The sequence below is a fragment of the Mustela nivalis genome (assembly GCF_964662115.1).
Source record: "Mustela nivalis genome assembly, chromosome: 13".
Lineage (NCBI taxonomy): Eukaryota > Metazoa > Chordata > Mammalia > Carnivora > Mustelidae > Mustela > Mustela nivalis.
In genome coordinates, this window is record NC_139032.1 from 39,320,166 (window position 1) to 39,392,254 (window position 72,089).

The 72,089-nt window shown below is 36.4% G+C and overlaps 1 protein-coding gene across 1 annotated transcript; it reads left to right on the top strand.

The window, feature by feature from the left end:
• Positions 1-2,779: 2,779 nt before the first annotated feature.
• Positions 2,780-54,257, top strand: LURAP1L (leucine rich adaptor protein 1 like). Its single transcript, XM_082695302.1, has 2 exons — positions 2,780-4,102; positions 52,582-54,257. The coding sequence occupies exons 1-2, from the start codon at positions 3,803-3,805 to the stop codon at positions 52,954-52,956; spliced, it is 675 nt and encodes a 224-aa protein (XP_082551428.1). The 5' UTR covers positions 2,780-3,802; the 3' UTR covers positions 52,957-54,257.
• Positions 54,258-72,089: the final 17,832 nt, after the last annotated feature.

Below are 72,089 nucleotides of genomic sequence, written 5' to 3' on the forward strand. Positions count from 1 at the left end.
CAATCCAGCTGGGAAGGAAAGTCAGTCTCTTACTCTCTATCCTTTAACACTCATTCTTAGATCTCTTAGGCATTCTAAGTAGAAAAATAAAGGGCGAATCCAGTTCACAGTAATAAAGTCGTCTAGATCTAAAAATGTATAGCACAAGCAAATAATATAAGAACTATTTTTATAATTTAACTTTTCAGTATGTTAGGCTTAGGGAAACAGGAGGTGATTGGAGATGGACAAGAAGGGTAGAGCAGGGAGCAAATGCTGTTAAGAATGAGACCTGGGGGGGCACCTGGGTGGCTCAGTGGGTTAAGCCACTGCCTTCCGCTCAGGTCACGATCTCAGGGTCCTGGGATCGAGTCCCGCATTGGGCTCTCTGCTCAGCATGGGGCCCGTTTCCTCCTCTCTCTCTGCCTGCCTCTCTGCCTACTTGTAATCTGTCTGTCAAACAAATAAATAAAATTTAAAAAAAAAAAAAAAAAAGAATGAGACCTGGAAAAATATCCAGAAGATTTTCCCCTTATTTATCTCTGTTCTTTCTCTTTCTTATTTGTGATGACCTCACCCTCTCCCCAGACCCCCATCTTAGACCCATTACTGCAAGTTCTTGACAGCAAATTTCCCAAATCAAGATGTGTAATTAACATAAAAGGCTAACATACAAGGTTAGCAAGTGGTTAAACCTCTCACACTTTTTTTTTTTTTTTTTAATGATAAGAGAAATATTCTCAGGACCCAAAGCTAAAAAAACAAAATAAGACTTAATTTTTTTAACATTTTGAGACAAGACAATATAAAGCATTAATGACGCAGTTAAGACAATCTATAAGAAATTTAACATTTTGGCATTCAAAGTGTCTCTACTTTACTTGTTAAAATTAATTAATTAATTTATTTATTTGAGAGAGAGGGAGAAATACCATGAGAAGGTGGGGGGTGGGGGTGGGGAGGTGGGCAGGCTCAATCCCAAGACCCTGAGCTCATGACCTGAGTCAAAGGCAGAAGCTTAACCTACAGAGCCACACAGGTGTCCCCAAATGTCTCTACTTTAAAATGACATAAGCCATTGAGGAATTCTGAAAGGCTCAGCATAGCTGAGCTGTTAGCATTCCTAACAGCTTTTCTTAAAATTTTTGCATTTGTTTTATATTGCACTGGCACAAAGTGTTAACTTCACATACAGGTCTTTTTCTTATTGAAACCAGATTTATTTTGTAAGCAAGAATCAAAAAACAGGGCGACTATGGAAAGAAATTTCATGTTTCTTAAACTATTTATGTTTCATAAATCATGAGAAAACTCTAGCATACCTTTGTGAGTTATCAGATTCTGGCCCTGTTCTTCATCCTTGAGGGTTTTTATCTATTTGTGAACTGGATCTTGCTGACTGTCATAGTTTGTCAGTCCTTACCAAAGTCTCAGTTCTTCTAGTTCCTCCAGTATCTGGCTCTAACTCTCCAAATTAATGTCTTCAATTTTCCTCCCACCCTCCTGTCTTGGAGCTACTGAGAACAAAAAGCTGACCACCCAGATCCTTAAGGGCATGCTAGGTTATCTTGAATCTAACAAAGCCATGTAAGCTGACTCTAACGCCTTCGGGCCGTATTTTTATCTTATGAGGAGTTTTCTCTGTAGACATTCAAAATGAAAAACAAAACAAAACAAAACAAAAAACAAACAAAAAACTTTTATTTTTGATTCATCATCTTCTGTATCAAGTACTAATTTTACTGTCTGTGACTCACAGTAAAATAGGTATTCCCTTTTTGGACATTAATACTACTAATTTGACAATACACTCTTGTGTTTGTGAGCTCACCTTCTCAGCCAGCCCGGTGCTGAACTTCATAAGGGTTAAACACACACACACACACACACACACACACACACACACACACACAACCTGCTCTTGACTGAAACGCAAGACTTTCATGATTTTATGCCACAGTGCAATTCTTATCCAATGAGTTTGTGGTTTTCCAAATTTAAGACAAAACATGTTTTATCAGTGAGTGGAGATTTAACATTATTCTCCTTTGATTCTATAAATGGTTCTTCCAACTTTAAAATGACCCACTTCATTTACAACTGTTTTCTTCATTGAGTTCTAAGAATGAGAAATAACACAAATTTCTGGCATGTTGATAATGAAACTTTAACAATTTTCTCCCGGACATGAACTATTTCATTCTGAAGGCCTATGTTCCCTATTCTTGTAATTCCTAAATGAGGCTATACTACGAATAGACTCTGAGATGTATTTGTCTATGTGCTGAGTATAAAAGCTGAGTGATGTATGGGAAAGGAGTCCAGGAAGATCAACAAAAATATTTATTTGTCCCTAAAATAGAGGAGCCCATATTTTCAAACATTCCAATGGAACCCCAAAATTAGAGTTCACTGAATTGAAAACAATATCCTCTACTTGAAGGTTATTAACCCAAACTCAGTGTTGAGTTAAATCTATAATCCATGTAGGGCCTAGTAACTTACTTGGTAGAAGTATCTCAGAAATAGATTTTACGCCTTAACTATCTTCTAAATAGTTAACAATATATTGATAAATCATCAAAGACAACTTTTTTACTAGCTGGCTCTGTTCAATATTTTTTTCCCATTATTGAAAGTAGCTTAGCAATTTTCCCACTTTATAATCCACTCCTACCTCAGTCATATAAATTATTCTGGCCATATAATTCTTCACTTCTTGCAGTGAACTACTGAAACATTTGGTAAGAATTCATTCTGTAGATTCCTACTGAACTTCCTGTGAAATAGTTTCATTTTTCACTAGTGTAGAAGTAGGAAAAGCTTCTAAGGCTAGACTTCTGCTGTATAGGAAGATAGGCGGTGGGGAATGAGACTACCTTTAAAGTCAATCTTCTTCCAACTTTTGTTAACTGTTTTAAAGGTTGTGGCTATCACCGGGCAATTTAGCCAGCAAAACTGAAACTCCTAACACCAGTATTAGGTACCTCCAACTAAAGCAGTTCCTGAAACAGCTGCTGGCAACAGGGTGGGGAAATTGCTGCTGCTCTTATTTCCTGTGAAATACGGTACAAGGGTTGGCCCTGGTTTGGTCCACCTGCCAGCGGAGTTTAAAGTTTCCAGGGCTCGGAGGAACACAATGACTTGGATCAAACTGCCTAAATGAAAAGAAGGGCATTTCTGCTACAACAAGGAAGCCGTTAAACTCCTGCTAAGCTAACCATCTCTTTTATGCGTCCATGCACACGACCGACCTCCTCTATCACTGACCAGGGATTATTTCTGACAATCCAGGATATTCCGAAAGCTTGGAGACATATGGCTGGAAAATGAAACGACCCTGGAGTGTGGCCACATCATTACTTTGTGTCGCGTGGTACCAGATGGGCAATCAGTGAATGATGCAGAGATGTGAACGGACAGTTTTATAATGTGAATTTTCCCCCCCATAAAGCCAAAACAGACTTCATTTCCCCCTCTTTTGGCTTATAACACTTGGATTTTCTCCTCTCTGCAATATCAATTAACTCAGTTTGGCGGAGGGGTAGCCAAAAAGGAAGAGGATGAAGCGATCTCTAAAATCTTAGTAAGTGTCGGAGGAGCCATTGCCCCCAGGAAACTGCGGCTGCGACCCGCTTCGTCCTGCGCGGATTTCAGGGTTGAGAACACGCACAGCGGTTATGGAGCGGCCGGTGCACTCCATCCGCCGAGGATAGAGACCCAGGCGCCGGGAGGGGTCCGCTCATTTCGCCGCAGCCTTGGAGGCCGCTGCTGCCTCTCGTCGGCTGCGTTTCATTACCATTATCCTCGTTCTTGAAAAGTCATGGAAGACGGCCCGCTGCCAGACCTCAGAGACATAGAGCTGAAGCTGGGGCGCAAAGTACCCGAGAGCCTAGTGCGCTCGCTCCGTGGGGAGGAGCCGGTTCCCCTGGAAAGGGACCGGGACCCCTGCGGGGGGAGCGGCGGCGGCGGCGGCTGCAGTAGTAGCAACAGCAGCTGCAGCTTCCCTCCCTCCTTGTCGTCCTCCTCTTCGTCCTCTCCAACCTCTGGCTCCCCCCGTCGTAGCCACTGCAGCGCCCTGGAGAGGCTGGAAACCAAGATGCACTTCCTCAGGCAAGAGATGGTGAGTGTGGTGCGCCAGCTGTGGGAATGAGGGCCCGGCCGAAAGGTGGGGCGATGGGCAGATGGGCCCGCAGAGAGAGGGCGGCTGAGGCTGCAGAGCTGAGTGCAGGGCGCGTGGGAAATGCGGAGTAGGGAAGCGCGCAGGGGGCGCGCGTCTGGAGGCTTGTTTACCCCGGACTTTGCTCGGTCAGGGTTTGCCAAGATAGCAGAGCCTGTTTTGCTCTGTGTACTTTCGATAGCGCCGACTCGGTGCTTCAGACTCTGACCATTTAGCTGCCAGTCCGCAGCCTTCCGGGCAGCCTGCCCACCGAGGGTTTGCAGTCACCAAGCCTGTCTGGGGCCTGCTGTGTGCCGTTCTCACTTTCGGTTCAAAAGGTGGCTCGGTCCTTTGCACTTAAGCAGAAATACTTCCTGGTTTGCCAAGGGCTGGCGAGGCGGGGTCTCTGCCAAGGATCCTTCCTAGCTCACTCTTCCACCACTACCGCCCCCGCCCCTTGGTGCCGCAGCCGCAGCTGTTCCAAGGCCACTGTTAAGCTGATTCTCCACAGCTGGTTCTGAAAACAATGGCCCACTGGTCCTTAGGAATAGCTTGTTTTACTCTTGATCCCAGCGAGCAGGTGATCCCTTGGCCCAGAGATTTGCTAATGACCACTTCCTACCCTTCCCCCTCTCAGTCCTCACTCTGCAATTGTTTTCTGTGTCGCTGGTAAACATTACCTTAAGAGTGGGACAATGAGACTAATACAAGGTCTGAGACTCCTTCTTATTCCGGATGTACTTAAACGGAAAAACTTATTTACTGGCCATGAGTTCTGGGGCAAGTCACTTGGCCTCTGTGAACCTCAGTTTATTTGTACAATGAACTGGTGGGAGGAAGTAATTCCTTCCTAAATCCTTTGAAGAAACTAACCACAAAGCAACAGCATTTTCCACTGGCCTGGAGTGGAGAAAAGTTGCAACAGTGGTCTCAGTCAACCCAGAGGACGGCAAGGATTTTCTACATGAAAGATTCTGCCTACTAGGGCTTTGCACTAAAAAGAAATAACGAGAGGTGTTTCCCTAGTTCCTCTGCATTTGGAACACTCAGGAGGTAGTAAATTCCACAGCATAAAGTAATCTTTTACACTTATATAAAAAGCCAGTCTTCAGAGATCACGCCCTGTGTTCAGAATTTTTAGTATTATCTACATAAAGGTCCCAGAATATCACTCTAAGAAACATATCTCAAGATCTTTAAAGTTGGTCTACCTAAGGACTTTGGTTTTCTATTTCAAGGATATATTTTCTTCCTACTTGGAATGTTCAGACATTGAAAGCAAATTACACACACACACATACACATCTCTATACCTGTAGGTCTGTATATGTGTACGCACATGTGCATTTGTATGTGTATTCATGCACCATATATAATGCAAATTATTTTATTGTATTCATGTTTCACTGTCTAAATGCACACAAGTTATATATTATTAAAAAATGTACTCATTAAGCATTTACTACGGGTGCTGAAAATACAAAATTAAAAAGGCAAGGAGTTTGTTTAAGGCTCTCAAATCTCTTGCACTCATTTGCCTTTTATTATTGGTAGTACATGAAGCCAAGTGTGTTGAAGAACTCCATGGGGGGGGAATCTGGTTATTTTCAACTAAGGACACTTTCCAGACTTATCTGTTTTTCTTTTTTTTTTTTTTTAAAGATTTTATTTATTTATTTGACAGAGAGAGATCAGAAGCAGGCAGAGAGGCAGGCAGAGAGAGAGAGAGAAGGAAGCAGGCTCCCTGCTGAGCAGAGAGCCCGATGCAGGGCTCGATCCCAGAACCCTGAGATCATGACCCGAGCCAAAGGCAGTGGCTCAACCCACTGAGCCACTCAGGCACCCCAGACTTATCTGTTTTTCTTAATGAAAATATCATAGACTGTCTCCCTCAGTCCATTCTTGCTGTTTGTGATTAAGGTATATTAATAAAGGTATATTAAGGTGTGTGATTAAGATATATTAATAAATACATTTTTAAACAGCAAACAGAAACCCCAACAACAGCAGCAGCAAACTGCTAAATTGACTGTTATATCTTCTACGTGAGACATCAGTAGCTACAGGAGAGTTTATGCCAGGACAGATGTTTTGTGTTACAACTTTGTGCTTCACTGAAGGTCTCCAGGAAGAAAGTAAGAACATTAGCCATGGGACTTTAGAAAAGAGATTGAGACAGGTATATTCCAACTCTTCCCCAACTCTTTTGGGTGCTAAAACCCCCAGCTTCAGCGTAACTGGGAAGCAACAGATTTGTTTTTATGTAGACTTGGCAGTTTTCTTATAAACACTGAACAGAGGCAGTTCTGCAGTTCTTCCTGTCTCCTTAGTTCCCCATGTAGAGAAGTTAGAGAACCAGAGTGGAATAGGACTTCATTGTGATTTTTGTGTTCTTTTCTGCCCTGTACTGTGGGCACTGAGTTAACCTCCTCTGTATTATGCATGACCCCACATTTCATGTTTATTACTCTTAGTTGTTCACAGATTATTCTTCTAGATTGTCTGGAATTCCCAAGCTTTGGGCCTGCCCTAGGAACTCCTTCCCAAGAAACACCTGAGCCAGGCACAAACCTTTCTAGAGACTTGCAGGAATTAAGCCTCCCTTCTTTTCCTGTGAGATGGATGTGTATATCATTGACACAACATTGCATAGACCTGCTGGGAGACAGTCTTAACACTGATTTCTTTACATACACATGATTTCATCATTGTCTCTCATCTCCATTTATATATTCATGAAGAATTCCCTTCACTCTTATTTGTGATATTATAATCGCTGCTCTTAGAGGTCTGAGAGATGCAGTTGTAAAAACAACTTGAAAGAGATTGAAGAGGGGGGAGAAACAGTTTCTGTTGCCAGACCCCCTTATTAACAGCATAAATAGCACCATAGTAAAGTTTGTGGGAGAGAAAATATTAGAAAAGAAAATTTGCAGGCATGCATTTGGTACAGGAGGTCAATTTAAGGTAATGATCAGAATGTTTGGAGGAGGAGGCAGATTTTCCCAGTATGTAAGCAATTTTGTTTTGAATTTAGAGATAAGGAAATTTGATGATATGATAAACAAACACAGAGATATACATAGGAAGTTTATAATGAAATTGGAAAGAGATGTCAGGCCTCTTGTGCAAAGTCTGTCCAATATGTGTTCACTAATTTTCTGTTCAGAGTGTTTTAATAATTGTCATCATTCGAGTCTAAAGTCATACTGGGAAAGGGAAATATTTTCATACATGTTTTGCAAAGGAGATCATTGTGGCTTATAAGGCCAAGCTCACACAGCTAATTAGTGAACAGAATCACAACTTGAACTCTTATCTGACTCCATGTACGTACTTTCCCCCTCATTCCAGTCTGCATATAGATCTATGATAGCTCAGAACCCCCTCAAGTACTAACGGATGAAGAAAAGAAGTCCTCAGGATGCATCCGAGGGGTTTGTTTTAGATAGAAGTTCATTCATTAATCAGAGGTTTATTGCATGCCTGCTATGTGCCAGATCTATCTCCAGACCTTGGTAATATACTACAAAATGACTACTTTAAAAAGTCAGTCTTTTTATTCCATGTTCCTAATAGTTTTCATCCATGCAAAGTCTCCTTTTACAAATATTCTTAAAAATAGGACTTTCACCATTGCTTGTGAAATCCTACTCTAAGTTTCCTAATATCTCATGATATCCAAAATATTTTTTCTAATAAATATAAATAATCTGTCAAAACCTGGCTTTTACTGTTTAGTAATAATTTTATATTACAGTTTTATAAAATATTCAAAAAGTTTTACTGTTAGTACATCTGTGAAAATTCTTTTCATCAATTTTTCTTTGAAAGAATTTTCAAATTTGCCTAAGACAGAGGCAATCACTAAAGAATCAAAATCTGGAATTGAAGGGTCTAATGCACCCTCTCCAGTTTGCCTTCCCGGATAATCACTGTTGAAAATATCAAAGAGTAGTTTCACAGGAAGTATACACTACCTGTTGATGCCACATTCTGGTTCCAGTCAGTTATGTATAATGTCAGATTACTAATCTTTAGGTAATACAGTGCCATTATGAAAACTACTATGGAATACTATGTTCTGATTTCCATGTTTTGGCAATTGTTTGCACAGCAGCTGTGTAATATATCTAATAAAATAAACAATCTCAAGCTAGTTACTCATCCTTTCTTACTCACTTACTTATTAAAACATTCAAATACTCCACCCAGTTCCTCAACTCTTGCTTTAAAAAAGTTTTCTAGCCAATTCCCAGGACAAGACACAAATACACATTCCCTCAGATGAATATGTATATAATACTAGCAGAATGTCACAGTTTTTATGAGTGGTAGATTTATACTTGGTTTTTGGTTCTTTGTTTTACTGTTATTTTCTATATTTTGCCCCCATATGAAATGGCTCGCTGACTTTGTAATAAAAATAAAAGTTATTTTAAGTTCTCTCAAAAAATAATTTCATTAAATTAACTTCACAATTGCTTTGGATATATTTTAGAATAAGCTAGGAGATTTCTATCACTTGTTCTATAAATCAGTCATTTTTTCATAATTATATAGTTTCAATAATATTTTTACTGTTTTATCACTTAACGATTTTTTTTTTAAAGTTAGACAAAAATCTAAGAAAAACCCTTAGGTATATAATTGAGAAACTGTAAAGTAGAAAGTACCTTCCTTGATAAGTTCACGAGATAGTGGAAAAGAGAAAATGGGAATATAATTTGGCCAAAGAAAGATTACAAACTAACATGTCAGCAGGTCCGCAATACCACAGCAGAGATCAGACATCCCAGTGGTGAGATAAACAGGTATAGCTGAGGAAATTTTTGACAGCGCCCTAGACAAGGACTTAAAAGTGCTGATAATGATGGGCTTAATATTAGGGATAAAGACATCAAGGAGATGAGGAAACTGACTCCTAATAATGGTTTCTTTTGTTATTACACACACTTATGCTTATTAAATCTGACAAAAATCTTGTTGAAACAGGTTTCCTTACACCGTGGCTCAAGAATCGGCAGCAGTGCACACAAAGGTAGTAATGTCATTTTGCTAGGAACAGAGACACAGTTCAGAGAATTTATATCTAACTCGAAATCAGTGACCTTTCCAAAAGCTGATGAACTCCCGCCCTGTACCTAGGAATGTATGTTGAATTATTGGTACATACTTGAAGAACACTTCCTCACCAGAAAGAATTCCCTCCCATTCCAGTCAAGTTGCACAACCATGCTGCCTGACCTTGAGAGCCCACGAATCTTATGAGATTTTTTTAAGACTGATTATGTTCCTTTCCATGATAGCACAAAAGACCATATGTTTAACCTTCTATTTTGTAGTTAATAACCTTACATTTAAACGGATTTGTCACATGTTAAGACTTTAAGGGGTTTTTGTTTGTTTTTTAATATTAATTCTGAATGGCTAGAGTCTCTGGGGTCCCTGAAAATGTGTTACTTTTTTGTTGTTGTTTTTTTTGGAAGGATATTCCTTTTGTTCTTCTTTAAAGGTTATTCCTCAGCTATACCTGTTTATCTCACCACTGGGATGTCTGATCTCTGCTATGGTATTGTGGACCTGCAGGCTTCTGGTCTGGTGGAGCCTTCATGGGTTTGAAGCTACACGGAGAGGTCCCAGTCAAGTCTAGAGCGAGTCAAGATACAATCCATCAGGGCCCAGCAGGTTGCCAAGTCCCTGTACCCCTTCCCTATGGAGACTCTTAGCCCACCTTCCCTGACGGGAGACCTGCCTGGCTTTCAGTGTCCCTCTTTCTTCACTCCCCACGGTCTGGCATTGAGGACATTATATAACCACTGTAGGACTCAGCTTTCTTGTCAATATAGGGATAAAAGCAACTCTATTAAGGCATTGTAGAAGTTTAGTGAAATTATATAAGAAAATCAACCATTACGTGGGCATTCAGAAATAGTAAGGACAATGGCAAAAGGGGTATTATGTCAATGACATGGTGTTCTGTGGCTCCTACACAATTAGCCACAGATGGGCAGTGTGGTTTTGGGACTGATTGAAACTTAAGCATTTCCTCTACTTGGTTATCATGGCACCTCCCATGTCATTAGCTGTTCCACAGAAACCATGTTTCTATATAAAAGTAAAAAAAAAAGAAAAAAAAATCATGGGCTTTGCCTAGCTTCATTACAACTGGAAATCTTGATTTCGAATTTAGATTTTGCATTTATGAAGCAGATACTATGGGCTGAGCATTCTGCAGTGTATAGGAGCCTAGATTAAAGATCTGTGGAACCAAATTTTTGGTTGAGCCTAAAATGTCTGCAAACTGAGACTAGTATTTAGCTTCTTACAATGAAAGCTTTTTATGGGAAAAACGCTATGTTAGTTAAACACTTATGTGCATTATCCCACTAAAACCTTATAATACTCTCAACTAAATATAATTGTAATATCTCCTTTATAGATAAAGCATTGTAGACTATCATTAATGCTCAAACTACCTACACAATAAGGGGGATGAGCAAGGTTGAAGTCAAATCTGAGCTCCAGATCATGATTGTATGATTACTTCTTACGCTTTAGATATCTTGATGCACATATTGACACCCAAGATTAAATGTATTTATCCGCTCTTCCAGATTTTCAAAATGTTAAACATGTTAAATTGTATGTTTATTTACTATTTTGGGGAGGAAAAGGACCTAAAGACAATCTCTGCCTTAGGAACACTTAAGATGTGGATGAACAGGGGAGCCTGAGTGGTTCAGTGGGTTAAAGCCTCTGCCTTTGGCTCAGATCATGATCCCAGGCTCCTGGGATCGAGCCCCCCATATTGGGCTTTCTGCTCAGCAGGGAGCCTGCTTCCCTTCCTCTTTCTCTGCCTGCTTGTGATCGCTGTCTGTCAAATCAATAAATAAAATCTTAAAAAAAAAAAAAGATATGGATGAACATATCCAAAAGTCACTTGGTCCCCAGCAACTGTACCCTTTGTTTTTTGCCACTGTCTTCAAGATCTTCGTAAATATTTCTTCCCACTCCACAAAAGCTGCTGGTGAAGGATTCTCTGCCCAGACCAGCTCAAGGCTGAGATCACAGTAGTGAAGCTCAATAGTGTTCATGATCCCGAGTTTTACAGGCTTGCAACTAGTAGCATTTTGTTCCCTGAGAAATTCTGTTCTGGATAAGCTTGGATCTTAGATAACTCATAGAACTAGGACACTGGGAATCTGACACCATCTTGTATCCATTTGAACAACACCTTCAAGTTGCTGTTCTTCTAACAGGAGCTCTATTATTCTGTTTTTCAGTAGTGATATCAGTTGTACAGCACTAGGCTGGGATTTCCCTGATTATGTGGTTGAAACACAAATTGAGCCCAATATAAATTGTATTCATAGAATTCACAAAAAAGGTTAAATTTTCAAACATATGTTTCAAATATCTCAGTCTAAGCATTAAAAATAAAATCTGAATAACTCACTTTTAAAGCACTTAAACATTGAGCTAGATTTTTATACATAGCTATTATTTTCTTCATTTTACAGATAAGAAAACTGACTTATAGGGGTTAGATAATTTGACTAATTCGCTATAAGTGCTTTCCCAAACATTCATTCAAACAACTTCCCTGAGCCTGGCTGTATATGTTGGATCCAATTCACCCCCAAACTATCCTATATGGACATACCATGGAGCATGCCCAGTTATTATGAATAAACATTTTTACAGTAATTTCATCACACGTACCAATGGATCTTTTGGTATTCTTTTAAAAACATTATTTTCTTTATTAAATATATGATTTCTTACTGTAAAACTTCCAGAAATGTAGACCTATTATACAAAGAAAAACAGAAGTCCCCCTTCATCTACCCTTGACATCTCACCTGCTCCACATTACCTCAAAGGAATCATTTGCTGACAGTTTGGTGTGAATCCTGTCAGGTCTTTTGCTGAATCTTTGCAGCATCTTTGCTGGCCTATATATGGTACATACACATTTATGTAAATTTAGCACGTTTGGATTTTAATTTCCTTATTTTATTTTATTATTTTTTTTAACATTTTTTAAAAGATTTTATTTATTTACTTGACAGAGAGAGATCACAAGTAGGCAGAGAGGTAGGCAGAGAGAGAGAGGAGGAAGCAGGCTCCCTGCTGAGCAGAGAGCCCGATGCGGGACTTGATCCCAGGACCCTGAGATCATGACCTGAGCCGAAGGCAGCGGCTTAACCCACTGAGCCACCCAGACGCCCAAATTTCCTTATTTTACATAATAGTATTTTATTTGTTACCTGACAATTGCTGAATGTCTACAGTATGCCAGTTAGTATTCTGAATAGTTTTCATGTATTATTTCTTTCTCCCTCTTCACCAACACATGATGTAGGCACTACAAGATGTTGGGTCATATAAATAGACTCCTGATATACCTTGAGAAATGTTTACCTTGTCAATTTTTATCTTATTCTGTCACATCTAATGTATGCAGCCTAATCAGTTACAAATTAAAAAGAAAAGGTGATTATTTCACTTTTCATAATAAGAGACTGTCCAACTTTAAACGGTTCTTTTAGAAAGTAAATTCTGTTTGTAGAAATCGGACTTAATCAGACCATTTTTCAATTTGAGAAATTACTGAGTCTTCAAATTGGAATGTGCTCATTCTCAGCCACATGCCACTTTAACATAATCTTCTAATTGAAGGGTTTTCTCCTGATAAGAATATAAATAAAAATTCTAAAAGTTAGACCAAAAGGCTAACATGGTACAACGTGACCCATGCCCCATGGAGAAGGCAGAACGGCATCTCACAGATTTAGTGTGCCGTCAGTCTTCATGGCTCAAAAACATCGTAGATTTTCTTTTTCAGATTTTGGAATGCTCGTGACAACAAAACAGCTTCTATTCCTCGAGATTAGGCATAATCAGAACATGTGAGCTTTCTTTTTTTTTTTTTTTTTTAAGATTTTATTTATTTATTTTACAGAGAGAGATCACAAGCAGGCAGAGAGGCAGGCAGAGAGAGAGGAGGAAGCAGGCTCCCTGCTGAGCAGAGAGGCCGATGCGGGGCTCGATCCCAGGACCCTGAGATCATGACCTGAACCGAAGGCAGTGACTTAACCCACTGAGCCACCCAGGCGCCCCGTGAGCTTTCAATTAAAGAAATATTCAATATCTTTCAAGTCAACTCTTATAAGAAAGTGATGTATAAAACTAAACCTATAATATATCTCAGTAATAAACCCTCTGTCTGCGAATCCATGCAGTAGGAAGCTAGAAGATTGGGGAAACAAGGAATCAGGGCAGGACTGAGATGAGAATTTGAGTGTGTCCTGGCTCTGCTGGACCCAGCACTTTGGGACGGCGCCCTCTTTTAATTTCGTTGGTTGGGTCGACCAGCATGGCCATTGCATCAGCCTATATTCTGATACATTTTATTATTAAAGATGTTAATCCTTTCAATCAGGAGATAGTTATATTGGACTGTTTTTAGGGGTGAGTTCTCAACCTGATCTCTGAGGTCTTATGATTGATTTCAGATTTTCAGAGGATAATCATTTCCTTCATTTTGGAGTTCTAGGTGACACAGCACATTCCCAGGCATGTCCTGACCCCTCTACTATCAGCATAGCATTGCTTTCTTAGAAAAAATTTTAATTAAAAATTTTTTCCTAGATAATATGGCTTGTCATGTGTGAACTAAAAAATTATTAGCATTATCTACTTGTAATTAAAATTATGGATGTTCTTTTTTTCCCTTTGTATTTTAAATTAGGGCACCTGAAGTGGACTAGAATTAAGTCTTTGACTTTCCATGTATTTGATGAGCAGAATAAAATTATTGTTGTATTAATACTCACCATTAGCAAATTCATAAAAATGTTTTAATGCCAACATCCCGAAGAGTGAGCTATGTCTGTTACAACACTGATTTCTGGCATGGGCTGTTATTCGAACACGTTCCCTGATTTTTTTCTGTTGCAAAACTTGTCTACATCATTGTTGTTTTAGTGTCAACAAAACAAAGCTTGAGATCAAAGTTGAGAAGGAAATTTCTTTCCTCATGGTGATGAAGTACAACTTTCAAGCTGCTAAATTCAGAGATCTACCTCTCTTTTGCCAATTTTCACTTCCTAAAGATAACTACTATGAATAATATTTTATATATCCCCCCAAATTTCTGAACATATGTGAGCATACCTATAGTTTCTTTTATGCCTTTAGCTATAATTATAGACATAAATTTGGAAAGGTATATGTATGTGTAATTTTAAAATTGAGACTTAGGAGCTCATGTTGCTGCTAGTTTTCTAGATATAGCATTGATATATAAACATGCATATATACATATATGTATATATATATTAAATGTGATATATATTTATACAATATATATGATATGCACACTGTTTCAAAGCATAATTTACAGTGCTGTTACTTTAGACAGATTGCTGGCAAAGACAGAAGTCAGAGTCACTCTACTTATATAAAAAGATGGCTGTAGGTGAGGTAGAGACAAAGTCAGTAATCTCTAGAAATAGAAGAGAGCATCACAGAATCCTAGGATGGAAAGGAACTTCAGAGATCATTTAGACCAATACCACATGTCTTCCTAGCTAGTTGATCATGCATTCTTCACTTAAATTTCCTCAGTAGTGCATCCTTCACTGGATCCCAAGACAGACCATTCTGTTTTCAGGCACATCTATTCATTTATATTTGTTAACTGGCAATTCTGGTTGTTCATCAGAAGGCACACTCTATAGTCATTCACCATGGGGAGAGGTGCTCCAGCATGTGTGCCTACAAGCCATGGATTTATAATTTAAAAGATGAAAGCTCCATCAGGTATGAAGTACAGCAGAAGGCCGGTGGATTTCTCATAGGTCTGTATGTATGTAGCTAAAATAAATGACTTCCTTGCCTTCCTCACAAAATGAAAAAAGAACAGCAATGCAGAGCATTGGTGAGGTTGGAGAGAAAGGGATGTTGAAGGAAACTTTAGAGAGGTAAACTTGATGGCACCTTAAAAGAAGACGAAGAAAAAAGGTTCTTCTTGGCATAGCAGTTCTGTTGCCAGTAATACTTCGGTTAAATAGAGACATCTACCCCAAGGAAACAATAATGAATTTGTATAAAAATATAATTTAAGTTTATATATTTGGCATTATGTATGACTGAAAAAACTGGAATAATCTGAATGACAAATAATGGTAGGTTATTTATATTCAAATGATAGAACTTTATGTAGCTTTAAAATTATATTGCAAAAATATTTATGAAAGAGAGAAAATGTTTATGGATATATTCACATACAGAACAAAAGGCTGAAATAAAAGGCCCTACAGTGTTAACAGTGGTATCATATAATGGTACAGTATGATTGGCTTTTTCTCTTTCTCTGTCAAGATCTTTGATTTTATCCAGTTTCTCTGCACAAAGTATATATTGTATGTTGATAAGAAAAATTATAGGTAGATAGAACTTTTTAAAAACTAAAAGTCAATGAGTATGGGCTTTGGAATAAGGTAAAGCTGAATTCAAGGAATCAAAGATCTTCCTTTTACGAGCTATGTGTCTTTAAGCACATAATGAATTTAATATATGTAAACTAGTTGGGATTCTGCCTGCTAAATAGTAGGGACTTATTAAACATTGATTTTTTTGTGTCCTTCCATTTGATTAATGACTTAGTTCTTTGATGCTTTTAGGAAATGATGAGACTAGAATTTTTCCTGCTACTCATTTTTTTTCTTCCTTTTATTCTATTTCATAGAAGGGACATGGCAATAGTAAAATACCTTATCTTGCATATCTGAGTTGCTAAATTTGGCATTAGTCATCTCCGCACAGAAATAACACACAGAATGATCAGTGCCCATGTAAGAACGGGCCACTTCAAATTCTGGAACATCCTCTCTGCAGAGTAAGGTGAATTAGTAACCAGCTGACTCCTCAGGATTTGGCTCATAGTGGCTGATGTTAATTATGGGCAACTCCACGTTAAGAAGGTAATGGATTCTGGTACACTGAAAAGAAATTAAAAAAATAAAAAATTGAATTTAAAAAAAAAAGAAGGTAATGGAATTGACAGCCCCTTTCAGTTATATTTGCAAAGAATTCCGCAGTCTCTTCATAAGAGCTTACAGGAATTTTATGCTTCTTGCCAGAAACAGGTGGGTAGAATATATTAGCACTCAGATAGATGTTCACATAGGTTTTGAGAGAGCAAATTAGTCCTTGCCCAGAATGCAGAAAAGGATGAGGAAAAATTGATTACAGACAAAGACCCTTTTAAGATTTCACAGGAACCACAAGCAAGAACCTGAAACCATACTCTAGTCTTCTACCATTTAAAAATCTGATGATAAAATTGTGAGGAAATAATATGCAGGGAGCTATCAAGTAGAACATAATTAATCACTTACATCAGTGATTTTAGGTACACTATAAAACTTAATGATTTAATGGTAGACTAAACATTGTGCATTGACAAAAAATTTTCTGTAACAAAAAAGCACTATTATTTAAAATAAAGCTATAAAAAATACTTGTAAGTCTCTGGGACTAAAGATTTCCAAGGCTGAAAGTCTTGACAAAATTCTATATATATGACTGTCACTTTCCTAACCAAGTATAACTTGTTAATAAAGTATAAATTTGGTTATAACCAAGTATAACTTGGTTAATACTATTGTTCACTGTCATCCCCCCCCCCCACAGTAATCACCATGGAACAGAGGCTCTGACAAATCAATGCTTGTATTTCCCTAATGCCCAGCCAATTATTTAGAAACTCCGTTTGTTAAATGTGTGAATTAAAGTACACTTTAGGCCTGCTTCTAATTTTTGTGTTTGGAATGCACTAGCAACATTTCATTTTTGGACTGGAACATAGAACCTCAGTCCCTCCTCTGCACCCCACCCGCCAAACCCAGCCACATGGAATGTAGGTTCTTAGTTAAAAAAAAAAAAAAAGCTAAAATACTTTTCTCCAGTATGTTATTGTGACTCCTGACCAAAAAAAAAAAAAACTTTCTGTTTGCTTAGAGGTGGGACAGCAAAATTTCTTGGTTGCAGGACCCATTCTGTCTTTAGGTATCAGTCTCAGGAAACCTTGTTCCCAGAAGTGCCAGCAGAACATAAAAATAAAAAGAGAAAAAGAGTTGTTTTTCTTCTCTGATAAGTTAACAAAGAAAATACATATTTTAGGTTTTGTCATCCTCTTTTCCTGCTCTGGAATGAGATTTTGAAGTTTCAGAGTGGAAAGGAAAAACTTAAAAGAAAAAAAAATTGTAACATTGTAGTATAGTATTGTATGCATACTGTATTGATATATTTCACAGGAACCATATTGGTTCTATACCATATTGAAAATAATTTATTTATAATTGAAAATAATAATCACTGAATTTGGCAGCCTAATATAGTACATGGATAGCATTAATCACAAGGGCATTAACTTTCTATTTTGCCACAGCCCTTCATATAGACTTGAAAACTTATGAGTACAATGTGACTGGTATCTGAGCTGTTTAAGATAGTTATCCCAATTGGTACTGTCCATATGGATAAAATGGATGAACAGGATGAAGAAGACTAGGTTTCTTAAGTATCCTTACAAGATTCTAGAATTATAAGGAATTTCAAGGAACCAACCCATTTTTCTGTTTTTAATTTGGTACTAGAATTGGGATGCCTGAGTGGCTCAGTGGGTTAAGGCCTCTGCCTTCAGCTCAGGTCATGATCCCAGGGTCCTGGGATCAATCCCCATATTGGGCTCTCTGCTCAGCGGAGAGCCTGCTTCCCCCGTTTTCTCTGCCTGTCTCTCTGCCTATTTGCGATCTCTTTCTTTGTGTCAAATAAATAAATAAAATCTTTAAAATGGCCGCCAAATATTCTGGCATTGCTACTAAATAAGCAACTGGATGGGTTTCCTTCTGGATTGTTGTGTTCATACAATAACTTTTTTTTTTTTTAAGATTTTATTTATTTGACAGATCACAAGTAGGCAAAGAGGCAGGCAGAAAGAGAGAGATAGGAGGAAGCAGGCTCTCCGCTGAGCAGAGAGCCTAATGCAGGGTCTATCCCAGAACCCTGAGATCATGACGTGAGCTGAAGGCAGATGACTTAACCCACTGAGCCACCCAGGTGCCCCCATACAAGAACTTTTAAAATCCTCTCCCCTTGGGGCACCTAGGTGGCTCAGTTGGTTAAGCATCTGCCTTTCCCTCAGGTCAGGATCTTCTGTTCTGGGATGGAGCTTGGTGTGGCTGGCTTCCTGCTCAGTGGGGTGTCAGCTCCCTTTTCCTTTGCCTCTCCTTTCCACCCCTGCTCGTGCTGTCTCTCACTCACTTTCTATCTTAAATAAATAAAACATTTCAAAATTAAAAAAAAAAAATACTCTCCCCAAGGGTATTTGTTTTACCACCTTCCAAGAAGCTACACCACATGGACTTTTGTTGCTTTTAAGCTTGGTCTTTCTTATTTATATCATTCGTAGGAGGAGCTCCAAATATGTGGCTAGCGGTTTTTAAAAACTTTTTATTTTAAAATAATTGTAGGGGCGCCTGGGTGGCTCAGTGCGTCAAGCCGCTGCCTTCGGCTCAGGTCATGATCCCGGGGTCCTTGGATCGAGCCCCGCATCGGGCTCTCTGCTCAGCAGGGAGCCTGCTTCCTCCTCTCTCTCTGCCTGCCTCTCTGCCTGCTTGTGATCTCTGTCTGTCAAATAAATAAATAAAATCTAAAATAATTGTAGACTTCGCATAAAAGCTACAAAAATCACTATATACCCCTCACCCAGATTCTCCCACGTGTTAATATTTTACGTCTTTTCATTTACTCTTCCTCCTCTCTCCTTCCCCTCCCTTCCCTGCTGTCTCTCCACACACATATTCTTAAACATTCTTAATTTAAAAGTTGCAGAAATGATATTACTTTACTTCTAAATACTTCAGTGACCATTTCTCAAAATCAAGAACAGTTGTGGGGCGTAAGTGGAATCCTTCCTTCCTCCTACATACAGTGCAGTCATAATAACTTACATCACTGCTGAGTTCAGACATGTCCTAAGAATATTTTTCAACAGTACTGTAAGTGGCCACTCCATATCAGTCGGGAACCTGCCTGAGGCTAGCACTTGGTTAGATAACAGGAGTGGCTTTACCTGAAGCGTAGTAGGAGCAATTAGAAGAAGAGCATGCCCTCAATTTCTCACTTCCCCATTGGTTTAACGCTAGATATTCTCTTCTCACAAAATCGTCTTTCAGCCAGAGCTCTGGAGCCATATGAAAATATGAAATAAGTGGAAGATTTGGGACTGTAGGTGGCATTCAGTAAATATATTTTAAATGTTGGAGACAGTTTCAATACTATGTTATTGCCTTCTATTTAAACTACAAGAAATATTTGAGAGCCAATTTTGTTTCTTTGTTTTGTTGTTGTTGTTGTTAAGTAAGGAAAAAGATAAGGACACAGGAGAAAATAATATTTGGGCATTTTTGTCTAAGATATTTCTCTTGTGAGTCATTATCTTGTACTGTACAACATCGTTTACAAAGCATTTGCATTTATGCTATCCTCGGTCCTGGGGTTATGAGGGTACAGTAATAACACATGAATAAGCATTTGCTATATATGTTATAATAGTGCTTATAGTAATATTTGCTGGAATATAGGACTTGCCCAATAAATATGACTATTAATAATAGGTTCCTGCCTGATTTATTATAGTTACTCAGTCAAAGAAGTAATGAATCAAGCTATACTATTACTATGTAAATTAGTTGAAAAAACTCAGACAAACTCCTTTTGGGGATTATATTTAATAGTAAAACCCATATGTTGAATCAACAGTGTCGCTGTGTTGAGAATTTGCCAGGAACTATGTCCCAGAAAACCCTGATGAAAAAAATAGAATTTTAACTTTCCTATTCTACTTCTTCACTTTGAGTTTATTTACTTCATTTTTAAAATTCATTTTTGTATTTTCTTTGTAATGTAATACTTGTTTCAATTACTCCTTATTTGGAAATTTAAAAATGAGTTTGGGAATGCCAGAGTAAATATGGGAGAAAAAAGTCAGGATAAGTAAGAGATTTATGGTCTTCTCTGTAAGGTGCTTTTGTCAGAGAGGGAAAATGAACTAGTATATGACAAGGATTATTTTGATATACACTGGACTCATGCTGATGAATCCAGATTACATGTTATTAAGGAACAAAGTTAAAGACTTAGAAATGGATCCTGAAATTCTCCCCACTCTGTCTGGTTCCCCTTCCTCTTATCACCATCCACCAGTAGCCTAGGAAATTGTATAAGTTACCACTATGGGTACCAACAAGCATCCTGGTAGAAGGTTAGTCTAGTACCATGGGGAAATAAAATCTGGATTCTCTACACAGTATGCCTAATACAACATAAAACTATTTTCTTAGAAGTCCATCTTGGTATAATTTCTTTGGATTATTAATCAATTTGATTTTTATCAGCATGAGTATTTGCTGCCTATGATCTTGATCCATACTTTGGAGGAGTTTTAGACCTGCTAAACATACAGACTCAAGACTAGACAGTTTTTGAACTTGTTTGGTTACTCAATGGCAGTACTTTTTAATTGCCCTCCTTTTCCAAACACGTCATAATTAACATAAGTGGGATTTAGAGATTAATTTTATAGAAGCAACTGACTACTTCCATTCTGTTGAAATTGAAATCTGAAATGGATTCACATATGATAGGATCAGGAATTTTAAGATCTTAATGATTGTCATATGTTTTACTGATACAGACTATAACTTTAAAAGACAATTTAAAAGACAACAGTTTTGTCCAAAAAATTTAAAAAAAAAAGACAAAATTTTGAAAAAGCTTCCTCAAAAGTGTTCCTTCCAATCATGATACAAAGCAATCTTTTTAGTGAACCATATCTTTACTAGGCACCAAACATGGAAAGTCAGCATGCTTTGAAGGGCAGTAATAGCACAAGGAGCTGCCCGAACACTTCTGACTTAATGAAAAAATAAAATGGGTTGAGAATATGGCCATTAGTCATCAGTTAATAAATAACAAGGCTGTACTCATAAGTGGATACTATTTTCTATGTTGGAGCCTTTAAAATAATCATAGCATAACCATCTTACCTCATTGGCATTAGTAAGCAAGTGGGTTGAAACAATTATTGTTGGAGTCTGTATGCTGTTTTATTCAAAACCCTAACCATTAATTAGATCTCCTAGGAGCATTGTCAAGTGCTTACAGTGCTGAGTTGGAAATGGAGATACAGAGACTGAGTGATTTACAGTAGACCAAGACAAGGCCTGATTTCCCACTTTCCAAACTGGTTGTCCAGGGTACCATGGAGCGGCCCCTATTAAAAGGGGAAATGCATTTCCAGTTCAGCTTTAATTCCAAACTTTAAAAGTCCAGGCATCATTACTGAGAATGCTCAGCAATTTCATAACATTAAGTGTTAGGTTATTTTTGTTTGCTGTCAGTCTTGAGACAATATGATTCTATTTGGATTTCACCCAAAATTCTTTAAGGAGAAAAATACCTTTTTTTAAACATCACTGAGTTGATTTTGTGTAACAGGATCAGAATACTTGAAAAATGTATCCTCTATATGGAAATAACCCAATGTTAGCAAAATTCAGTGCTGTTACAATGTTCTAACTCTTTTGAGGAGAAATAAGTTAAGTGCCCACTAAGAGTGTCACATTGATTCACACACTTGAAAATGAGTCTAATAAGGATCTATTTGTCATCTCTTGACCTTACATATGAAATTAAATTTTCCCCTGTCAAAAATTTGTTTGCCTGAATTAAATACTGATGATGAATAAATATAAAATCCTCACTTTTAGAGACAGATGGAAACTCTATAGCCACACACTATTTGACTGTACATGTTCACCCTGGACAGTGCTCCCCTGAGGCACCATCCTTCATTTTTCCTGTGAAGGAAAGAGATATTTCTTTCAAAGGAATCAAGTCAATGCAAAACATAATTTTAAGAATCATCTATATCCCATTCCTGTATAAACTCCCAAAGAAATACAAATGAAGCTGAAGACATGGATTTCAGGTTATTGACAAACCATCAGGTAAGTAAGGCATGAGGTTACTACTAAAACAATAACATTTAACCCCCATGGTATTGAAAAATGTGGTTTAATCCTGAAGTCCATAACCTTAATAAAAGGTAATTTTTATAAGAAACAAATTATATCATAACCATTTAATGCTGTGCCTAGGAACTGTTCTTCTACATCTTGATGTACAAACCCAGTCCCATTTCAGATGTGTCTTGCATGACTGACTCTCAACATTTATTCATGCTGTTCCTTTTGCCTATATCTTTCTTCCTTTCCCACCCTTATGCCTCACATCTCATCCAGTTAGCTCTAGTTTGATATCCTTCAAGCCACCCATTGATAATATAGTATTTTATTTTCATTTTTTATCGTTTACTCTTTTATATCCCTCACTAGACTGTTTGATCTCTCCTAAGTAGAATCATGTCAACATATATCCTCTCTAGAATTTAGCAGAGTGTAAGAGCTCAGTATTGGAGGAATAAATTAATAAAGCTATTTAGGAAATGACCTTCAGAGAAGTGATTAGAGGGGGGAACCAGTAGGTAGAGATAATGGCTTCAGCAATTTGGGGGATACTGTAAGCATTTACTGCCTAGGAAACCATAATGAAAATGATTGAAGTAGATAGAGGGTTATGTTGGAGTTAATGAAAATAAGACTGAAGAGGTAAAATAATCCCAATTAATGAGAATACTAAGCTGAGAAATTTGAATATGGTTTGATAGGCATTAAGGACCAATTGTAGTTATTATTTTAGGGAAGTTATGTAATGAAAGCTGTTATATTTTTGTACGCTTAACATTTTTCTTACAATTTTTTCTTGAGAACTAAACCAGTTGCCATGTGTTTTATATTATGGGATCCTTAAAGTACGTTGTATATTTGAGACACTTATAAACAGGAAAGCTCACTGAAAGCTCACTGATTGCTGAAGAATGAAAGTTTGCAATAGAATGAATTTTATAAAAGTATTTTTGGAACAAGAAACAAGAGATTATACTTATGCAAGATATAAATATTTCAACAATGTTTGTTTCTTCCTATCAGATATAATTCCATAATTCCATAGATATCGTTGATTATAAAATATGCCCTCAATAATTTAATTTGCCTTTATTAGTATGGTGACATTTTCTAAATAAAAAAAAAAATTAAACATTTTAATCATCCAAATGACATTTATCCATGATTGGTTATTTATATAAATTTTGTTTACGACTATTTGAATTATTTTATAATTAATGGTTTTTCTTTTATTTTTTCAAAAGATTTTATTTATTTATTTGACAGAGAGAGAGATCACAAGTAAGTAGAGAGGCAGGCAGAGAATGGCGGGGGCGGGGGAGCCTCCTGGCCGAGCAGAAAGCCCAGTGCAGGGCTCTATCCCAGAACCCTGAGATCATGACCAACCCACTGAGCCACCCAGGTGCCCCTGGTCTTTCTGATTAAAATGTAATATATGCTCCTAAGTGGTATTTTAGAAAGTACACAAAATATAAGGAGGAGGGGCAAAAACCATGATTTTATCACTCTGAGGCTATTATTATAACTTATTTAATCTTATTTTATTCAAGTATTTTTCTTCTGTAATTTTCCGTTTCCATTGTTGAAGTTATAACATATACTTTATATCTTTTCATAGTATAACTTTGCTTGACCTTGTGTCATAAATCTTTTCCTATATGTTTTTCCTAAACCTAATTTGCACTGCATAAAAACATTCTCCTTTATGTGCATTTCCTTAATATTGGATACCTTGTTTCTTATATTTTTGTTGTGATGTTATAGTTTGTAAGGTTATTTCTTTAATAATTCTTAGGTTAGGGGAATAAGTGTCTTTCCTTTTGTGACATGATTTTCCTACTCTTGATCTCTTTTTTCTTTTGTCACACTGAATATTTGAGTAGTTTTTTTGTTGTTGTTTGTTTGTTTGTTTTAAGAGGTGCAAGAATGCTGGGTTTTTGAGCTCTTGATATGGAAAAGGAAGCAGGTAAATGTGGGCTTCAGAGCTAGAGACATCTAGATCTGAATCTCAGCTCCATCAACTTTCTGATTGTGTGACACTGGGAAATTAGATCCTCTCTGGGTTGCAATTTGATAATAATATTTGCCATTTAGAGTTTTTATGAAGACTAACTGAGAAAATACATATAAAATACTTATTGTAGTATCTGAAACTAGTGCTTTATTTAAGGCTGGTTCTTATCATTTATGTTATCATTATTGTTGGTATTTGCTGTCACTATGGAAGTTAACAAGCTAATGGGTGTAAATTTCTATTTGGGATTACAAAAACAATAAGAAAATATTCAAAATAACAAATGCATTATCAACAGTAAAAACCTACACTACCTTGAAATACATTGCTTCTGGGACTTTTCCTATTTCTGCCCTCAACCAGAGGGTTTACTTAAGCGTACTATGCTTATTTCCCAGAATTCAACATACTACCCACACCTGGTCTTTATCCTACTTCCTGAGCAATGAATTCTGGTAATGGCAAAACTAGCCTGAAAATATGCTATTGCTACTACTGAAGAGTGGCAATGGGAATCACACTCTGATTAATTTATAAAAGCAGCACATACAGAGTGTTAGGAGGGACCCATGCCAAGTTTCAGCTGATTGCAAAAATAATGTTTCTGAATGAGGGGATAGACAGCGGGGAAAGAAAACAGCTCTTTTTTTTTTTTTTTCACGACTTTTAGAGGAGCCTAGATACAACATAGATTATATCTTTAAGCTGCATCCATGAGGATGTTAATTAGTAGAAAATAATCTCAAATTCTAATGATGGTTTGAGTGAAAGTTTAGGCTTTTATTGTGATAACATCTTTTTCTCTGTATGACAATTTAGGATGAGGTTTTGAGTGTTGTATTAATTTAAGAAAATTCCTTAAGGATTTTATTTGAATGAGAACTATATATATATTTTTTAATAGATTTCAAATCTAATCCAAACGTAGCCTTATTTAGAAAATTCACACTCAAAGGAAAATATGACTTGGCATCATCTTTGCTACATATATGGCAAACAATCATATCCATTAAAATCCATCTACTACTTCGTATAACCTGAATGAATATACTTTTTTTTTCCTTTTTATCATTGGAGTTCATGAATTGTATTTATTAAACCAACTCCAAAAGGATAAAGGAATATTAAAGTTTTATCCTAAGCATCATTCTTATTTCTGACTTGTAATGAAAAGCATGCATGCTTATAAAATTGTAAATTATTCACACATGAAATTTTTGGTGTAATGTTAGGATAAAGTTTCATGTGAGTAAAAATAGTAAAAAAAAAAAAAAAAAAAACCTGGTATGATTATGAAACTGAGTGTTGGGACATATCCTGATGAATTCATCATGTACCATCTGCTCCAATAATTCTTGCCACTACCAGCCGTATTTTGCCAGTGGGTATTGTAGGTTCCTTCTATATTTGCTTGACTCTTTCTATTATGGATTTTTCTACATGGTTATTATAGACAGTACTATGGCATAAACTTATTAGCAAATTGCAAGTCCTGTATTTTATAATGGGACACTTAAAAAACACAGGAAAATTAGGACCTAATAAAGTCCAAATTGTTTTGATTATTTCCTTCCCCATCCTTCTTACCTTCAGTGATAAGGATTGAGAAAAGTGAACCATCCTATTCCCAGTAGCTCTTTTTAAATGTTGTGACCCATCTGTTGCCATATGCCAGGCATCTGCTTTTATCACCCTCATTTGTGGTCCTTCAGTGCTAGAAGTGATGAATTAACTTTGAATTTATGCTAATTTTTACTACAAGAGAACAGCTTATTTGCAAACCATTTAATCTGGCAGCAGTGATTTTCAGTTATAAGTGAATACAAGAAGATAAAAATAGGAATCAGCAACGTATCTTTATTCCCACTACCTTTTTTGAATAGGTGTCTAACTTTTAGGTAATTGTAATACATCTAGAGCTCCATTTCTGTAATAAAAATGTGAGGAGCAATCCTTGATTATAAAATTTGTATTGAATTTACATTCAAGAAAATATGACATCAAATATAACAGGTTAGAATTGTTCATGGATGCTTATTCAAGTCAGTGCCTGTTTAAACCAAGTTGTTGAATTCTTTCTTAAAGATGATTTATTTTTATCTAGTCCTAAACTATCATCAGAAAGTGGTTATGTAATTTTAAAGGCTGATGCAATATAAATTCACTGATCAGATTATAATGTAATATTTCTCAACTCTGGTTTTGTGGAAATATTAGTGAATTGGAACCAAACAATCAAGGTGTCAGTTCTCTTTCTTCCACTAAGTAGTGATAAATTTGGGACAAGTCATCAATCCTTAGTTTGCATGTCTCTGTCTCATAGAATTATTAACTGTAGTATCTTTTAGCACTAACAAACTGAGATTCTTATGCCTGTCTTTAGGGCATATATATATATATATATTTTTTTTTTAACTGAATGGTATTAATCATATATCAATTCATCAATTTAGTTTGTCATATATACATTTAATTCTGAATGCAATATATAGAATATCAATGATAGCAGATATTTACCTTAAAATAGCATTATCTTTAAGAGATGAAAATAAATGGGTCAGCTGGTGGCTCAGTTAACCATCCAACTCTTGATTTTGACTCTTCAGGTCACCATCTCAGGGTCATGAGATTGAGCCACACCCAGGGTGGAGCCTGCTTTCTATTCTCTCTCTCCTTTTCCCTCTGTCCCTCCTTAGCACCTCCCCAACACTCACCACTCATGCTCACTCTTTCAGAATAAAAAGAAAGGAAAGAAAAGAAAGAGAAAATAAAAGTGACTTAACTAATGTGTATTGTGCAGGTTTTCTAAGCAGAATCCAACATATAAATAATGTTTTTGAACAAGGAACAACCTGACTAGAAACCAATTCAGTCTGTTTCATTGTCCTGCTTAATTACAGCAAGTTTCAGAATCCTCTAATGTGGTGGGCATTTTTTAAAATTTAGGTTATTTATTTATTTTTACCTTGTATTTTTTTTTTGTTGTGTTGTTGAGAAATAATTGACATATATCACTGTATAAGGCATACAGCACAATTGTTTAATTCACATAATATGAAATGAGTTAGCACAATAGGTTCAGCTAATAACCATCTTCTCATATAGATACAATAATAGAGAAAAGGAAGGAGGAAGGAAAAAAGGAAAAACATTTTCTTCTTGTGATAAGAACTCTTAGGATTTATTCTAAAAACTTTCTATATATTATACAGCAGTGTTCACTGTAGTCATCAGCTTATACATTATATCCCTAGTATTTATTTATCGTATGACTGGAGGTTTATACCACTTTTGGGCCACCTTCCTCCAGCTCCCCCTCCTACCACCCTCCAACTCTGATAACCATAACTCTGATCTCTTTTTCTGTGAGTTTGGGGATTTTTGTTTGTTTGTTTAAGATTCCACAAAGAAGGGGTGTCTGAGTGGCTCAGTGGGTTGGAGCCTCTGCCTTCGGCTCAGGTCATGATCTCAGGGTCCTGGGATGGAGCCCTGCATCAAGCTGTCTGCTCAGCGGGGAGCCTGCTTCCTCCTCTCTCTGTCTGCCTCCTTGCCTACTTGTGATCTCTGTCTGTCAAATAAATAAATAAAATCTTAAAAAAAAAAAAAAGATTCCACAAAGAAGTAAGACAACCATATTTATTTTTCTTTTCTCTGTCTGATTTATTTCCCTTAGCATAATGCCCTTAAGGTCCATCCACGTTGTTACAAATGTCAGGATTTCCCTGGTGTTTTGTTTGTTTGTTTGTTTATGGCTGAATGATATTCCACTGTATATATATATCCACTCATCCATTAGTGGACACTTAGGTTGTTTCCAAGTCTTGGCGATTGTAAGTAATACTGCTGAGAACATGGAGATCAAATATCTTTTGAGTTAGTGTATTAATTATTTTTGGATATATTTCCAAAGAGGAATTGCTGGATCATATGGTAATTCTATTTTCAATTTTTCAAGGATCCTCCCTGCTGTTTTCCATAGTGGCTCTACCGATTTGCATTCTCCCAGTAGGGAGCACGGGTTTCCTTTTCTCCCCATCCACACCAGCATTTGTTTTCTCTTAGCTTTTTGATAATCCCTATTCCAGATGGCCAGATGTGAAGTGATAGCTCACTGTAGTTTTAATTTGCTTTTCATAATGACTAGTGATGTTTATCACCTACTCATGAGCTTGTTTCACTTTTTTGGGGAGGTAAGAGAGAAATGTCTCTTCAGATCTTTTGTCCATTTTTTTTTTTAATTGGGTCATTTTATTTTATTTGCTAATGAGTTATATGAGTTCTTTATTTGTTTTGGATATTAACCCCTTATCAGGTAATATGGTTTGCAAATATTTTTTCCCATTCCATAGATTGTCTTTGTTGATGTCTTTTGCTGTGCAGAAGGTTTTTAGTCTCATTTAGTCTCACTTTCTGTTTTTTATTTTGTTGCTTGTGCCAGGAGTGTCATAGCCAATAATTCATTAACAAGACCTCTGTCAAGGAGGTTATTTTCTTTCTTTTCTTCTAGGAGTCTCATGTTTTTGGGTCTTATGTTTAAGACTTTAATCCATTTCAAGTTAATTTCTATGAGTGGTATAAGATATGGGCAGATCCAATTTCTTTTTTATTTTTTTAATATGTGAATATCCAATATACCAACCCCATTTATTGAGAAGATTGTCTTTTCTCCATGAGTATTCTTGGCTCCCTTGTCAAATATTAATTGACTCTACATGCTTGGGTTTATTTCTGGGCCCTCAATTCTGTTCCATTGATCTATTTGTCTGTTTTTATGCCGGTACTATACTGTTTGGTTACTATAGTTTTATAATATAGCTTAAAAATCAGGAAGCGTGATACCTTCTGCTTTGATCTCCTTTCTCGGATTTCCTTGGTTTTGGGGGGTCTTTTGTGGTTCTATATAAATTTTAGGAATGTTTTTTATATTTCTGTAAAAACTGCCATTGAAATCTTGATAAAGATTGCATTAAGTCTAAAAAAAAAAGATTGCATTAAATCTATAGATGGCTTTTGGTGATATTGGTATTTTAACTATTAATTCTTTTGTTCCATAAATACAGGATGTCTTTCCATTTACTTGTTTTCTTTGATTTCTTTCACCAATGTCTTATAGTTTCCAGTACAGTGATCATTTATCTCCTTAGTTAAGTTTATTCCTAAGTACTGTTTTTAATACTGCTGTAAGTGGAATCTATTTCTTTATTTCTTTTTCAGAATTTTGTCATTAGTATATTGAATTGCTACTGATATTGTATGTTAATTTTATATCCCCCAACTTTCTGAATTCATTGATTATATCTAACAGTTTTTTAGTTGAGGCCTTAGGATTTTCTATATATAAAATCATGGATATTTTAACATTAGTAAGTCTTGCAATTCATAAGCACAGACTGGCTTTTCACTTACATGTTTTTCTTCAATTTCTTCCAACATTTTATAGTTTTCAGTGTACAAGTCTTTTACCTCTCTGGTTAAGTTTATTCTTAAGTATTTTATTCTCTTTGATACCACTATAAATGGCGTTGCTTTCTTATTTCCTTTCAGATTGTTCATTGTTACTGTATAAAAATGCAACTGAATTTTGCATGTTGATTTTATATCTTTTGACTTTGCTGAATTTATTGATTAGTTCTTACAGGGTTTTATTTTTGTAGAATTTTTAAGGTTTTCTACATGTAAGATTATATCATCTGTGAGTAGACATATTTTACTTCTTCCTTTCCAATTTAGTTGCCTTTTATTTGCTCTGGTTATAACCTTCAGAACTGCATTGAAATGGTGATACAGAATGCAACCTCCCATTGTTCTTAAACACAAAGGGAAAATTTTCAGCTTTTTACTGTCATGAGGTGTGCTTTTCATTTATGGCCTTTATTACATTGAGGTAATTTTCACCTCTTCCTAGTTTGTTGAATGTTTTTATCATGAACAAGTGCTGAATTTTGTCCAGTGCCTTTTCTGCATCAATTAAGATCATCATGTGTTTTTGGCCTTTAGTCTGTAATGTGGTATATTTAATTGGTTTTCCTATGTCAAACTATCCTTGCACTCTGGTAATAATTCCTACTTGGTCCTTTTAAAGGTGTTTTTGAATCTGTTTGATAGTATTAGTTGAGGATTTTTGCATCAGTAATCAGAATTTGTAGTTTATAATTTTATTTCCCTGTCGCATCTTTAATTTCAGAGTCAGGGTAATGATGCCTCATGAAATGACTTTGGAAGTATTCCCTTCTCTTCGATTTTTTGGAAAAGTTGAAAAGGATTGTGCTAATCCTTCTTTAAATGTTTGGGATAATTCTTCAGTGGAGCCATTTAATCCTGGACTATCTTGTTTTGGGGAGGTTTCTGATTGCTGGTTCAATTTTTCTACTAACTAGTCCTAGCTATAGGGGAAGAAAACGTTCTCGTCAACACTCTTAGGATCCCCAGCTGTATCTGAAAATTATATGAACAAAACATATTAACAGGAATAAAGCATGCATATTTATTTAGCATAAGCTTTGCATGACATCGGAGCCTACATAAAGAAATAGGAAGAACTGAAGAAATGGCTAAACCCGAGTCTTTTTATGTTAGGTTTGATGAAGAGTAGACAGTCATGGAGAAATATGACAGGTCAAAGGGTATGACCTAAGTGTAATAAACTGGGGAAACTTAACAAGTCCTGTTTGTTCAGATTCTTCTCAGCATTCCCTTGTCTTTGGAGGTAAGAATGCTTTCCTGGAGACAGGGAGGGCACCTCTCACATGAAAGTTTATGACCTGTTTCAGGAGAAGAATGAAGGAAAGCGAGCAGAGTGACCTTCCTGCTTCTGCTGTTTCCTCACACTAACTTCTTCAGCTTAAAATATTCAATATATCAAGGTGCTGTGGTGGGGGGCAACCTATCCTAAATGCCATCACAGCCTATTTACATTTTTTTATTTCTTTATGATCTAGTCTTGGTGGGTTTTGTGTTTCTAGAAATTTACCCCTTCCATGTAGATTATCCAATTTGTTGGCATATAATTATTCACAGTAGTCTCATAATCCTTTTTTTTATTTTTGTGGCATCGGTTATAACGTCTCTTCTTTAATTTCTGATTTTTCATATTTAAGGTTTTTTTTTTTTCTTAGTCTAGCCAAGAGTTTGTCACTTTTTTTTTAAATCTTTTCAGGAAACCAACTGTTAGTTTCATTGATTTTGTTTTCTATTCTCTATTTCATATATTTCTCTTCTAATCTTTTTTGAAATGCCCTCTTTCTGCAACATTGATTTCTCTTTCTTTTTCTAGTTCCTTGAGGTATAAAATTAGGTTGTTGATTTGACAAATTTTTCCTTTTCTGATGGAGGTGTTTTTATTGCTATCAAATTCAGGGGTAAACTGAACTTTATTGATCACCATTGAGCTAGGCTTTATGCTACATGTGTATCTCATATAGTTCTTCCAACCATACTACCCTCCTAATTAAGTGTATAATAAACATTATTTTATGGATTCAAAAATTGATGTAGAGGAAGTTATATGTCCAACTGCTCAGAATATAGGAGCTAATTAAGGGAAGAATTATATTTTATCCCTGTCTTTAAAGATCAAACTCATGTTCTTTATAGGGTATTACTCTGTCTGGGAGACAATTTCCCTACAGTGTGTCATTTGGAACTTCATAAGGATATAGAAAAGAAATTCCCAAACATGCCCAAAGGGGAAAAAAAAGTATATAAAATAAAACAAAATCTACTGTTCTTTAGTTGATTTTAGAGAAAGCATGTAGGTGAAATCTTTCTATTAAGTAGTATAAACAATGTGTGAGCAACAATCTGTTAAAATCATCTGAATGGCTGATTCTTTGTAAATTAATGGAAAAGTGTCTCTCTTCTCAAGCTAAAACAAACAGGTACCACTAATTTTTATTTAGACTAGGCATAAAATTAATTGGGAAACTTAAGGGGTGAAAGGAAATGAAAATATTTAGGGCTTTTACATAATAAGAATCACATTTTTATTCTTGGTTAAAAAAATATATAGAATAAATGAAACAAGATGGGAGGGAAACAAACCATAAGTGACTCTTAATCTCACAAAACAAACTGAGGGTTGCTGGGGGGAGGGGGGTTGGAAGAAGGGGGTGGGGTAATGGACATTGGGGAGGGTATGTGCTATGGTGAGTGCTGTGAAGTGTGTAAACCTGGCTATTCACATACCTGTACCCTGGGGGTTAAAAATATATTATAAGTTTATAAAAAATAAAAAAATTAAAAATATATATATATTTTTTCTCCCCAGTCATTGCATAAACTGAGATGTGATGTCCTAATTATAATAATCACACAGTAGTACCACATAGTATATTTCATCCAAGAATATCTTTGATCCAAGAACATCTAATCTCGCCACAGTCTATAACTAATTGAGTTTAACTACATCTCTCTGAAGTAGCATCAGGATATTATTTTAAAGGTGGTTATGTATATTAATGATGGCTAAAGCTGTTAAAGAAACTTGCTCACGGTGAAGTGAATTAGGAGTTATTGGAAGTATTTCTTAGACATCTGTATTCTTGTTCCTTAGAATGGAGCAGTAGTCAATTTTTTTTTTTTCTAAAAGGAAGCATGAGAGTCTCAAATCATCTTATCATTGTATGAAATTTTCACTGCATTAACTTCTTTAAACTGATACAAAGATATAATTTAAAAAGGAAATCCTGCTTTAAGAATGTTTTTAAGCAGCACCTGGATGGCTCGGTGGGTTAATCCTCAGCTATAGGGCGCCTGGATGGCTCAGTCTTTAAGCATCTGCCTTTGGCCCAAGTCATGAACCTAGGGTCCTGGGATCGAGTCCCACATTGGGCTCCTTGCTTGGCAGGAGGTCTGCTTCTCCCTTTCCTACTCCCTCTACTTCTGTTCCCTCTCTCACTGTCTCTTCAAATAAATAAATAAAATCTTTTAAAAAATGTTTTTAAATAGACTCATTTAAAAGAAAGTGTGTTTAGTAATTAAGTTAGGAATATTTAATATTATTGCACTGGAAAGGCATGTAACAAATTTCTTTTGTGTCCAATTTAAAAAAAGCAGAATAAACACACACTTCAGAAAAACTTAAGTATGTCCCCAGATAAGGAGAACAAGTCAAAACTCAAGAGGAAAAACTCATTTGTCACGAGAATTTTAAAAAACAATAAGACTGAGTTCATGGGTAGAAATGAAAGATCAAAAGAATTTGGAGTCAAGATCTCTGGACATTTCTGTGTCATGTGCTTAAAAAGCAAGCATATCCTTGAAAAGCACTTCACCCCAGCTTTCCTTCTGATTAAAAAAAATTGCAAAGCCACCTTGCTTCACATATACAGATGAACTCTGAATTCTCAGCCTGATTCCCCCTAAAACTGAATCTATCCTTTTGATTCAGGAGAATGAAATAGTACTTGAGCCAAATTAATCCATTCCAGAAAGAGCTGAACATAAATTTTGACTGAAGAACCTGTAGTCCTTACCTAATTTCACTGTAGAGCCAAATTATTTTTTCTTTAATATTTTTTACAGTTGGTAAAAATTAGTAAAATTTTGCCCACACGAAAGATCAGGCCCAAAACACTGATGAAACCCCTTCAAGCTCTTTGGAGGGTGGCTCAGTGTCAGTACCCACATCTCAGCAGTGAGGTGTCAGTCTCATCAAGAACTTCTGTTCAAGAATATGGAATGCACTGGCACAGCATTTCCCAGACTTATCCTGGCTCACCATACTAGCCAGGATATGCCTTCCAATTACCTCTCCACCTTCACTTCCCACCACATTCTAGACCCTAAGCCTTCTCATAAGTTTGCCACTTCCTGAGCATGAAATGAATTTTTACATCTCTAGATCTTTCCTTATTTTTTTCCCCTCACAGGTTTAGACTATAACGTCCATCTTGGTATAGCCCACACATACCCATCTCTCTATATCCAAACTATCTTTTTTTTATTATTATTACTTAACTGGCATGTCTTCCCCAAAGCAAATTAATCCATGCTTATTCTCTGCTATATTATTATATGCATATGTCCCTGTTACTTTCCCTTTCATAAATTTTCTCATTAAACATGTTTGTCGATTTGCCATGTACTAGAAGCCAGTTAGAAATTAAAATTTATGGGCAGGGCAGACCCTCTGCACTGGATTTCATGCTTACCCCTTCTTTGTTGCCTATCTTTGTATTCTGTCACCACAGATGTGTTTGTTTCTCCCATATCTTGAAAAATTCTCTATCTTGAAAAATCCACTTGTTGATATGTAAATTCTTTCTACCAATGCAGCCACTTCCCAGACTCAAACTCTGAGATCATTCTAATAGAATGCTGTTGGGCACATGGAGGAGACTCCACCTCTCCATGAAAACTGTACACTTATCATACACTGTATTGGAGGGGCACATAGGTAGATCAGTCTGCTAATTGTTTGACTTGATTTCAGTTCAGGTATTGATCTCAGCATCCTGAGTTCAAGCTCCATGTTGAGCTCCATGCTGGGCATGGAACCTACTTTAAAAAGAAGAAAATGTGCTAAATTGGAGAATCAGGACATTTTAGGGTTGGAAGGAATTTTAAAATATCTCCAATATTCTCATCTAATGGGAAAATGGAGACATGGGAAGATTAGTTGACTTCTTACAAATCACAGATTCTTAAGGAACAAAGACTTAAACAGAAGTTTTAGTCAACCTTGCCATTCTTACTAACACATGCCATCAATGGGTAGTTGAGTCAGAGGCATCATAGTTGTGAATAAAAAACAAATCAGCCATCATCTCTCTTTTAAATTTTTTTTGTATATTATTTTTGCTGAAAATGGTTCAGTGTAGATATAACTAGGACAATTTACATCATATTCAAAGGAGAACAACATCTTATATATCCAGATGAAATCATCCACATTAATTAGAGTAAAATTCTAGGAGAAAACTATATTGGAAAAATGAAAATGACATTTTAGACAACATTACATCCATGACTGTAACTAATTTCATTTAAAATAAATGAAACAATTTTTCAGAGTGGTATCATGCAAAGGGATAGCTTCAATCCTGAAATTTCTGAAAGACTGAAGTTAGAAATACATAAATTTAATTACTGGTAATCTGTTGTAACTGAGATATCATTAAATTGTAGAAAATAAAATGTAAATAGCTCAGTAAGATTATGAGCACTAGATCTTCACAATATTTGGTGCATACTGAATCAAAGGTAATCAGAGAGATAAATCCGTAGGAAATAAAGACCAAATCCATTCCTTCCTCATAGAATTCACCTTGGTTCACACAGAAAAGACAAAAGATTATTTAGTCTAATTTGAAGTATTAACTTCCGGGTATGAGTGTTCTCTTATGCAATAAGGGTAACTTTTTCCCTAATAAATAGGATATAAGTGATTTAATAAAAGTAAAAAGGAGTTCAAAACCTAGGGATGGAAGTTGAACAGAAACCTTCCTCCTTAAAAAGGAACTTTTTAAGTTCCTTCACATTTATCTGCATTATTTATACTGTTTTGGGCCCATTTATGCCAGTTCTAACAAGATTTCTCTCTGTGGCTCTGTTATTTGATTCTTTCTAAGTACATTTTTCAGTAAAAAAATAAGACATGACTCATATAAAACAAGCATATGCTAAAATTTATTTAACTCTTAATGAGAACCATAAAGATGGAAAAGGTAGATAAAGAAAGAAACAGAGGAGCAGAAGGCAAATAGTCCATTAAGAAAGATATGCTGAGTTAAATTCACCAGGAATTGTCTTCATGTTTTTTAATACCTGTAATACTGGAAGCTTGACCACCTACTGCCTGAATTTAGCTTATCTGTTTTTATGAAACTCTGACTGGAATCCAGGCACACCACCCACTCACTTACTATGGCTGTGGTCCAGCAGGCTTCAACTAAAGCAATTGCCCAGGGGCCCCTAGAAAGACCCCCAAGAATAGCTTGAATATAAAAGACATCTCAAATTTTTCCCTTTGAATTTAGATTCCTCTTTTGGGAAGGCAAAATTAAAAGGGTTAAGTTTTATTAGATTAAGTTATTTGATTGAACACTGTCACATGTGCCTAGAAACAATAAATGGTTATAGTTTAGAATAAGAATACAGTACAATTCTAAATTATTCCCTTGTATTTCATATCAAGGGTGTGACAAAGTCAATACAAAGCACAGAAAATTTTTCAGGTTAGATAAGGAATCTCTACTATCTGAGCAGATTTCATAGAAGAATAACATCTTACTATTTCTTGGTAAGAGCAAAATGAATTCTTTCATATTAATTTTTCATTCCAACAGAGGGAAAAAACTCAAAATTAGTTTTAGCTTTGCATTAATATGTTTAGAAGTAATTTATTCACAAGTTCTTTTAAAAATTTATCTTCTAATAAATTCATTCAAAACTCAGCAAAGTTTACCAACATTTTTACACTTTTTACTGCTTTTCAGAATTATTCTTAGTAGAAGATATAATTCAGGGCAAATAAAGATATCATTTATTTATTTATTTTATATTTACATCAGTTTTCTATATCAAGGTAAGTTCTATTCTTCACTATCTCCTCTCACATTCTGGAACAAACAATTTTGACAACAAAAATATTCCCCTCTTTGATAAACAAAAACACATTTTAGTTATAGTCCTTTGCCATGATTATTCCTAGAGAAGTCTCAACCAACCATATAAGCCATAATTTTACATCAAATTTACTAATCCTTTAGAGAAAAACTGGGAAGTGATCACTCCATGCCATATAAAAGCATTTTAGCAGACCAGCAAAGCTTACACAACTATGTTATAAAATCTCCACAGCAAAAAACATAACCTTGCACACCTTTGTAAGATCGTGAAATTAATGTTCATTAAAATGACCCTGAAATATAGCCACTTTATTATTGTTAAAATAAAAAGCAGATACTCATAAGAATCAGTGACCCAGCTTTCATTTTGTCTTCCTTATATATTATACAGATATTAAGATTTTTATTAACTTATTTTAATACTAGTCTAAGTTCTCACAAAACAAACTGAGGGTTGCTGGGGGGAGGGGGTTTGGGAGAAGGGGGTGGGATTATGGACATTGGGGAGGGTATGTGCTTTGGTGAGTGCTGTGAAGTGTGTAAACCTGGTGATTCACAGACCTGTACCCCTGGGGATAAAAATATATGTTTATAAAAAATAAAAAATTAAAAAAAAATACTAGTCCAAGTTCTAAAGTTAGTAAATATCTTGCAAATTATGTTCAAGCTAACATAGAAGGAAAAAATTACAGTTGAATTAAAAATATTAAGAATTCTAGGGGTGCCTGGGTGACTTGTCAGTTAAAGGTCTGACCCTTGATGATCAAGGGTTGTTGAGGTTGAGCGCACATCAGGCTTCATGGTGGGCCTGGAGCCTGCTTGAGATTCTCCTCCCTTTTCCTCTGCCCCTTCCCTCCCTCGTTACATCCATTCCCCCTCTCTCTCAAAAAAAAAAAAATTAAGAATTCTAATCCCATATAGAAAATACACAATATTTTCTTAATCTTAAACAAAGTATGGAAGAATCATTAGCTTATCTCATCAATAAACTAGCACAACAGATTTAGGAAGTTAATATTAACCTAGTCTCTTTCACTAGAAAATAATACAAATCTCAAAAAATAAAATTAAATTATAGTTGACCCTTGAACAATACAGGTTGGGACTGTGGAGGCCCATTTAATATGCATATCTTTTATAGTACCATACTATAAATATATTTTGTCTTTCTTACAGTTTTCCTAATAACATTTTCTTTTCTCTAGTTGACATTGTAAGAATACAGTATATAATACATGTATAAAATGTGTGTTATGTTATCAATAAGGCTTCTGCTCAGTAGTAGGCAATGCACAGTTAAGTTTTTGGGGAATCTAAATGTATACATGAATTTTTGACTGTGCAGGAGTCAGCACCCCCAAATCCCCACATTGTTCAGGGGTCAACGATATATGTTTGTTCTCTATACTGACAAAGCAAGGAAAAGAAATTTAGCGATTTATAACCTAAAATTACCAACGCAGTTACTGTCTAAAGATTCACTTGGGTTCTGCTGTAAACATGCTTCTGAGTTAGCATTATCTATGAGAAATGTTTTTGTTTGTTTGTTTCCCTTAAAAAGGTCAGTACATTCAGTGTATCAGAGTTCAGTTTCTTTATTTACCTGAAATTCTTGGAATACTAAATTTTTGCAAGTATTTATTAGCCTCTATATTTAGAAAAATCTCTGTTATCTTAAGAGACTTTAAAATTATCAATATACTCTAGAAATGGGAAAATATATTATTTTCCTATCAATGAGCAATAAAATGTTTTTTTTTTTTCTGTTAAATGCACAGCCTTCCACAGAATTTGAAGCTTCAGTTCTACCACCTCAGGCACAGAGCACATTTTAGAAAACATAGAACCCACATTCTCAAAGGGTTATTTTTCTATTCAGTGGGAATGGAATATCCTCTACATAGATTTGAGCACACCAGACAAAAAATATAGACCAACTAACCATACTCCATGTTGTCTCTCATCCAACAGAGAATAGATTCACATCATCCTAATAGACATCACCTAATGATCCCATCATGAAATCAAATTGCCCATTAGTGCTATCCCAAATGGGGAATAATTTACAGATTATGTGACTTTGACTGACCTACGTGGCTCAGTATCCACCAGTCCCTGGAACTGGCTGTTCGCACACATTTTACACATGAGGATTCAGTATCCATTGTGGAAATAGATATGACTTAAACAATGAGTTAAAGAAAACCTTAACTATTGGCTAAAGATCTGAAGCAATAGCAACAACAAAGCAAACAAACCAGAATAGAAAGTACAAAATCAGAAGAAAAGAGAGTCTGGAGTCAATTAGGCAACTTCATTTAACTAGTTCTAACAGGTAAGCCTCTCAGCCTCCAAATCTATCAAAGTATATTTTCAAGGAATTTTAAACATGGTTCTCATATGAACATAGAGGGAGCACATGTTGGAGATTTAGTTAGCTCATTTAATGAAAGAACCAGCAAGATGATATCAACTGGCTCAGAAGAATTATGGGAATGTTTAATCTATTTTCTCAAAAAAGACATATGAAATTATTTTGTTGAGTTATAGACAAATTGTTTAATGACTAGTAAGACAATAAAACCATAACCTTTGAATTTTTTTCAATTGGAGAGAAGTTATTTTCATGTCTTCCAGATACAAATCTACAAGTCAGCTAATAACTTCATGAATCTGAGCCAAAGTAGTAGTAAATTGCAGGTCACACAAGGTATATCCCCACAGATAATTAAATAATGTTTTGGCTATGATTCAGCATATCTTTGAAGACCCATTCAAACTGTTTATATATCTTCAAGTTTACTTACTCTTTGGCTATGTACAGTCTAATGATAAATTCATCAAAGGCTTTCTTGACTTATTGCAGTGTTTTTGATTTGAAGCATTTCCCTTTGATTCTTTCTTCAAGTTTTCATTTCTCTGTTTACATTACCTGCCTGTTCTTGCATGATGTCCAGTTTTTTCTGTAAACCCCTTATTATATTAATTGTAGTTATTTTAAATTCCCAGTCTAATAATTCTAAAGCCTGTATCATATCTGAGTCTGGTTCTGATACTCTCTTTGTTTCTTCAGACTTTGTTTTTGCTTTGTAGCATGCCTTGTAGTTCTTTGTTGAAAGGTGACTATGGTGTAAAGGAACCAGAATAGGTAGGTTTTTAGTGCAAGGTGTTACATTTATCTGACTAGGAGTTAGACTGTTTATTGTTTGCTGTAGCAGTAGGTGTCAGAGACTAAAGTTTCCTCTAGTTATTTGTTTATGTCCATTCTGTTTTCTTTGGGTTTTCCTAGAGACTCCCGAAGGAGAGTCTGAAGTCCGTGATACTTTTAGCTGAAATCCTCTGTTAGTACCCAGGAGCCCTGTTGACATGGTGATAAGTTGTGGGGAAGAAGAAGCCTTCTGCGGTCCATGATTAGGTCTCAATTAATGAGCTTGAGTTGGGTGTTTCCCTTCCCCCACAAGCTTAGGCTCTGCAAAAATCCTAGTACATTAGGCTCTGGTAAAATAGTTTGCCTTGAGGACAGGCCTTGTTAAGAAGAACAGAGGGCTATAGGCATATTTCAGAATGGTATCTTGTCCCCTCTCCCTGCCAGAAGCCTAGAGGACAGTGAGAACCTGGTGGGGTTCCTGAAGCTGATACTCATAAACATGTAGGGGTCTCCCTGAAACTGGACCTCTTGGAGTTTTTAACTCTCAATCTACTCTACACTGAACCTCCAACAATTCATCAGTTAGAGTTTAAACTGTTATCAGCTGGTATCAGCTCCACCTGGGGCCCTCTGATTCCGGACTTATGATCTTAGTAAGCCATAAGTCTCTGCATCTACCTGTTAATCTCCCAGTGGCAGCAGTTTGCCCCATGACCTCAGTTGTCTGCAGAATCTAAGAAGAGTTGTGGTTTTCAGTTTGTTCAGCTTTTTTTCTTATTGTGAAGGTAGGAGTGGTAATTTCCAAGCACTTTACAGGTCAGACTGGAACCATAATGAGAATAATCAGCCTCATCACCTATTTGTTGTAACAATGCCATTAAATTTATTAGACAAGTTAATGTGTAAGGCCATGGCACATACAAAGCATTCAATAAATGGCAGATGTGTCTAATTCTTAAAACTAATGAAACAAAATAAATGAGACAAAATAAATCACTGGACAAGACAGTCCATGTATTACCAGCAAGTGTTGAAATGTAGCAGGTGTTTCTCACTGGCCACTCTTCAGGATGTGAGATCACTGCTCTAACTAGTGTCATCTGGAAAGCCCCACCCAAACTTTCCCAGATGAAAATAGTCAGTGTTTGGGCATCATATACAAAACAAAATGATCTTCAGCACCACGAAGTGAAATATTTCCAACATTACCAAATTACCAACATTAGGTAAAAATGAATGATTGTATCAAAATGCCAGTGCCTCACTTATGTTTCCTACACAAAAGGACCTTTCTACAGAGGACTTTTTTTTTTTAATCATTTTTTTAAAAGATCTTTATTTATTTGAGAGAGAGAGAGAAAGAAAGAGATTGAGCATCAGTTGGGGAGAAGGGCAGAAGGAGAGGGAAAAGCAGAGTCTCTGCTGAGTAGGGAGCCTGATGCAGATTCCGCCCCAGGACTCTGAGATCATGACCTGAACTGAAGGCAGACATTTAACCAATTGAGACATCCATGTGCCCCCAGAAGATTCTTTCTAAAGAAAATGGGATAACTGGCTCATAGGAGACTCTGAATAAAAGCGATTTTAATCCCTACCCTAATTTCCTCCCTGCTCTCCCCTGGGGAGGCCAAATTAAAGGGAATTCTTCAATTTAAATGGAGAATTATGAAAAGCAAGATGACAATGTGGTAGAATCCTCAGTATTGAAAATTCAGCGATGTCAGCTTCATTAATCTGTTACTGTATTCTAAACTCTTAAAATTATATCTGAAAGCTATTACTTAAGTTTAGTTGATTATTTTATCATGTATACCCTCCTTTTTATGACCCTCAAGTTATAGGGAATATGTTTGTATGTGACCTCCACTGAAAGCATCATGTCTCAGATACCAGAGGTGTGGAATGTTGTTTCTCTTTCTAAATAAGGGGAAAAAAAAGTTGTCCTGTGGGGGATGTAGATGGCCCTCTCTTGAAGACCTTAACTTCCTTGAGCATTTTCTGTCTCTATCACTAAATATTTAATTACTCTGTTTTCTTACTTTTTTTTTCCCCCAAACTGTAAAACAGTGAGTCAGTAGAGTAGCATTCCATGGAGATGGTGGTCCAGCATCCGTCACCCAAAATCATCCACAATTAGACAGATCTGTAGGCCCTTTTTCCATCAAGTGTCCATATACCAGCACTGGTGTATTAGTTGTTCATGCTGAATAACAAATACCCTGAAACTTAACAATGTAAACAACAGACATTTTACGACACAGCTTCTGTGAGTCAGAATCCTGGGCGCAGATTAACTGAGTGTCTCTGGCTCAGGCTCTCCTCACAAGTCTGCAACCAGCTTGTCGGCAGGGGATGCGGTTATCTCAAAGCTCAATTCAGGAACGATCTGCTTCCAGCCTCACTCATAGAGCCAGTAAGCAGTTGGCAGGCCTTGGCCTTGCTAGCTTTTGTCCAGTGATACGAGTTCCTTATCATGGAGATCTCACAATAGGACAGTTCACAGCCCGACAGGTGGTTCTCCTCAGAGCCAGTGGGAGCGTATATCCAGGACGGAAACCAGACCTTTTTGTAATCTTTTCTCAGAAGAGACATCCCATCATGCTTGTTCTATTCTGTTCCTTAGAAACAAGTTAATAGGCCCAGTGAACACTCAAAGTCAGGGAACCACACAGGGATGTAGACACCAGGAGGGGGCTTCTGGAAGGCTTCCAGGTTCCCCAGGCATACTCTGGAGACATGCTGGAAGTGCAGAATCCTGGAACAAGTGGACAGAACCTGAATTTTAACGAGACTCTGAGGTGACCGGTGTGCCGGTGAAGGAGGAGAAGCCCTGCACTCTGGAGCAAGGCCTGTGCTCTTTCTTCTGCCACAGGGGTGGCTTCCTTGTGGAAAGTTACTTACCCACTGATGCTCCTTCCCAAGGTGGGATCAGTTTTCCTCACAACTCAGTTCTCCCCTTTCCAGGAAGAAGAAAAAGGGATAGTTACTGAAATACCACAGTGCTGTAGACGGATTGGAAAGAGAGTAGGGAGCCTGAGGAAGAAATGGGGCATACGGACTGTGAGGAACAGATTGAATACCAGCACCAAGAAGCCCCTGATAGAGAAGATTAAATATCTTGGTGAGAGTGGATGTTTGAAACTAAGTTAAAAAAAAAAAAAAAAAGTTTACAGCCCTATTTCCCCAAATCCCTTAATCATGTTGCTGAGTAACTGCATTAAAAATGCTGTTTATAATGGTGGCTGTTTCTACTTGATTCAGCTTGGTTCTATGTGGTTCTCTTTATCAAGATAGAGAAGTATGCAGCATATGTTAGAAATATATCTGTTAAAAATTATAATATAAAAATGCAAATGCTTAAGTGAGTTTTAGATACATCACAATCCTCTTTCCAAGTATATTTCATGTCTCAATAATACTTAAATAATAATCTATATTCTGGGTGCCTGTCTGGCACAGTTGATTAAGCCTCTGAGTCTTGTTTTTGGCTCAGGTTGTGATCTCAGGGTCCCGAGATCAAGCCCTGCATGAAAGTCTGCACTCCGTATGGAACTTGCTTGAGTTTCTCTCTCCTCCTTCTATCCCTCCTTGCCATGCTCTCTCTTGGTCTCTCAAATAATTAGATCTTTAAAAAATAATAATAATAATCTACATTCAATTTGAAATCTTTCCATGGGAAACACTTTTTTATAATTTTGGTATAAATAGTTAAATTTCCTTCAAGTTATATTTAGTGGAAAGGACAAAATTACACTGAGTTTTTAATCCTGTACAGAAAAATAAAAGCCCTTGGGGAGAAATTAAACTCTCTAATCTACTTATCATTAAATTCAGCAGCTTAGGTAAAGCCCTTACTCTTTCAGTACCTTCAAGTCAGTGGCAAAAAAAATCTGATTTTTAAAAGATGAGTAGAGGAGTAGATTTTTCATATCAGCAGGTATATGAATAGGTATATGAAAACATGCTCAATATCACTAATCATCAGAGAAATGCAAATGAAAACCATAATGAAATATTACCTCACGCCTTGTAGTATGGCTGTTATCAAAAAGAAAATAAATGAGTGCTGGCAAGGATGTAGAGAAAAGGGAACCCTGTGCACTCTTGGTGAGAATGCAAACTGGTGCAGCCACTATGGAAAACAATATGAAGTTTCCTTAAAAATTAAAAATAAGCTACCATACAATCCGGCAATCTCACTTCTGGGTATATATATCTGAAGGAGACAAAATCACTAAGTCTTAAAGATATCTGCACTTTTTATGTTCACTGCAGCATTATTTACATGAGCCGAGGCATGGAAACAATCTAACTGTCCATCCCTAGATGAATGGGGAGGGAAGATGTGGTGTATATATACACAACGGAATATTGGTCAGTCATAAAAAGAAGGAAATTCTGCCATTTGGGACAACATGGATGATCCTTGAGGACATTACACTAAGTGAAATAGAGAAAGACAAATACCGTATGATCTCATTTGTATGTGGAATCTAAAAAAACCAGAAGTCTCAGATGCAGAGAACAGTTTTGTGGTTGCCAGAGGGGGAGGGTGTGGGATAGGTGCAATGGGTGAAAGTGGCCAAAAGATACAAACTTCCATTTACAAGATAAATACGTTCTGGGGATGTCATGCACAGCATGGTGGCTGAAGCTAACAATTAACAATACTGTATTGTATATTTGAAAGTGGTTAAGAGAATAGATCTTAAAAGTTCTCATCTCGGGGCACCTGGCTGGCCCAGTCAGGAAGGTAGATGACTCTTGATCTCGGGTTTGTGAGTTCGAGCCCCATGTCAGGTGTAAAGATTACTTAACAATAAAATCTTTTTAAAAAGTTCTCATCACAAGAAAAACAAACAAACTTGTAACTATGCAAGGTGATGAATGATAACTGAACTTATTGTGGTAGTTATTTCACAATATGTACATATTAGTCATCATGTTGTATACCTAAAGCAAACACAATGTTGTATGTCAATCATATCTCAAAAAAACTTAAATTATGCATAGTAACCTAAAAATTAAGAAGTTATATGAAAAAAAGGTTATAAATGCTCAAAACTCATCACTTTTTAACTATTTTACTATTAATAATTTTCTTGAGGTTATTTAAAATGTGTACTTTACCCCTAAGCTGACAATATTACATAATGCTGTGCAACTGAGCATTTCTCCTCAAACTCAGATTTGGTGGCATCACATTGGCAGCTTGAGATTAGCCATGGTAGGAGTATTGACAGCACAGAAACTGGGTAACACCATAAATCAGAACTTAAGTTTTATCTGGTTGACTGTCTTAAGACAGTGATGGAGAAAATGTCGATATTGCAGATTAAATTTAAAAGTGTGTCATGGGGCATCTGGCTGGCTCAGTTGGTTAAGAGTCTGACTCTGGATTTCGGCTCAGGTCATGGTCTCAGGGTGGTGGCATCAAGCCCCCGAGCTTTCTCTCTTTCTACCTCTGTCCCTTCCCCCGGTGCAGGTGGGCTTTCTCTCTCTGTCTCTCAAATAAATAAATAAATGTTAAAAAAAAAAAAGTCAGCAAAAATGAACAAAGGGCGTTCTTTTAGAATCAATGAATTATATAAAATGTATAATAAAAGGTAACATACATTTTAGTGTGATTTGTAAAGTGTGTGCTATCCATCTATTCTATCAGCATGATTCCTCCTGCATGTATGTGTGTGGGTGCGTGTGTAGTTTTCCCAGGGAACCGGTTGTTAAACATTTAGCAGCACGCCACCGTGCACATCTTCCTTCCTTCCCAGTGTAAGCCCAGCCACTGCAATCAGGAGGAGCACATCATATCTTCATCTCCCATATAAAATCCCACCTTAAGTTCTAACTTGGAAAAACACAGATGCAGAGAGAACATTCACTATAATCCAGTGGAAATACTTCTTGTTGAGTCTTTGTTCATTCCTGTGAGCTGCTCTGCTACAAATGTCTGAAGTCCATGTTTGTTTCTTTGTTTTTGTTTTTGTTTTCAGTCTTCCCAAATGAATTTCTACTCAGGTCATTTATAGTCTCTTTCATGAGCCAGTGACATTTTGCATATACATGTTGGGAGCACGAGGGGAAACAGCTTTCATCATATTAGAGTGTGGACAAGAAATTGACATCACAGGCGTCTGAGTACTGATTGGACTAGCACCTGATAGGATGGGACTGAAAATCTCCCGGGTCGTATTTTGACCATCAGAGGACTGATCAGCAGAAACTGCGCAGAACTCAGGAGGAGGCCTGATGGCAGGAGTTTATGTCTAAGATTCAGGGGAGTCACCTGTGCCCCTTTCAAATAAACCAGATGCAGCTTTCTAATTTATCAAAACATCAGCTAACTGTGCTGATGACAGTGTTTTCGTATATGGAGCTTGGTCTTGGGGGAAATTACTCTTCTATAAATAAGGTTTTGGGAAAAGAGAACCGTTTTAGTTATTGTTCAGTTCCACATATAAACAACACAAATGGAGGGAGACAAAGCTGACTGATAGAAAAATGGGATCCTCTGTTGCCCAGTTAGAAAGAAATTTTGTTGTAAATTTTTAGCTGCCTGAGAAAACAGAGACAAGCTCTGGCAGAACAGCCCTTGTCAAGGGCCACAGGCTGCTCTCCAGAAGCATTTGAAACCAAGAGCAGTGGGCGGACATGTTGTACAATGTCTTCTTGAGCTACAAAGAGACAATAATATCCTTAGAGATCCTCTGAGAATTTATCTGTAAATTTAGAGATAAAAATGTTAAAAAAAAAAAAAAAGGCCTTCCGTCAATTACAAATCTGAAGAATTTGTTGCTCTGAATTAGAAACTAGGATTAGAGTCTCACATTAAAAGGCAAACCTAGGGGCGCCTGGGTGGCTCAGTCATTTAAGCATGGCTTAGGTCATGATCCCAGGATGGTGGGATCAAGTACAGCATTGGGCTCCTTACTCAGCAAGGAGCCTGCTTCTCCCTCTGCTCATGTTCTCTCTCTCTCTCTCTCTTTCTGACAAATAAGTAAAATCTTTAAAAAATAAATAAATAAAAGACAAATCTAATCTGTTGTCCTTTCTTCATGTACGTGATTATGGATTTATAAAGTAGTTTTTCTCCCTTCTAATTCATATTACAGCTTGCTGGACATTTGGAATTTAGGTCATGGCTATTGTGGATTTTATATTAGAAGTATATAATAACTAGGAGATGGCCTGCTTGTATCTGACTAGTTGATTCTCTTAAAAGGATAAAAATGGTGGAGGAGAGGTTTATGAGAGACAGGAGTACATGGTGCTATCCAAGCTTCCTATATGCCAAGATAGAGTGAACACTGCTCCTATTTGGAAGATACGTTCCACAGCTCACATACATGTTTCTGTTAATAAGTAGGCATATGAAAGATGGTACATATGTTTATCCTGTAGCAGAACACAAATAAGATTTTTTTTAACTCAAATAGCAAGAGCCAAAATTAAATATTACCATTACCACACAATTTCTGATAAGGAGATTAAAATTCACAAAGAGCTCAAAGTGCTGGCTTTGGCCATGAGTTTTTACTAGCTAAAGATTTTGCTGGACCTGTTGAGTAGCAAAATTGATTGTTCTGTCTCCTCCATAGCCCACCCACATGGTTTCTTCAAAGCAGAGACAATTTAGTAATCAAATGCTTTGATTGAATGACAAAAGAACCAGAGACTATGTCAAAATGGAGGGAAATCCTGAGCCAATCTGATTTGCAGATTCTTTATTTTCTTAAATAAATCCTCGACATGAAAAGCAGACAGAAGAGATAGGTGGTTCCTCAGTCATCTTAACTCTTCAATACCGGCAGAAATGAGCCTCCACGGAGACCTGGGGAGACCTTTGGATCACTGGAGCTGAGAATAAAACCTTGTCATTTGTCTTCTTGAATACAGAGGCTGAGATCCCATGTGCTAAGGCGTTTTGCCCAGACGTCACAGGCAGAGAGTGACAGTGGCAGACTAGAACCCTGTACCGCCTTCCTGGGATAGCACCACAAAAGAAGTTGACTTGTTCAGCAACTCCCTGATTAATTGAAAATTTGACCACCTTTTCTCCTTCTTGGATTCCATTATGCTAATTTGTAGTTTTTATCTTCTTTCAACATTAAAATGATAGCCAGGAAGAAAACACAGATCTGGGAAAATTTATTATTAAGAATATTTGTTCTTTCGGGATCCCTTGTTTTAATTTCTGCCATATACCTAGTCCACTACTTGTCTAAAAATGATAGAAAATTTCAGCATTCACCTAGTCTGGAAACCTGTTACTAATCCTAAAGCATGAGAGACCTCAGTTAAGTATTAAGATGAAACACATCACAATACTGCAAGGGCCAGAGTGGGGGCAGGGGTGGTGAAGGAAAAGAGGAAAGAACATTCACATCTCCTTGGATCAATGGTGCAAACATTTTCTTCCTTCCTTCCTTCCTTCCTCTCTTGCTCGTTTGTTCTTTCTTTCTTTTCTTTCTTCTTCCTTTTCTTTCCTTCTTTCCTCCTTTGTTCTCTTTAATTTTCCTCTCTTTTTTCTTCCATTCCCTGCTCTTTCCTTTTTCTTTTTTTTTGTCAATGTCCTGTTTGTTCCCTTTGTTTAACTCATTTCATCAAGTGTTTACAGATCCCTGTGTCTCTGCCAAGACCAACACCAGGTATCACTTCGGAACAAACAAAATAATATTCGCACCTGGAAGTCCATTCCTTTCAGAGATACTATCTCAATAATCTGTACATTTAAGCTAGCAATAGGGTGTTTGAATCCTGTACATGAATCAGAATGAAGTTGCATGCTGGGAACACTTCAGTGCTGAAATGCTCTTTTCAGAGCCGCCTTTCTCCTTCCACTCAAGCCAGATATCACTGACCCATAGCAAAACCCAAGGGAGGGGTATCCTTGACAGATGGTACAATCTGAAACAATCATTCAGCCCTTGAAGAACTATGAATTGAGCACCTACTATGTGCCAAGGACACTTGCAGGTCTTGTGCGCAGTGCAGTGAACAGAATAGACCAAATCCCCTGCATTCTGTGTTGCTTACATGCTCATGAGGAACACAAAAAAAAATACATAAACAATAAGCAGGATTTCGACTAGCCATAAATACTGTGAAGAAAACAAACAAAACCCCAGAAATGTAGTATTAAACTAGGCATGGACACTGGATTCCATATCAATCAGGAAGGGGTTCTCCAAGAAGTGGACCTTAAACTGACCATGAAATGGACCTTACAAGACTTTAAGTGAAAGAACCAGTTTCCCGCTGAAGGGTAGGTGACTGTTTCCTTAATATTCCGCCCCACTTCATTAACAATGACATGAATAACAGTGAAGAAAGGTGGGGCAGCTACCAGAAACAGAAGCAACATTGTGATTTCCTTCTGTGGTGGATTGCTCAGACTTTCAAGGTTCATTGGCAACAGCATATTCACACCTTAGTTCCAGGAGAGAGTGGTGTGAGGCGGGCCAGGGGATGGACAGGCAACCGTGTGAACTGGCTGGCCCAGCGCTCCCACAGTGGGCCGATGTTTACCCTCTCCCCAGGAGGACAGAGTTAGAAGTTAAGTCTGTAATCATTATCAGCCAGATCAACTTGTTCTAACGGACTCGCTTTCGTCATTCTCCCCTCCAGCAGTGGTTCAATGGCCTGTGAATGTTTGCCTTCAGAAGAAAAAGATTTTTTCTAAATAAATCATTTCATGGTCAAAGGCAGCTTTTGTTACTTCATAGTCTGTTCCTCTGATTTGCATTGCTCAATAAGATTGAAAAAATTTTGTTTGATGCAGCCACTGTGTAACTCAGGCGAAAATTGCTGGAAAAAATTTGTCCCGGTTATGTTTTAACCCCAGAGTGACACAGTCATTGGGAATGTGCATTATAACTGCCGTAAGAGCTGAACTCTCACAGATCTAAATTTATGCCAGTTTAAAAAAAAAAAAAAATGATGCTTGGGTCAGATCTTAAGATATGTAATAATTGTTAAGACATTTTTTGCATGGACCAGCAGAAGGGGCTGGAATCAGCAAGTAGTGCTTAACAAAAGAAGAGTACCTTAGGAATGGGGAGGATTGGAAGAGGAAGACAGGAAGTATTCCAAGTGAGGAGACTAACAGGGAACACACCCATATCTGGGCTGGGACCAGAATATTTCCATGCGACAGGGCAGGGATGTGGACAAATGCAGCTGTGGCTCATTTGGGGGAGCTGACAGGAACGGTCCCATTCATATTGCACCATGCCGACAATGGGCACAGCACGTTTTATCAGCTGCAGATGCCTAACAGAAAAATTTTCTAAGACTTTCCTATTGATTTTCTAGGCTCCTCAGTAGACCTAGGCGAGTTGTTGGTGTATAAATATTTGTTGTATTACATGTAACCTGAACAGTATGTTGATGGCTCATGGGGTGTGCGGGTAAGTTTGAACATAAAGACTGCCAGAAAGCCTCCTTTCTCAATACAATGTCACTGCGAGGTCCCTGATAGAACAGTGTCACCGAGGCACTGTGTAACAGAAAGAAAAACATCTCAAAATGTAATAAGTTAACATTTTTCTGTCCATAGACACGTCAGAGATGAATGTTCACAGTTACGTTGTATACAGTTTGTTTATGGTGCTTTTTTTAGAGAAGACAAGGAAGTCACTCAAGTCCCTTTATGTAATAGTCTAGCAAAATTGAGAGTTTTAAGATCACACCTTATGCTTTTTTTTTTTTTTTTTAAAGATTTTATTTATTTATTTGTCAGAGAGAGAGCGAGCGAGAGCGAGCATACGCAGACAGAGTGGAAGGCAGAATCAGAGGGAGAAGCAGGCTCCCTGCGGAGCAAGGAGCCCGATGTGGGACTCGATCCCAGGACGCTGGGACCATGACCTGAGCCGAAGGCAGCTGCTTAACCAACTGAGCCACCCAGGCGTCCCACACCTTATGCTTTTTTAATGCGTATTTATACATGACCTGTAATGTTACATCTCTGAAGTCATTGGTGGAAGTTCCATCTTCTCCTAATGTTTGTCCATCACATTCACTCAAACCAAAGTTCACCTTTGGTTATGGATTAACTCCTAACCAGGAAATATTTTTATAATATGAATGCATACATTTGAAGACAATAGGCTCCTTTCTTCCTTAAGGCTTGAGTCACTCATAACTGAATGTCTTTAATAATTCTAGAAACCCACACATCTGAATTAGCCTTGGATCTTAAAGAAATAATTAGCAAGGCCCAGCTTCTTAGGTTAAAGACCCCAACTGAAAAAAAAAAAAAAAAAGGAAATCTATTTTTTTTTAATTTTATTTATTTATTTGTCAGAGACAGAAGGAGAGAGAGCGAGCGAGCATAGGCAGACAGAGAGGCAGGCAGAAGCAGAGGGAGAAGCAGGCTCCCCGCCAAGCAAGGAACCTAATGTGGGACTCGATCCCAGGACCCTGGGATCATGACCAGAGCCGAAGGCAGCCGCTTAACCAACTGAGCCACTCAGGCGTCCCAAAAGGAAATCTATTTTAAACCATAATGAATGTGACCTCTGGTGGCCAAATATATCCGTGATGGCCAGTCCAGGTGCTAGAATCTTTATAGGAACCACATCTCTTCACTCACAACAAGGGCATGGGCAGTCATGAGAGTTCATGCAGCCTTACCTCTCTCCACCTTCCACAGAACCACCACACTCTTGATGTTAGCAAACGTTCCCGTTTAATGGTAGGATCTACAAAGAAATTCTGCTTTGTGCTGTGAGGACAGATTTCTTTGAAGTAGTATAGAACTGTCAGAAGGACTATACACCTAGAAGGCATCTGAGGGAGTTCTAGAACTTTCTCAGAGTTAATATACCAAATTTGATTGGGCCTTCCCCTGACATATCTGAGGCAAATAATCAGATCTAAAGAAGACATCTGAATGCTTCATCTTGTAAAGTAGAACAGAGTAGTGTTATAGCATCCTTTGGATTCAAGGACTTTTTTAAAGCAATGTAGTTCTTAAAAACAAAAGCATTATTTAGAACTAGATATATTTCCATATAGTCAGAGAGAGTGCAGACCTCTTCCATACTCTTCTGTGGATTTCCATTTCTTCACCTGTATAATAGGGGTAGAAATAATACCCTTGGTCTAAGGATGCTACAGTGTAATGAAGGTTGGAATCTGCATAATGATTTCCAGTACATCATCACTCAGAAACTAGGAGCTGCTACAGTGATGGTAATGATGATAATTCCTTAATTACTACACATTTCTCTTCGCCCCACCTCATAGCATCTACATACCTATACTCAATTTAATATGGATAAACTATTAATCTGGCCAGAGAGAGAATATACTTGTTACCAGAGAACCTGACCTTCAGCATGATTCTTCCAAGCAGCGGAGTTAGGGTCAGGTGTGCAGTGGGAGTTTTAGTTTCACTGTCCCCTTTGGAGCAGGGAGTGAGTTCTTTGATTATGACTTTTGGCATTGGCCAGCAGTTTTCAAAAGATCCAGAGATCGAGTGAATTTATATTTGATTCTGTGCACGTAAAGTTATGCCCTGCAGAAGAGAGAACCCAAATGAATTTTGAGTCTCTCAAAAATGTAGAATAACTGACATGTCTTTGCTCTCTCTGCCTTACCCACAGGTTAACCTCAGAGCAACAGACGTCAGGCTCATGCGCCAGTTGCTTGTTATCAATGAGAGCATTGAGTCCATCAAGTGGATGATTGAAGAGAAAGCCACCATTACCAGCCGAGGCAGCAGTCTGAGTGGGAGCCTGTGCAGTTTATTGGAGAGTCAGAGCACCTCCTTACGTGGCAGCTACAGTAGCCTCCATGATGGCAGCGATGGGCTGGATGGCATCTCCGTGGGGAGCTTTCTGGACACTTTGGCAGATGATGTCCCTGGCCATCAGACCCCATCAGACTTGGACCAATTCAGTGACAGCTCCATAATAGAGGACTCACAAGCCCTGCACAAACACCCCAAACTGGATTCTGAATACTACTGCTTTGGCTAATGACCCAGTTTTTTGCATGGGATTGGTGTGCAATTAACTCGTATTTATCCTTCTCCGCTGCTATATTTTTGGTGTGATTTTTTTTATATGACAACCTTTTTAAAAGAAGCTTATTTTGAAACTCCTTGATGATAATTCTGTTGCTTCTAATATTTCTCATCTGGACTGATTTATCTTTCTCTCTTGCATCTCTGTTTTTATTTATTACAATGATTTTTCTCCCTTCTACTACAGTGGCACAAATAAAGTAGGGGGAAAAAGAATAAGCAATAATTAAGTTTTTGCTTTTGTTTTCAGGGCAAGGGGTCAGGGATTACAAAAAAAAAAAAAAAAAAGGTCTTTGATAAATTTTACAATAAACCAAAGTCTGATAACAGCTAATTTTGTTGTTTGTATTCTTAAATGATGAAAAGTTTCATTTTCCAGAAGATACTGAGGTTCATTATTGAATAGTAGGTTGAACAAAATAGTTGCAACAAACTTAGGCATTATTTCTAGGCAAAAACTTCCTGGTATAAAGTCAACAGTAACTGTTAGTCACACACCTCTACACAACAATTTTTTGGAAGCCACAACTGTATGCGATCTGCTCACTTCAACTTTGACGTCATACTTTAGATTGTACTTTTGTCATTAGTGATTCTAACTCAAATGATAGAGGCTTAGTTGTGTAATAATAAATTTCAAAGAATAATTGAGATTAAGTATATATAGGTGATTAGAGGTTAAGGTCTCCTAAATTGTATTTTGAGATTTTGTACATACAATTTTGTTACAAATATTTATTTATAGATGTTTACAATTCTGATATGACATATAAACACACAAATGCATATATACTGATGGATGGATGGATGAATGGATAGATGGATGGAGTGGAAAGTACAATCACTATTGATTTATGAAGTCTCATATGATATACTTTCATCCTGGGGTAGATAAATAATCTAGTATTCTGAAATGATGTCTGACTATATAACTCATGTAGCAAATAAACATTTCATTTTGATGTGATATTATTAATCCTCCACAATTTCTTTTACCTTGATGATTCTTTTATGAGTGAATCTATTGAGATTTCAATCTGTTCTTTGTAAATGATATAGGTTTCTGCACTAAACACTTTAAATATGAATCAAAAAGTCTTCCTGTTTATAACTGAAAAATGTCCACATTCAAAAAGTGGTTTCCCCAATATTTCCTTTGTTAAGATATACCTGTTACTCTTGTCAAATGTATTGTTTGTTTCCAGAACATATGTTATTCAATTTCCAATTAAAATCTACAGGGTCTATATTTTACACTAGTCTTTTTTCATGAATTGATGTTATAATCCTCATTACAACAATTTCATTATGTGAGGATTGTCTCCCTTCTGTGTTTGAGGAGACTGAGGCACATGGAATGTAGGTAGCTGTATCAAATCTCCCAGTAAGGCTCAGAACTGGGATTTGAACTTGGGTCTGTCTTATTCATAACAATAACACTGAATATTCCCTTTGGTACATATTGAAATCATAATAAAGATTAAAAAAGCAAATGAAAGCCCACTACAGAAAAACAAGCAAACAAACAAACAACAAAATACTTTCCTCCCAATCAGTGAGGATCCACATTTCCCAATATTGAGCTGTCCAAGCCCTTTCCTGAATTCACATGTCCAGAGTTAGTTTTGTGCCTATAGATGAATTGGGTAAATGGCCACTTGTGAACTGTTAGTAATATATTTCCCCCCTTCTTATTTTTACTTTCGAGTTAGTAAAGGCTAGTTGGTTGGCTATTTTGTTCCATTTTAACCTAGAATTAAGCCAAGCAATTTTTAGCACAGATCATTTACCACATTAAAATCTAAGAGTGTGCATTGTGACCAACCAGAGAAAACACCTCTAGAACCATGACTGATGAATTTCAAGAAGAGGATAATGAAATATGTAACCATATGTCTACAGCACTGCAAGGGGAAACATACTAAGTAAGAGGAAAGTGGGCAGACAGCAAGTGTATAAGAGGTATCAATGGCAAATTCTCACCCCATCAAAACCCTACTTTTTCCTAGAACAAGCCAGGTACATGAATGATGATTTCTGTCCTCAGATCACAGTTGTAGGTTGTAAATTCAATGTGGCAAATTTCTTTCATATTCTTCCTTTCCTAATCAACTTTCCCTGCTATTTGCCAATCCCTTGCCAACTATGACTGTCCCACCTATAAAAAGGAAATTAAAAAAGCGAGAGTATAATACAGGAGAAGCTTCCTCTGGGAGTTTTCATTTATGCATTGTATTTTAAGGAACCTATAATGAACATTGGCAGAATACTTCAGTTTTTTTTTTTGGCCTTATGAGTTTCAATATTTTATGGGCTTTACAGATATCCCTAGTTGTCTTTTTTTTGTAAAATATACCAAATATGAAGTCTATGATTTAGATGTTAGCATCATATATAAGTCAATAATGTTAAGAGGAGGAAAATGTGCAGTTGAACAACATTAATTACTAACAAAATTATTGGTCTCCAAAGAATGAATGCACTTTCAACTAAGTAATCTCCATTACTAATCTCTGCCCTGGAGCATTTGATATTTGATCTCCGTCAGCACCATGAGGAAATGGGGTAAAAATTTAAAGCAAAAGTGCCTTTCAAACTATTCTGACCACTCAGTTCTTCCTCTCCCAGAAAAATGGGAATTGTCCCAGTTATATAAATCTCTCCATTTTATGGACTCATTGGTCTTGTAATGGAAAGGAGGTAATTTGGAGTTAAGGAATTTAGAAAGTTTAAAGATAATACATTTTAAGAGTATTGCAAATAACGATATATTAGATGATCAACTTAGAAACCTTTTTAAAATTTTTTAAGTAATCTCTACAACCAACATGGGAATCAAACTCATAACCGCCAAGATCAAAAGTCACATGCTCTACAAGCTGAGCCAGCCAGGCATCCTGACCAACTTAGAATTCTTAATTAAGCTTCAGAAAACTCCAGTAATTGTACTACAAGTCATCCCTAATCACATGATATAAAGTTTTAAGTACTTGTCAACATGTAGAAATACATTAGGGACTCTCTGCCATTGTGTGAATATAAAGGCACTTGAAGCTCCATGAATAACTTCAATCAAACATTTGTATCACCAACTCTATCAAAACACAAACACTTTCATCATGTTAAAAAATGGCTCTTTTGAGACCCTTATTTTACTGACACCTCAGAAGCACCTGACACATTGGATTACTCCTTTCTTAAAAATTTGTCTTCATTTGGCTTCCAGGACATTACTCTGTCTTGGATCGTATCATTCTCTACTTGCCTGCTATTTAGCATGCTGTGTTGCTGGTATCTTCACATTCCTGATCTCCAAACACAAGAATACCCCTTTGCTCAATTCTGGTACAAACTCTTAACCTGAAATGGCTCCCCTGGGTATTTCATCCAGTTCTACAGCTTTAAATGGCATCTACATGCTGATTCCCCAAAGCATAGCTCTTGCCCCAGTTTCTTCCCTGAACTCCAGTCTCCCCGTATCTATCTGCCTCCATAACATTTTGCCTTAATGTCTGATGAACATCAATCTAAACATAAACAAAACTGAAATTTTGTCCCTTTTTGTAATTTCCGGTTCAGAAATGGTGCCTCCACTCATCAGATGCTCAGCCTCATTCAAGAAAGATAATTGCTTTCTTTCTCTCACACCATAGCCAAACTATCATACAAATCATACTAGCCCCATCTTTTTTTTTTTTTTAATTATGTTTAGTTAGCCAACATAACATCATTAGTTTTTGATGTAGTGTTCAACAACTCATTAGTTGGGTATAACACCCAGTGTTCATCACCACACTTGCCTTCTTTAATACCCATCACCCAGTTACCCCATCCTTCACCCCTCTCCCTTCTGTAACCCTCTGTTTGTTTCCAGGAGTCCAGAGTCTCTCATGGTTTGTCTCCCTCTCTAATTTCCCACCCTTTAGTTTTCTCTCCCTTCCCCTGTGGTCTTCCATGCTATTCCTTACATTCCACATATGAGTGAAACTGTATGATAATTGTCTTTCTCTGCTTGACTTATTTCACTTAGAATAATACACTCCAGCTCCATCCACTTCTATGCAAGTGTTGGTATGCATCCTTTTGATGGGTAAGTAATATTCCATCATATATATGAGCCACATCTTCTTTATCCATTCATCTGTTGGAGGACATCTCAGCTCCTTCCACAGTTTAGCTATTGTGGACATTGCTGCTATGAACATTGGGGTGCGATGTGCCCCTTATTTTCACTGCATCTGTATCTTTGACCCCATCTTAAAACCGTGCCCAGAATGAACTCAAATTTGTATCCCCACCACTGTTACCAAACTAATCTGGTCACCATCACTTCTCCCTGGAACTATTCCAGTAGACTTGTCTTATCTTCTTGCTTCCTCCATTAACCTTCCCACAGTTATGTATTCAACATAATAACCAGACTAGTCTTTTAAGATATAAGTCAGATACTTGCCAGTCTCTGTTCCAACCTTATAATGTACCTCCATCTCCTTCTGAGTATAATTCAAATCCTCACCATATACTGCAAAATCTTATGCATTCTGTCATCTACCTGTCTCACTTCATCTTGTACTGTTCTTTCCTTCTTTCATTGCAAGCCTCATTTGCCCCCTTACTATTTCTTAAAAATCTCAAAATCCAATCCCAAAATCCACTCAGAATTTTTGCACATATCATTTCATCATTCTAAAATATTCTTCTGCAAAATATTCATAAATCCTGGTTCTCCAGTTCTTTTTAGTCTTTAGTCAAATGGCACCCTGTCTGAGAGGACTTTTTACATAGCACACCTAGCACATTCTATCTCTATCCTGGTTTTTTTTGTTTTTGTTTTTTTTCTTCATAGCATCACCTAATACGTATTTTTGGTGTATACTTTCTGCTTTGTTACACTAGAATATAAGGTCTATAAAGACTAGAACTGTGCTTTTTTCACTAACTTTTCTCTAAGCACCTAGAAGAGTGTCTGTCACATAGCAGATACCAAATATACGTCTTTTCTCAATCAACCTCAATTATTAAACATTTGCTCAGGGCCTTCTAGGTGCCAGGCAATGACTGCTAAGTTCTGATGATGGATAAAGAAGGAAGGTATGAACTCTTCTCTCAAGGAATTCATTTTTATAGTATCTTTCTCTGGTAGGAAAATTAATGCCTCGCCCTCCTAAAGATGTCTGTACCTAATCCCTGGAACCTGTGAATGCCTCACATGGTAAAAGGGTCTTTACATATGTGATTAAGTTAAGCATCTTAAGATGGAAATATGAACCAGATTATCTGGGTGGACCCATTGTAATTATAAGGGTCCTTATAAGAGTGAGGCAAAAATTTCAGAAGGAAAGTTATGAATATGTTATACTTCTGGTTGTGAGAGAAGAAGAGCCATGAGAAAAGAAACCTCGCACTTCTAGAAGCTGAGAATGGCAAAAGAATAGACATTCCCTAGAGGCCTATTGACATCTCAGCCAAGTAAGACCTATTTTGAATGACTGCTCTTCAGAATTTTAAGATAATAAATTAGTGTTTTAAGCAACCACATTGAAGTAATTTATTATGGTAGCAATAGGAAATTAATAACACATCTTGGTAACTTGGGGGTGGAATGCTCCTATAACAAATGCCAAAAAATGTGGAGGTGGATTTGGAATTGAGTAAAGGGTAGATACTGGAACATTCTGAGAAGCATGATAGAAAAAGCCTAGACCTCTCTGAACAGACTGTTAGTGAAAAAGATGGATTTTAATGAGTCTGCTCATAAGGACTCAAAAGGAAGTAAGGAACACAGTAGAGAAAAAATATATTGTTTCAGAGAATACTTAAATCATCATTAAGCTGACTAATGGTAGAAAGGATAGTAAATGCACAGCTGGTAAGGGCTCAAAAGGAAATGGGTAACATATTATTGGAAACTGGAAGAAAATTCTTGTTATATAGTGGCAGAAAGTTAAGTGAAACTGTGTCCTGCAGTTATATGGGACACAGAATTTGTAAGTGATGAACTTGGATTTTTCTGAGGAAATTCTCAAAGTGTCGAAAATGTGACTTGGTTTCTTCTTGCTTCTTAAAATAAAATGCAAGGGGAAAGAGATAAAGAAGGCAGAACAACTTAATCAAAAAGGAACTGGGACTTGATGAAATGGGAAATGTGCAGCTAACCAGATTGCAGATGATCGAAAACCGCAGGATTCACTGTCAAGAGCGTTCTGGAAAGACAGCCAAGAGTGTGACTGGATGACCATCTTCTAATGCCTCAGAAGGGACAAAAGGTTAGCATATTCGGTCACAAAGAGAGGTCTCCTTGAAAAGATTAAGCCTGTGACTCATTGATCCCCTCAACCATTTCAGTGAAAGCCAAAAATAGAGATGAATTTATCTAAGGAAGGCCTATGAAGGAGCCTCTTTTCCAACAGAGTGAATCCTTGTGACATACATAGGAGACTCATAAAGTTTATAGTGATTTTATGACAGCAAAAACACTGCCAATTTAGACTAAAAGGGATAAAGAGGTCAAAATGAAAAAAAGGCTGTGGGGCCTCCCAAATTCCAAAATTATTAGCCGCAAATATGTGCTATCCCCAAGATAAAAAAGAATGGGAGGAGGATTATTCCAAGGGTGGAGATTCAAGTTCAAAGAAATGAGTCGTAAGCGCAAAAGGCTAAACTGAAAGCTATAGAGGACTATTCCCACCTTGAAAACTAATGCTGGTGTCTCAACTGCATTTTGACATTTCTTGGGACTCTGACCCTTTTCCTTCACTTTTCTTTCTTTGAACTGATATGTCTATTCCTGTTTGCTATGCCTATCCCACCATTGTATATTGAGAGCAGATTACCTGTTTCTTGTGTTTCACAGATTTCAACATGGAGAGGAACTGTGTCTCAGAATTAATTATACCCAGAGCCTCACCCTCACCTGATTTATTTAGATGAAGAAATGTGGGACTTTGGAGGTGATGATATTTAAATGAGATTTTGAACTTAACGTTGATGTCTATTGAGTTGAGACATTTGGGAATGTTGGATGGGATGAATACAGTTTGCATATAAGACGGATATACATTATAGGGAGGCAGAGTCAACTTTGATATGTAGTGCAATGCCCCCCCAACTATAGTCAACCTCATCAAAGATACCTCCTGATCTTTAAAACCTGTGACTGACTATATTACCTTATGTTACCTCACTAATGCACCACTTCTACCTAACTCTTGCTTTGCTCTAATTACGTGTTTTTGTTATTTACCAAAGAAGAAAGTAGACACCTGTGCAAGAAGGAGTTCTGGGCTAAATTATAAGAAAGGTAGTACGTTAAGATTTGCCCACAATTTTCACAAATCATGTCTTAAGATAATTCATGTAGGACCAAACTCCTATGCCTTCTGACTTCATTGATAAATGTGATAATTGTTGTAGCTCTATCTGAGCTCCTAACAACTAAAGTGACACCACTAGCGGCCTCCACTCTGGGAGGAAGCCCTGAAAATCCTGTCTTCCTAGGAAGTGCACACTTAGAAGGATGAGTTGAATCATATTATACAGATTGATCACTTGTATGCTCTATAACCTCCTCACCAGGACACTGGTTAAGTGGAAGATCAGCCATCTTTTAAAACTAGGTATTTCAATTTCCATAAGATCATAATTTTCATTTGCTTATTTCTTCAATGATTCTTACGGCTCATTCAGAGTTATCTATCATCTTGAAGTGTTTACCATTTGGCAGTCATTTGTTTGAAGATTCTTTGAGCTTTAGACACATTTTCTGTATTGTCAAAATGGATATTACAGAAGGACTTATGGGGCACCTGGGTGTTTCAGTCAGTTAAATGTATGACTCTTAATTTCAGCTCAGGTCATGATCTCCTGCTACCCCAGCTGGTGCACTCTCTCGCTCTCTCTAAAATAAGAAGAAAGAAAAAAAAAAAAAAAAAAGGACTTCTAGTTGTTAGTTTCAACAAAATGCATTTGTAACCAGTAACACTGCTTTCTTTGCTCCCTATTTTATTATTTTTTTTAATTTTTTGTTTTTTATAAACATATATTTTTATCCCCAGGGGTACAGGTCTGTGAATCACCAGGTTTACAGCACTCACCAAAGCACATACCCTCCCGCTCCCTATTTTAAATAGCACCTGAACCACAGGCAAAATATCAAAAATTTTCTAAAATATTTTTAGTCATTTATTTTGAAGAGACATATTTCTTGCCCTATGGAGTTTATAATCTAAGGTGAAGATCATTATAAGGTGAAGTTCCTAAATAAGAAGTATGGTCTAATGTGGAAGAGGTATTACTCAATTATAGTAACATCACTGCATAAGTGCTGACAATACTGATTCCATCTCTGGCTCCCCCATCTTGTTTTTGCCCCATCAAGACCTCTCTTAGGGTTGCATGTTTCTGGGCTGCTTGGAGATTAATATTCGTACTTCAGAAATGTCCACCACGGGATGTCTGCTAGAATGAAGGGAAGTTTGTTTGGGCCTCCCATGGATCTATCAGAGATAATATTTTATTTTTCCTTCCTGACCTGGAGGCAGTGAAGCCACAAGATCTAATTAAAGGTTAGCTGTCAGTTATGTGCATGCAAACCCTCTGAGGTGCATGTAAGCCCATTGATGTCACTACAATACCCTTCTGTGTGTCCCCTTGCTCTATAAAATCTGTGGACTAAGCTCTGGACTTTGAGGAGAATAACCATGCAGATGCAATGGATCATCTTCCACCTGACCCACATCTGCCTCCCCCACCAGCAAGTTACCCTGAATAAAACTCTGAAAATTTTATGGAGTCTCTTGCTTTGTTTTCTCGTTTCAATTTGCCTTCTCAGTTTGAGGGATACATTATTTTCCTCCTCACCTTCTAATAATCAGTAAACTATATCTTTGGAAAATACTAAAACCATAGCTTAAGGGGAGTTATTTTATTAATTATTTCATTATTAAGATATATACTTCAATAAAATTGTCTCTGCATAAATCCTATCACCATTAATTTGTGTTCTAATCAGGGACAATTTTCTTTCTTTCTTTCTTTTTAATTTAATTTAATTTTTTCAGTGTTCCAAGATTCATTCTTTATGCACCACACCCAGTGCTCAATGCAATACATACCCTCCTTAAGACCCACCACCAGGCTTACCTAATCCTCCACCTCCCCACCCCTCTGAAGCCTTCAGTTTGTTTCTCAGAGTCCACAGTCTCTCCTGTTTTGTCTCCCCCTCCAATTTCCTCCAACTCACTTCTCCTTTGTATATCCCAATGTCCTCCATGTCATTCTTTATGCTCCACAAGTAAGTGAAACCATATGATAATTGACTCTTTCTGCTTGACTTAGTTCATTCAGCATAATCTCTTCCAGTCCCAACCATGTTGATACAAAAGTTGGGTATTTATTCTTTCTGATGGAGGCATAATATTCCGTTGTCTATATGGACATATCTTCTTTATCCATTCATCTGTTGAAGGGCATCTTGGCTCCTTCCACAGCTTGGTGACTGTGGCCACCACCACCATGAACATTGGGGGTACAGATGGCCCTTCTGTTCACTACATATGTATCTTTGGGGTAAATAACCAGTAGTGCAATTGTGGGGTCATAGGGTAGGTCCCTTTTTAATTTCTTAAGGAATCTCCACACTGTTTCCCAAAGTGGCTGCACCAACTTGCATTCCTACCAAGAGTGTAAGAGGGTTCCCTTTCTCCACATCCTCTCCAACACATGTCGTTTCCTGTCTTGTTGATTTTGGCCATTCTAACTGGTGTAAGATGGTATCTCAATGTCGTTTTGAGTTGAATCTCCCTGATGGCTAATGATGATGAACAATTTTTTCATGTGTCTGTTAGCCATTTGTATGTCTTCTTTGGAGAAGTGTCTGTTCATGTCTTCTGCTCAATTCTTGTTTTGTGTGTGTTGAATTTGAGCAGTTCTTTATAGATCTTGTATATCAGCCATTTGTCTGTAGAGTCATTTGCAAATATCTTTTCCCGTTCTGTGGGTTACTTCTTTGTTTTCTTGAATGTTTTCTTTGTTGTGCAAAAGATTTTGATCTTGATGAAGTCCCAAAAGTTCATTTTCACTTTTTTTTTCTTTGCCTTTGGAGACAATTTTCTGAGAGAACTATTTTAGATAATGCTAATAAATTGATGACTTAGAGTTTGTTAATAGATTCCTTGTTAAAATAGCATTTATTTGTTACCCATCCCAAAGGATGAATTTATTAATCACAACCAATACAAGGACAAAAGTGAATAAAAACACATATTTCCTTGATTAATACCAGGTTCTGAATAGCAGAAACTGCATTACATGGAATTGAGAATATTATTCTGCCATAGAAGTCTGACAACCTCAGGTATAGTAGCAAACCCATGCTATTTATACTCTAATAAATTTCAAAGTAAATTACTCAAGTTTATTCAAATAGTAATGGCCAGATTTCAGATTCTAACTTAAGCTTTGCAGTATCCAAAACTTCTTATAGCATGCATATTATAGCACAAAAATGTTATACTAAACTCAAAGTGTTTTGTTCTTGGCCTGAGATGAACCAAGAGAAAATTTGTCAGCATGTAGTCATATGTATAACCGACATACTTTTGCAGTAGTCCAATGTCATGCTATCGAAGTCCAGTTTTGCAAAGCAAAAGAAAGATTTCTCTGGGTAAGTGTGGAGAGACAATCAAGCTATGGTAGGAGAGAGAAAGCAGTAGACAGAATTGGCTTTGCATAAGGTTTGAACTCCCTACACAGCAAGATATCGTTTCTATTTGGATATTACAGACCAGAACATCAATCTTACACTATTTCTATGTAATCACTGTTATCATTGTCTAAATGTTTAGGAGAACATTCCCTTTAAAAACAGACAATACTCTTCCAAATCTTCTCACCTGTCATTCTGGATTATTGTTGCATAGCCTACTTAACCCAGGGTCTAGTTGAGTCGAGCCAAACCAGTGCTGGGCTCACATCACATCTACCTGTATTTATGAGTGCTAGTTAAATTCCAAGCATTGCCCAAAGTTGGCATTCTTTCAAGTCATTAACATCACGCACAGAGCCTGTTTGTCCAATGTGGGAGGAAGAATTGTCAGAGCCTGCATTATTTCATTCTTTACTAATGAGGGATCATGTACCTATAAATGCTGCATTCTTGATGATTTTAGATTATTCTCAGAGTAATTTACTGCAATTATTTTTACATCAGCCAAGTCCACCTATAAATCAAATAGAGTTCTAGTTATCAACTCTGCATTTTTTCCCTTTCATGCAAAGGAATATATGTGAAAAGTCATAATATCTCTTATTCCTTTAGTGTTGATGCTTTCCAGCTTCCTATCACTTTGCCTTCCCCTGAAAGCATTATCTCTGCATTTTTTACTGAAGAGTCTTTGCAAACTTACAAGCAATGACTCTCTTAAGCAATCAGAAAATTTTGTCCATCATAAAAAATGGGCTGTGCTGGACCCTAAAAGATCTAAATTTTTTAAATTCAGAGATTATATGGTATTAGGTTTTCAAGATCTGCTAAAGGACATGTAGTATAATCCATCATTCTGCAAATAAGAAAAATGATAAGTTCTTGGGCAACTTGTACTATATGAGAGACAGGCAGTCAAGTTATCTTTCTAAGCTATGTTTCAGAAAATATCTGATGCACACTTGCATCTTGAGTGAATAACTCAAGTTTTTTGATGCAAAACAAACAAAAATAATAAATTCCATCTAAAATACAAATAATGTAATATAAAAAAGATAAAGAAAGACATTGAGAAGTGGAATGTGAAATGATTAACCTATAATTGAGGGGTGGTATAAAGTGTAAAGTCATCAGTCTCAGAATGTCTCAGTTCTGCTGATTAGTAGATACATAAACATGAAATCAGTAACTTAACTTCTTGCTGTCTCAGTTTTCTCATTTGTAAAATGGGTGTAATTGGAACCTGCCTTGTAGAATTGCTGAAGAATTAACAAATATTTGGAAAGTGCTTGAAATACTACCTAGTACAACAAAATGCTTAATAAATAATGTAACAACTATTACAATAAATAATTAAGTAAAGGATTCTGTTTTGTATCTAAGAAAGAAGAAATGAAGAATAGTGCATATGATTTAGGTATATGTACTGTTGAATGAAGAATCCAATAATTATTTGTAGCCATCTTCTCTATCTCCTCTAAAGAAGTTGCAGAAGTTAGTTACATTTGTAGCCACCCTTGTAGTTAGCCATAGCTAAGAAACAAAATTTGGGCCAATAAACTGTAAGTAGAAATCTGACAAGGCTTTCTGGAAAACCTTTTGCTGACTCTGAACTGTTTACATAAACCATTCCTGAACTCAGAATATTTTGAGCTTCTCACATCCTTATTTCCTATGGCAGTTGTAAAATTCTTGCAAGAAAAGGCATTAAGAGTACAACTCGCATTTTAGGACTGTTAGGACACAGTGCCAGAAGTAAATTAAACAAACTAAACACAGTTGTTTTTCTTCTGTCCTCAGGGTCACCAAAATATAGCTAATAAATCTGGGGATTTTTTTTAAAGCAAAACAACTTTTTCCTTTATAGTACATACTTTAGAATAATAGTCAAATCTTTAGAATAGTACAAAGATGCTAAGTCCAGACCCTATCTTCTTAAATTTAATTCCTGGAAACCAGTGTATGTGCATACAGAATTCTTCAGACATCAAGAATTCCTAAAACATTGTTAGTTTGCTGTCTCAAATTTCACTTGTAGCTACATTTAAAATAATAGGGAAAATATGTATATAATATGGTTCTTTCTTCTTTTAGGTCCCTTACAGATACAATACCAAATAAACAACGACTTACTTTGATAGATTTATTACAGACAGAAAAACAAAACCAATATAAAAAAGAGTTGAGTTAAATATTTGGCTATATCTGACCTACTTTTCCTACTAGGTTTCCTACTAGGTTTGTGAAATCAGTGAGAACATAACTGGTGACAAATAATGGCTAGTGATACAATTTATTGTCACAGATACCATTTAACACAGACATCATTCTAATTCAATAGAAGTTTACCAAATGATTTGTCAAAAATCTATCATGATTCTACCTTCTTCCAAATTTTTGCTACTTATGGAACTTTGGAACATTAAAATTTTTGTGGATTTTCACTGGCATGTTTCTAAGCTTAAATATTTGCTAGCAGAACAAATTGTTTTTCGATGAATATATTTGCCTGAAGTTAGAGTGAAAGACCTCATCAAATTGATGACTCAGGGCTTCCTCTTGAGTTAATGAGAGTCACAATGCAAATACCCCCAAATTTCAAACAACTGGCAGGTCTATAAAAATGCCTGAAATCTCATGTAGTGCATTCTAAGAAGGCTGACAAATTAGGAAATATAAAACTTGAGTCTCTCAAATAACTTACTGAGTTAGACAAGTTGGGTCTGCTGAATACTATTTTGGAAAAATGAAAATATCACCATAAAAAAAAGTCTTTATTTTTCTATTTGAGGTACTATGTTTGATGAGTAACATATATGAACTCCACAGATTTTGAAAGCCTTAAGAATTCAATTTCAAGGTCCTACTCAGGAATTTTGTAATTGAAAACAAACAATATGTACTTTTCTCTACAGGATTATATCTTAAGTGGGCTACAATGAAATCCAAATTATTAATTGCTGTTGTCATTTTGATTTGTTAACTGGGAATTACGGAGTTTGTTTTAAATTAAACAATTCACTTTTAAATAAATACTGTGATCTATTCTTTCTCTCAGTGATACAAATAATTCCACATTCTTGCAGAGGCTTGTGCTCCTAATTATAAAATATACCCATATTTCATATTTCACAGAGCTTCATTTTGAACAAGTAACTATAAAACATTCTTTATTTAAAACTTCTTTTCATCATAGTTACCCTGTAATTCTGCAATACTCCCTTCAAGAGCCTTTTACTGCAGAATTACTTCCTTATTTTATTTTCAAACCAACAGCTTTATCTGCCAGATATTAGCTTCACAATGTAAGAGCATTCTTTCTCCTCAATGGGAGGAACAAAAAGACTAAAAATGTCTTGAAGATCTAAAGATGAGCCAGATGATAAAATCTTCACTAAAGATCTTCTTAACAATAAAATTCAATAATAAAGCTAATGATTAAAAAAACTGCTACAAATTATTCTCAACAGCCAAGGTCTAGAGGCCAGGGAGATAAAAAGAAAGAGACACATTAGAGAGTTAATCAAGATACCAAGCTAACAGTATGCAACATTTTTTGTTTATTTGTTTTGTTTTAGCGTGCAATATTTTGACAAAGAAAACCAGAGAGAGGTTTGGGTTCAGATGGGTAAACTCTCATCCACTGTGCAAGACATTAGGCAGTTCTAAAGACCGGCAAAGGCATGGCTCATGGATTAGTCAGCTAGATAAATGTGCCAGGGAAAAGCAAACAAACCCCGTTTTCTTCTTGAACATGAATCTGCCTATTTCCAGATGCTGTGAGAATACTATATTCATGTCTCTCCTTTTCTTCTCCCTGTTCAAGAATGCCTTTCCCAAAAGACAGTCTCTTCAACAAATGGTTCTTCCACATGCAGAAGAATTAAACTGAACCACTTTCTTACACCATACACAAAATGGATAAAAAGCCTAATTGTTCAGACAGGAATCTCAAAATTCCAGAGGAGAACACAAGCAGCATCCTCTTATCTCAACCACAGCAACTTCTAACAAGGCACATATCTGGAAGTAAGGGAAACAAAAGCAAAAATTAATTATTGGAACTTCATTAGGATAAAAATCTTTTGCACAGTGAAGGAAACAAGCAAAACATTTTATAAATGAAATAAAAATTCCAACCTATGGAATGAGAGAAGGTATTTGCAAATGGCATATCAGATAAAGGGCTAGTATCTGAAATCTATAAGGAACTTACCAATTCAAATATCAAATCAAATCAATATCAAATTATCAAGCTCAATACCCCAAAAAAACAAAAAAAATCTGGTCAAGAAATTGACAGAAGACATGAACAAACATTTCTGCAAAGAATACATACAAATGGTTAGCAGACACATGAAAAAATGCTTTATATCACCCATCATCGAGGTAATCCATATCAAAACCACAATGAGATACCACCTCACACCACTCAGAATGGCTAAAATTAACAACTCAGGGAACAACAGATGTTGGCAAGGATGGGAGAAATGGGAACCCTCTTACACTCTTGGTGGGAATGCAAACTGGTGTGGTAACTCTGGAAAAAGTATGGAGGTTCCTCATTAGTTAAGTTAAAAATAGAATATCCTACAACTCAGTGTTATACTACTAGGTATTTATCTAAAGGTTACAAAAATAGTGATTGGAGGAGGCACATACACCCCACTGTTTATAGCAGCAATATCCACAATAGCCCAAGTATGGAAAGAGCCCAGATGTCCATCAACAGATGATTAGATAAGAGATATATAGAGAGATATATATTATAAAGATATATATATATAGATAGATAGATATATCTCACACACATATAGAATATATGTGTGCAGATATATATATCTATACATAGATATATATAAAACAGAATATTACTCAGCCATCAAAAAGAATAAAATCTAGTCATTTACAATGATGTTGATGAACTAGAAGGTATAATGCTAAGCGAAGTCAGTCAGTTAGAGAAAGATAAATACCATATGCTTTCACTCATATGTGGAATTTAAGAAATGAAATGGATGAACATAAGGGAAGGGAAGGAAAAATAAAATAAAAATAAAATAAATAAATATACTAAATAAATAAATAAAAATAAAATAGGATAAAAAATAAAATAGGATAAAATAGGATAAAAACAGAGAAAGAAACAAACCATTAAGAGACTCTTAACTGTAAGAAACAAACTGAGGGTTACTAAAGGGAGTTAGGTAGGGGGATGGGTGATGGGCATTAAGAAGGGCACTTGATGTAGTTAGCACTGGATGTTATATGTAACTGATGAATAACAATTCCACCCATAAAACTAATAATACACTATACATTAAATAAATGGAATTTAAATAAAAATTTTTTAAAAGAATATCTTTCCCTCTGTTCTCTATCCATCTAAAACCATTCATTTTTGTTTACATGTTTATTTATTTTTTTATATTTTAAGTAATATCTACATCCAACCTGGGGTTTGAACTCACAACCCCAAGATCAAGAATTGTATACTCTACCAACTAAGGCAGCCAGGAAACCCCAAATCCATTCATCTTTGAAACTCTATCTTCTCCAGGTAACAGTCAGCTTTTCCATAAACCTGTAATATTTATTGACCACATTACATGTTCTGGTACTTAAGAATTTGCTATAATATGATGTATACATAAGTGTATGTATGTATGTATGTATGTATGTATAAGAAATTTGAAGGGGAAAACACAAATGCTCAGGTCCTCAATGCCTATAATGTTATATATTTTTTCAGTAAGTGTTCAACAGGTAGTTCTAGAAGCAAACTAGTTGAATTTCTTTTTAGGTCCTGCCAAATAAATAAAAGAAATTTCACAGCCAATAAAATCAATAGAAAAAAGTATTCATACCATCCACATAATACCATTATCAATACTTTTCATACTACCAACATATTACAAAAGTAATATTGAGATTTGAAAACCCAAAACTGCCAAATTAAAATTTTTAAATTATAAACATATATTTTATCCCCAGGGGTACAGGTCTGTGAATCACCAGGTTTACACACTTCACAGCACTCACCAAAGCACATACCCTCCCCAAATAAAAAATAAAAAATTATTTAAAATTTTTAAATTATTAATTTAAAATTAAGTTAGGAGTTAGGAAAATGAATAATTACTTTTTTCAAATAATATTGTTTTGTTATATGTTAAAGTCATTTGAAAGATGTGCCTGGAGTTTTTTTGTTTGTTTGGTTGGTTTTTTTTGAAGGTCAAGGTAGTTGAGATAACCACTTTATTCTTGGGATGACTGTGGATGTGGCGGAGATGTACCTTGTTTGCCAGATTTCCGTTCATAATTCACGAGGTGTTGGCCCACAAGGTATTTGTCATTTTTAATGTGTTCATAAAGGCGCTTGAACTGGCGGACCTGGAAGGACAAGCAAGATCCCCATCATCACCACAATCATTAGTAAGAACGGATAAATTCGCCGGTGGACCAAGTTTTGCATTTCCACAGTAACACCTAGTAAAGGAAGGATGCCGGACGCTATGACGTAAGGTACACACAGGGAAAGCAAAAGCACAGAGATCACCAGCGCTGCCAGTTTACGAATGATATAGTGAAGGTTAATGATCCGGATGTCATTTGCATAAACCTGCTCTATTATTGTTTTCAACCACCACTGCGGACCCATCAGTGTTATAGCTGCAATGATTCTGGCGTGCAGGACTCCAAGGGCCCAGTCCTGCCAAGGGTTAAAAAGAGGATTCTGATCCAAGGGAACCCTCAGGAGAGCAACAATAACCAGTATTCACGATAAAAAAATATATATATAAAATATTTAAGAATAATTTTAATGAGAAATGATTTGACCTATATGGGGGAAAAACAACAACTATGAACCTTTCAGAAAGATCTGATGAAAAACTTCAGAAAGATCTGATAAAAAAAAAAAGATATATAAATATATAAATTTTTCCAATTAATTTAGTTTATTGAGCTAAATAAAAAGGTAATATAAATTGCTATAGAAGAAAAGAAAAGAATTAGATCTAAACATCATCTAGAGGGAAGACTGAGGCAAATACGGAAGAATATATTCAGTAAGGAAGAAAAAAAAGGAAAAAAATCTCTACTGCATAATATCCTTTTTAGAGTTATAAAAATTAAAACACTGTGTTGCTTATGCATAAAATAATTCCTGGAATAGAATAGATAAAATTATACATAAAGATTTAATATTTATAAAAGAAGCATCTGAAAACAATAGGGAAATAGATTATTTAATCAATGACACCAAGTAACACGTTAGGAATTTGAAGACAAAAATCTGTTTTAGACCTACAACTCACACTATAAACCAAAATAAATCCCATGTGTATTAGAGTGTTGGTTTTTGAAATAACCATGAGAACTAGAGAAGAAAACGTCTTAAATTTTAAACATATTGTGATGAAAATCTGATACTGAAATTATGAAAAATTTTACGTTAAAATTAAAACTCTAAAATTCAGAAAAAAGGAAAAGTAGATTGACAAAAATAATTGTAGTGAATGGAATGCTAAAAAGAATATAATTAGAAAATCATCAACATTCTAATAAATAAGTGACATAAAAATTTCAAAAAAGAGGAGTTTAGTTAATAAAATGGAAAAGTAATCTTGGTAGTAATTAAATACTGACCCAAAATAAGATTTTATTTTGTTTATTAAATTCCACAAATCTTTAAAAATATATTGGTACACATAAATTGCTAATACACAAGTAAGGCTGTATTATTCTTTACAATTTGAAAGTATTTAAATTTGAAAGTTTTGAAGTGAAAAGTACAAGATGTAATCCCGAAGGAGGAAAAAGCTATAAATACAAAAATGTGTAGCATGATATTAGCTAAACTAATGAGGTAAAAATAAACTAAATATATAACAATAGAGAAAATGTTAATACTACTTGTACTGGAACTGACATAGATATGATCATTAATACAAATATATATAATGACAATTATGACATTTACAGAGTAAAACAAAAAAATTTATGAAATATAAAGTGACAAATACTCAAACTTTTTATGACAAATGACCGCAACTTTCTAAAATACGTGCATTTGTGAAATTTGTATTCATTGTGGTGGTATTTTTTTTCCATTTGTACTATGAAACACTATAAGTTAAATTTTTTTAAATTAAAGACAACATTAAGGCAAGGCGTGCCAATTAATTAGTATTCATTTAAGAACCCATTTTTCAGACTTTCACCATCTTTAGATACTGCATACTTTTAAAATTTTACTGGTTTAGTTTAAAAACTATTTTCAGTTGTTATTTTTTGTTCTTTTTTTTTTTTTTTTTTAAACATTTAGTATGGTTGGGCATCTGTTCATCCTAACTGGCCATTCATTTTTCTTCTATTTACTA

Coding starts and splice junctions, on each gene's coding strand:
- LURAP1L (XM_082695302.1), top strand. CDS start 3,803: ATGGAAGACGGCCCGCTGCCAGACCTCAGAGACATAGAGCTGAAGCTG. Junction 4,103..52,581: donor ACTTCCTCAGGCAAGAGATG/GTGAGTGTGGTG, acceptor CCTTACCCACAG/GTTAACCTCAGAGCAACAGA.